Source organism: Festucalex cinctus, chromosome 15 (genome assembly GCF_051991245.1).
Source record: "Festucalex cinctus isolate MCC-2025b chromosome 15, RoL_Fcin_1.0, whole genome shotgun sequence".
In the NCBI taxonomy this organism is placed as follows: domain Eukaryota; kingdom Metazoa; phylum Chordata; class Actinopteri; order Syngnathiformes; family Syngnathidae; genus Festucalex; species Festucalex cinctus.
The window spans coordinates 7,181,348-7,245,196 of record NC_135425.1 but is presented as its reverse complement, the minus strand read 5'-3'; the positions used below and the strand labels follow the sequence as shown (position 1 = coordinate 7,245,196).

At 39.3% G+C, this 63,849-nt stretch overlaps 3 protein-coding genes across 5 annotated transcripts in view; 1 reads left to right on the top strand and 2 right to left on the bottom strand.

Annotated features, from left to right (window-relative positions):
* Positions 1 to 1,390, bottom strand: part of chd1 (chromodomain helicase DNA binding protein 1) — a 51,753-nt gene extending 50,363 nt beyond the window's left edge. Inside the window, exon 1 of one of the 2 annotated variants that reach the window (XM_077497278.1) lies at positions 995 to 1,390. Coding sequence is in view for 1 of the 2 variants with exons in the window: in XM_077497277.1 (XP_077353403.1) it covers positions 834 to 836 (3 nt within the window). In the remaining variant the exon portion in view is untranslated. Of the gene's footprint in view, positions 1 to 833; positions 915 to 994 lie in introns of those variants that run through there. The other variant, XM_077497277.1, reaches the window with a different exon arrangement.
* Positions 1,391 to 4,810: 3,420 nt separating this feature from the next.
* On the top strand, positions 4,811 to 50,375 carry syk (spleen tyrosine kinase). 2 transcript variants are annotated; one of them, XM_077497815.1, is made up of 15 exons: positions 4,811 to 4,993; positions 9,491 to 9,743; positions 15,179 to 15,656; positions 17,291 to 17,451; positions 22,030 to 22,168; positions 22,286 to 22,367; positions 22,483 to 22,538; positions 24,083 to 24,145; positions 32,998 to 33,085; positions 36,425 to 36,584; positions 41,722 to 41,931; positions 45,473 to 45,662; positions 49,483 to 49,623; positions 49,847 to 49,959; positions 50,159 to 50,375. In XM_077497815.1, exons 3-15 carry the CDS (start codon positions 15,255 to 15,257, stop codon positions 50,229 to 50,231), a joined length of 1,878 nt encoding a protein of 625 aa, XP_077353941.1. In that variant the 5' UTR covers positions 4,811 to 4,993; positions 9,491 to 9,743; positions 15,179 to 15,254; the 3' UTR covers positions 50,232 to 50,375. The 2 variants fall into 2 exon arrangements, with proteins under 2 accessions (XP_077353941.1, XP_077353942.1); XM_077497816.1 differs by lacking the exons at positions 15,179 to 15,656; positions 17,291 to 17,451.
* Positions 50,376 to 61,217: 10,842 nt separating this feature from the next.
* Positions 61,218 to 63,849, bottom strand: part of auh (AU RNA binding protein/enoyl-CoA hydratase) — a 16,085-nt gene continuing 13,453 nt past the window's right edge. Inside the window, exons 9-10 of the mRNA XM_077498159.1 lie at positions 62,979 to 63,026; positions 61,218 to 62,127 (exon numbers count right to left, since the gene is read on the bottom strand). Coding sequence (XP_077354285.1) covers positions 62,050 to 62,127; positions 62,979 to 63,026 — 126 coding nt within the window. The 3' untranslated portion in view covers positions 61,218 to 62,049. The remainder of the gene's footprint in view (positions 62,128 to 62,978; positions 63,027 to 63,849) is intronic.

Below are 63,849 nucleotides of genomic sequence, written 5' to 3'. Positions count from 1 at the left end.
TATTTCAGGTTCAAACAAGTACTGACAGCGATGAGTGTATGGATGTAGCCTTAGCCACAGAGTGGAGCACTATTTGCCCTTACAGACTGCGGCCTATCAGGCCTGCGCAACGACAGCGTGTTTACGTCTCAACAAAAGCCCATAGGCTCTCAAAAAACAAGCAAATGGCCTAAATAGTTGTATTCAACTAAACAAATGCAAACGCCCCACTCCGGTGACTGTTAGAGTTGGGTCGATTTTAGACAGTTAACCAATTGCAAAGAGGAACAGTTTACCTTTAAGCTAACCTGTTAAAACCGGCTAATGCCAGCGTCGGCTATTGGCGGGGGAAGTTGTGTATGCAGACATGGCTAACGCGCCAGTCAAGACTTCAAAATCCAAACGGAGAACCTACAACTAACTTTTGAAATAATTATGGCGCCTAATAACTGTATAAATGCTCCCGTCAATACACACACATGGAACTACTAATGATTACTACTAGTTAAATTAAACATCACTTGTTAAGATGACTAGCTAGAGTATCTAAAGACTTGCAACAATAACTTCACCATAAAGCGTAATTTAATACAAATGTTTCATACAAATATAACAGAAGTAGTATTCGAAGTTAACGTCCATCCGGTAAACGTGGGTGACAGTAGGATGCTAACGTAATTTAAACATGAGGCTAGCACGGAAGCTAACTAAATGACAAAACTTTGCGCTTCCTCCTAATGAGGTTGGCACTGCTTTTGTTTCTTTTGTAGTCATGAGCAGTATCGAGGCGGTATAAGCAAATGGGGCACTATGCAAATATCATTTGTAAAAATGATCATTGGCGGAATACTTACCATACAAATGATTTATTAGAAAGCCCACATACACAAATTAGCTAACCCAACTTCGTCCTCTCCATCTTGTTTTCATCCGCCGTTCACTCTCGCGGCTTTACCACATTAACATGTAACGTAAGAATACGTTCGCAATAAACTATGGAATAAGTTATTCTTGCCTTGTTTTTTATTCGCCGCTCCAATGAAACTGTTGTCAAAGTCCACTTGCCGGCTCCAGACTCTATTCCTTTTATACGAACAACAATTTGTGAGGATAACAGCTACGGAGAGCTAACGTTAGCTGGCTAGCTATCTCCCAGTTTGGGAGAGCAGCCCGTAAGGACCCAGATCAGTGGAGCTTTTGGACTGCCGTTTCCTCCACCTTTGAAGAAGAAAAAAAAAGAGGAAATCCCTCTTTGTTCTCAGCTGTACGTTAAAGTCCCGTGCTTGCTGTTCAATCCAGACAGTAGGAAAAAACGCTGGCATTTCACTCCAGGGTCTTCCAACAACCGGCCTCCGCCATGACGCCGTTGGGTTCACTTCGCTAGGAAACCCCGGACAGTGACGTAACTACTGTGCGCAGCACAACACGGAGAGTGTAGCGAGCGTCTGATAGCGGACCTTGACATAATCAGTATAACTTATAACATTATACAGTACAGTATGTGAAAGTTACTCCCATGTGAGCGATGGTATGCTTTGATTTACCTATTACAAAAACTGCACTTCTTTTTCTGAAACTACATTTTTTTAAAGTTTTCATACTTGTCGTGAAGCCTATATTTTTCATTTAAACTTTATTTTGTGGTTTTCATACCATTACATCATTCAATAACAGCCGTCAGCGGAGAGCCCCCCATATTGACCGTGATGACGTCACAAGTCCGAACGGTGAAAGAAAGCTCTCCGCTCGGATCGTTGTAATTTGATTTGTGAGGATTCTTTTTTGACTTCAAAATGTGTTGAGATGTCGTTTGACTAATATAAAAATCTGTGTGGTTTGTAAGATAGTCACAGGCAAAATGTTCTAAACCCTTGCTTCAGTTCCCTAATTAGTTAATTAATCTGCAATAATGATGATGATGATGATGATGATAATAATAATAATAATAATCGTATATATATATATATATATATATTAGGGGTGTTAAAAAAAATCGATTCGGCGATATATCGCGATACTACATCGCGCGATTCTCGAATCGATTCAAAAAGGGCAGAATCGATTTTTTTTATTTTTTTTTTTTTTTATTTTTTTTTTTTTTTTTTTTTTTTTTTTTTTTAGGATTCACACCTTGAGCATGGAAGAATGTTATATGAACGGAACATTAAGCCTTAATATTTTATTTTAATGCTGTTCAAACATGAAACAGATTACAACCTCTATAAGACTGAAATTTCAGATAAATAAATAATACATTTTCATATAAATCTTACACTCTACAAGCTTACTGATTAGTATAAATTTGAATGAAAAAAAATCGCAACAATCGACTTATAAATTCGTATCGGGATTAATCGGTATCGAATCGTGACCATTCGTATCGGGATTAATCGGTATCGAATCGAATCGTGACCTGTGAATCGTGATACGAATCGAATCGTCAGGTACTAGGCAATTCACACCCCTAATATATATATATATATATATATTTATTTATTTATTTTTTTTTAAAAATTTTTTTAACTCAGTTAACTCGATGTGCAGCCAAACTTGGAGGAGTCACTGACGGGAAGATGAATAAACATACATGACATGAAATTTTATTTTGATGTCCCCTTTCATTTTAATTACCAGTAGATTGAATATTTATGAATCTAGCACAAAACACTGCCAGTAATCCGAAATGTATCATTTAAATGTCTTGTTTTGCCTTCTTGAACAAGTGTTTCCTCCATTTAAAACTTGGGTGCATTGCATTCCAGGTGAATTCATCATTTGGAATCCATCCATCCATTTTCTTGACCCCTTATTCCTCACAAGGGTCGCGGGGGGTGCTGGCGCCTATCTCAGCTGGCTCTGGGCAGTAGGCGGGGGACACCCTGGACTGGTTGCCAACCAATCGCAGGGCACACAGAGACAAACAAACATCCACACTCACAAGCACACCTAGGGACAATTTGAAGAGCTCAATTAACCTGCCATGCATGTTTTTGGAATGTGGGAGGAGACCGGAGTACCCAGAGAAGACCCACGCGGGCACGCGGAGAACATGCAAACTCCACCCAGGAAGGCCGGAGCCTGGACTCGAACCGGAGTTCTCAGAACTGGGAGGCGGACGTGCTAACCACTCGACCACCGTGCCACCCCCATTTGGAAACCAGTTGTGAAAATTGTTTGAAGGGCCAGGTAGCCCTAGCCCCTAACCTTTGACCTTACACCCAACGATAATTGGAACACACTTTTTCATTGTTAGCCCAACCCAAAAGGGGGTTTAGCGGGCGCTAGAAAAACCCAAAGGGTTGAAATGGGATTCGGCCTTTGTGTCATCATGTTTTACTTTCTGATTTGGTGCTTGTTGGAGAACTCTAAAGTGATTTGCGCACTTTGCAGAGCCAAATTCAAATAGCCTATTAGCAGGGTTCGGGAATCTAGGTCCAGAAAGCAAAAACCCTGCCACAGAGTGGTTTTAGCCACAGGTGCTTCTACTTAACTAGCTGGTAAACAAGCTCATCGAAGCACCTGTGGCTAAAGTCAAACTGTTTCAGGATTTGTTCTCTGTGGACCAGAATTCCCCAACCCTGCCTATTAGTTGTATGACTTTGGCATATCTTCTCAGAGCAAAATCCCCTGCTGAAGTTACCTCTACGGGGCCACACGCTCATGAGCGGAACTAAACCTGCAAGCGAGAAGTTCTGAGAATTGGTCCATTTTGACTTTACTCAAGTAAATATTTGTTACAAACTTTGAAGAAAAAAGAAGCAAGTTTGTTATAGTGGACGCCAGAATAGTATGGCTGTAACGTGTTGTGAACTTACCAAGCTTATATGTAACATTTTTAACATGAACATAATACAAATCAACTTGAGATTGTGTTTGGTTAGCTAGGATGCATAACCAGAAATTTTGACATCATCCAAATTGTGCATTTTTATTGGATAAGGCACACAAATATGTCATGTCCACTGCAATCAACTATGAAGGGGTTAATCTGTGGGGGGAAAATGTAGGCCATTTCTTGGTTGTCTTTTTCAACTATGAACAATGAATGATAAAAGCAATTTGCATGTGTAAAAACGCATTTAATTAAATTCTATATATGTGATATTGGTGGTTTGTTGGAGAACTGGTTAGTACATCTAGTTGAGAGATTGTGGGTCCAAATCCAAGATATGGTCTTCCTGTGTGTAATTTGCATGGTCTCCTATTGCCTGCATGGATTTTCTTTTTCTGATACTCCGGTTTCCAAAACCGGCAATCCAAAAATGTACATCCTAGAGTCATTGAAGACAATGGTGAGTCAAAAAACAATTATAACAGATTTAAATTTTATTTGAGATGATTTGACATGAAAAAGTTTAGTTTAGTTTTAGTTTGTTCTAACAATTCAAGATGATTTACATAAAGTAGACATTTTTAGGTTAAATTTCACCTTAAGAAATTAATTTACAAGAAGTTTAAAAGCTTCAGGTTGGACTGAATGTATTATTTACGTCAATCAGATCTCGAATATTAGCTGTGGCGGGTTACTCTAGGTAACTTTTTTTTTTTTTTTAAAGCATCCCATTTTTCATTTTTTTTGTACTGTACTGTACTGCTCCTGTCCGTCCATGTACGTGTACATATATACCGGCAACTGGTTGACGTTTGTCAAATTATAAGGTTTGAATATACATCGCCATCTACAGGTAATTGTATGTATATTCAAAAGTGCAGTTCATGATACAGTTTTAGTGAAAATTTGAGTGTGGCTTCCACTTCAGCATCATTGGTCGTTTGACCGAACTCGTGTTTATGCTTCTGGACCAATAGGAAGTGGTTGAGGTATCCAGCAGCTATGGGACGGAAGCATCGACAAGCGTCCCAGCACCGGTGATGGGATGCCATTGCTTATCCGCGCTGTTTACATAACACGATAATACTTCTCACGGACGAATCAGAAAATGAATTTTTATTGAGATGACTGCCGAGCGGGCCGAAATGGATCATACGACCGTCGCGGATTGCATTCCTTTGCGTGAGTATGACCTCTATTTTCACACTACTGTGCATTTCTGTTCATTTCACGAGGCCGTCCACCAGATGTCAGTCGTTTCTAAGTTAAATGGGCCACAGTGGCGCAGAAAAGTGAGGCAAGTAAAGATACAGGAAATATGACAGAAATAAGACGAGACAGAGATTATCATTACCAAAAGATGTATTACATTTACAGACGTGAAACGTGACACATTTTTTTGTTCACAATCACACTAAACAAATCAATCCACGTTTGTCATTTAATGTCTTGTATTTCCCAATTTTGAAGTAGTCTAAAGGTACACAGCACTTTTAATTTGTCTGTACTTTTCTAACCAGTGTGCTGTGGCACATTAGTGTGCCATGAAATTAATTGGTCCAAAATGTACCAATCATTTACTACAAACGATGCATATAAACCTGTGTGGCCATCCACTTTTTTGTGACACCCAATGATATGGTACCTGCATGGAAATAAGGCAAAAGGTTCATTCACATGAGCAACTTGGGGTTCAGTACAAATAAAAGAGAATAACGGTAGGCTATTTGATATAAATATAATGAAAAGAATAATCGTATTTGTCTACTTTAAGCAAACATTTACAGTGGGTCGAGGATGGCAGATGGAGGAAGTGATGATGCAGAGTTGCTATAGGCTGAGGCTAACTTGACAGATGGTGCAGGATGGGGAGTCACAAATTGGGAAAGGTGAGCATGTGCAGCTCTGCACACTCTCATCACTAGGAATTTGGGTGTGTTCAGAATAAAGCAACCTTGAACCTACAGCTACATTAATAACGGTTCAAAGCGGTCGTCATGCATATAAATGAGATTTGTTCTTTTGTGTTTTATTTTTAAAGCATTAGTTTTTCTGTTTTCTTCTCCATCTATTTATTATTGCATTCTCTTTACAGTTTATTCTACTGGGGAGCACAAAGGTATTAAATTTATCCTAATGAATTGAGGGTCAGAGGTGTAATGATCACCTGTCAATTACACGACTGATTCATAGAGATCACATTCAGGACATTGGTGATGATGTCTTTCCTCCTTTGCATTGTATTAACAGCTTAAATGAATGCAGTAAGTGATAATTTCGATAACGAATTTTTTTTTGTCATATTTGTCGTCACAAAAGATTTTTTTTAAAACGAAAAGTAAAATAGAAACCATTCATTGTGACGATGACAATAACGTGACAATAATGTGCAGCTGTAAGATCAGGCAATTATGCATTAAAAAAAAAAGTTCTAAGACGGCATATTATTGTCAATTCAAAACATGTTTTATTGAAACAAAGTTTAATAAAGGCACTGTTGTGTTAAATGTTTCTTGCCTGTTAAACTACAGCTACAAATACAGTAGGTGTGTATTAGTTTCTGTAGAAAAATTGAGATGTATGTTTAAGAGAAACATCAAAATTGTCAATTTAGTGAACTAAAATGACTCTATTTTGTTGACTCGAATTGGATTAAAACTAAAATACAATCAGATGACTAAATTTTGCCTAATTAATTTTAATTAAACTTGAATTAATTTTAGTAAAAAAACTACAACTAAAACTAAATTATTTTTTTTTTGTCAAAATTAACATTGGTGTAATTGATATGTCACCCCAAAGTCACTTGGGATAGGCTCCAACTCTAACGCATTGTAACAATCGGCAATGTGGTACCGCACCACAAAGTGGCGCTTCTTTTCTTTGTGTGGAAGTAGTTTCCTTTTTCCTTTTTGGCGATGATTTTTTTATTTTATTTTTTATTGCCCTGAACGGTCATTGTAATACGCGGTGGCGTCGAGCCAGCTCTCTCTTTTTGTTGTTTGTTTAGAATAAATGTTGTGAACTTAATTTGCTCTCCCTTTTTTTTTTTTTTTTTTTTTTTTTTTTGCTGTCCCGCTGCGCCGTCCACGGTAAAATCAGCCTTCACGCATTACATCATCAACAAAGAAACAAAATCATAAACCTCCGTGACCTCCTAACTTTAATATCCAGCCAAATCATAACACTCACAACAGTCTTCATATGGATCAGATTTGGGAGCACGCTCCTTTTGTAGTACACCAATGAGACTGAACACAAGCCCACAATAGCAAGCCATTTGAGAGTGCGTCAAACATTAAATCAAACATTAAATATTTCATTTTTCAATTTCAAAACAAAAGTTTCTATTGTGTACGTACTAGCACCATGGGACTTGTTTTATATGCACGCCACACTTTAAGAAATATTGATTTAGCTGGTGTAAAAGCAACTTAAGGAAGTAAACGTTTCATTGAAGGGAGGGGATTGACATAGATGCATATAGTTTTAAATGTCACAGTGTTGTGCAATCTATGCCAGTTTATGTGGCAACAACACTTACAAATTATGCAAAAAAAAAAATGAGGTTTTTACTCCTCTGATGTCAATCATCACTCCAGTCTAAAATTAAACTCGAGTAGAGACTCTACTTCTTAAAACATGCTTTTACAAGAAGTGAGAACTGAAGATTGTGAAACCAAATAAAGTCAGCTGGCGCTTCCTGAATGGTAAGCATGATTTGGTCACTGCGTGCATGACTGACATAATTTGTGCTTTAGAATTTTGAATTGATGTCCAAGATGTGTAATTTTACTTTGGTTTTTGGCAGAAACTGCATATGGCTTTCGCTAGCTGTGGCGCCTTAGCACTAAAAAACTATTCCAAAAAACCTGCTTATTGTGAGCTTGAACATTTTTCTTTATACTACTTTATCATCCATGAAGTGTCCACTGGAGGACATACTGTAAATGATGAGTGTTAATCAGAAGGAGGAGGCAGTATTTTAATGGGTGTATGTTTCTGTCTAACTTTCTGGTTTCTGTCTGTGCAGTGTTTAGCAAAAAATATCTAATAGATTTTCACACATAAAATGATGTTGCATAGCCTTAGACCAATCGTTCTCAACTGGTGGGTTGTGGATCCATTTTGAGAGGGTCCCGCGCAGTTAGTAAAAAATAAATAAATAAATAAATAAATAAATATATTTATATTTGGATTTTTCCACTACAGTATAGAGTAGGGATGTAATGATATCCAAACATCACGATACGATATTATCACGATATGAAGGTCACAATACGATAATTATCACAATATTGTGGGGGGTTGGCAATATTTAAAAAAGATCACAATATTGAAAAAAAAAAAGAGCTCATACTAAAAATAAACACAATGTTATCCTTTTGTACATAATAGCAATGCATATAAACCACCTACAATCTCTAATAACAATATTGAGGCACTTACTTGCAAGCACACATTGATCGCTTCACAAGCAAATTACGTTCCCCTTCATCTGACAATTAGCATAGATTTTAAACATAAGGCCAAAACATCCCAAATAAGAATTAAATTGCACTAATGAACTAGCCACTAGAGGGTGCTAGAACTGCACAAATGAAAATCAACCTGACTTTTTTTACAGATGTGTTCCTTTTAAATATTGTGAACATGACGACGATATTGTGGCAGTTTTAATATCACGATATCACGATATTGCCCTTATCGTTACATCCCTAGTATAGAGGGTTGCCAAGTTCCCACATAGAACTTAATTATGTAAGCGATATGAAAGCTGCTTTGCGCTTTAGCCACTAGTTTACTCTGCAAACAAACACAGTGCAGCCCAGCCTCTGGCTAGCGGACGTCATTGCAAGCAATATACTTTTGCCGCTACATAAAACACATTTGAAACGTTTCTAGAGGTTATTTTTAAACAAAATATCTTTGTTGGTTTTAAGTTCTATAAAAATGGATCGCAGTTTTGCAACAGTTGAAAAATGCGGCCAGGGTGACACTGACAATAGTTGAGAACCATTGGCATAAGCCGCGGATTTTAAGATTAAGTTCCAGAGTAGATTTGGTTTATGTATTTTTTTTCAGTGTAGTGTATTAATACCAGATTGTAGTTGCGGAAAAAGGTTGCCCACCAACCATGTTACAGTATCCTTGGCAAAAATATTGTTGTGTAACAGTTGTATCAGTGTGTATCCATGAAGTGAGGTGAAGTCGAAAAGTGCTGGGTACTGTACATTAAGCCCATTGTGGACTGCATCTTTAAAATAGTTCACAACTTACTTTACTTTACTACACAAATGACATTACATGGGCAAATTGATGCCCTTTTAGCATTCCTTTAATCCTTTCTAGCAATCATTCATCACTACTGCAAAGGATTTGACACTTATTTTTGAATTTTGTCCCAAAAGGCACCACAATAGCTCACTTTTAAGCACTCATGTACTTTAGTCTGACTCATTAAAAGGTAAATGGGTAGCGACAAAGGTGGTGAACAACTCACATTTGAAACACAATTGTTTACTGTGGCTTTGAAACCTTTAGCTCATGCAAGCTAGTTACTTGCCTCAAAAGCAAATTCCAAAAACCTTAAACCACTTACTTTTACAAAAAAAAGCAAACATTTGAATCAGTCGACCCTTTTTTTTCATACTGTCATTTTTTTGTTTCTTTTTTCAGCTGTTCTATTGCTCCCTGATTGGTCCTGACTTGTTGTTCAGTGTTCTTATCAGAAAAAAGGGGAAGTAAAAGCATCCATTTGTCAAGGAAGTCTCTGAAATAAGGAAGCGTCAGAGCGCCACCTTACTCCTGTGTTCACGTTTAAACGGCCAATGTCTTATTTGCTGAATTGGACCATGTTGCATACAGTGTCGGATTGACTGTAAAGGTGAAGAGGATACATTCTGATTCAATTCCTCCTACCGGACATACAGTGAGTATAAAATATCTGTTTCTTTTATGATTAGTCTATCAGTTTGTGTTTTTATGCTTTAATCCCCATCAGTGGTTTTGTGCACAATATGCCAAATCATTCTGAGGAATGTTGGGCGGGAGATGTCGTTCCAATTTGTTTTTATCAAAAAGCTGCAAATTAGGCTGTTGAAGCACTGGAGAATTAATTACATTTTTAAATTTCCCTCCATTAAATTAGGAGAACCTTCCAGCTTTTTTTCCCCCTTTTAACAACAAAAAAACTTTGTTCTCTTCCTTTTGCAAATATTGTTTTGATCTATATTACAGCAATGTTTTCTTTACGGCCTAATTTCAGAAACTGTTTATGCGCAAAGTGATCCTTTTATCAAGGGAATTCATTGGAATTTTCAATCTGCTGGGGATGGGGGTTGCCCAAATCGGATTGGATGTGATTACTAGTGCTCTTTTTGAAGCAAGAAAGCAATAACACCTGCTTACAAATTGTCCCCTTGCGAGCCATCAAGATGGCATGAAGTCAGCAACAGGAAACAAACAGTTGTTCAGTTGTTCACCTTTAGTGTACAGAGACAAGTGTTATTCCTGAAAGGTAATTGTTTCTGGTAGGTTGCGCTCTAAAGTAAATCTTTTATAAGCTGACTATTTCCAATGTCTGAGAGCAAGTTGTTCAGAAAAAAAAACAAAAAAAAACCTCCAAGTTTCTCTGCCCATGATTTGTCATCTTTTCTCGGTGGGACAGCCACACTGATGATACTGCTTGAGAAGCACAAACACAGCTTTTTCGTCCAATCTACACGTTATAGTGCTCATCAGCTCACTGTTTGATGTTCCTCAGCATCCGAAATCAAACGAATTCCACATTTTCTGGTGGACTTCTTGGAATTTAGTGGCGCTTTCTTTACAAGGTTGTCATTTTCTGTGATTAAAACAGGAGCTTTTAAGAGTTTCCTTGCTATATAACGTATGCTCCAGTTTGTCCCGTGTTCTTCTGTTATACCTGCATGTAGCTTTCCAAACTTCTGCCATTTTCATGTACATCTGTGGCCCGATAGACTTTTTATAGAGGATCGTTCAGCCCTTCTACCTGACGTAATTTGCCTTTATGGTTTTTTTTGTTTGTTTGTTTGGTTTTTTTGGCCATTGTCCCACCTTTTTGTAAATAGGTGTTGCCTAATACCTATTAAGACTTTGTAATTTATTGCAATAGCAAATATTTGGCCAAGGTTAATGGCACTGATGACTAGGGATGTAACAATACCGGCAATATCATGATATTAAAACTGCCACAATATCGTTGTCATGTTCACCATATTTAAATGCCACACATCTGTTAAAAAAGTCAGGTTGATTTCCATCTGTGCAGTTGTAGCACCCTCTGGTGGATAGTTTTTTTAGTGCAGTTTAATTTTCATTAGGGATGTTTTGGCCCTTCTATGTTGAAAATACACTAATGTCAGATGAAGGGGAACGTAACATGCTTGTGAAGTGAGTCAATATGTGTTTGAACTCAATGTGTGTTTGCATTAGCGAGTAAGTCCCTCAATATTGAGTGTTATTAGAGATTGGAGGTAGTTTATATATATTGCTGTTATGTACAAAAGCACAATATTGAGCTTTTTTTTTTTTTAGTATGAGCTCATTTTTCGTTTTTTACAATATTGTTACCTTTTTTAAATATCGCCAACCGTCCCACAATATCGTGATAATTATCGTATCGTGAGCTTCATATCATGATAATATCGTATCGTGATATTTGGATATCGTTACATCCCTACTGATGACACACCTCAGTTTCTTACTCATGTGATGAGCCATTGGTCCTTGGCTTCAGTAGTAGGCCTATTGAGTCTGGTTTAAGCCTACATCTAGACCAGGGGTCTGCAACCTGCGGCTCTGGAGTCACATATGGCTATTTAGTCCCAAAAAATTAGTAGAAATGACTTTTTAAAATATCCTTTAAATTAATTAATGATTTAGATTAAAAAAAAGAATAAATCATTATTCATAAAATTCAAAGTCCAAAGTTGTCTGAAAAAGAGAGGCAAGATGAAAAAGGTTTGTAAAATGACCAAAAAAGGAAAAGCAGAAAATGTCCACGGAATTGCCAAAAATGTCAGAGAATCGAATAAAAAAGGCAGAAGCGAAAACGTTCAAAAAGTCAAAAAATTGATTTTTAAAAAGGCAGAAAAGAAAACATTCAAAAATATCCAAAAACAAAAGAAGAAAGGAAAGGTAGTTTGGGGGATTTCTTTCTTTTTAAAAATCTTTTTTCTGACTTTTTGTTTTTGTAATTCCAAAGACATATTATGGTAATTTATGCCTATCGTTTTATGTTTTTGGACATTTTATAGTTCCGTTTTCTTTTCTGTCTTTTTTAAATGAAATTTTCTGTTGGACATTTTATAGTTCCGTTTTCTTTTCTGCCTTTTTTAAATTAAATTTTCTGTTTTGTTTCGTTTTTTTACGTGCCACGTAGAAATATATATATATTTTTTTTAGAGGGCGGGGTCAATATGACTTTATAAAGTGGCCATTTTTTAATATGACAAGAAAAAAAGTTTTTTCTCACCGCGCGGCTGTTTGTGTCGGCAGAAAGGAAACGCATATGTCACGCTACACAAGTCACAGTTTGCAAAATGAGTACGGAGGAAGCACTCCTTAAAATGTACTTTTCGGTCGGGTTTTAAGCAAGGAGATATTAATTGCTTTAGCAGAGATTAACAATATCATAGTTGGCAGTTTATAAAGTGGCAAATTTGCCACTTTTTTTTCTCGTCATATTAAAAAGTGGCATATTTGCCACTTTATAAAGTGCCAAATTTGCCACTTTTTTCTCATCATATTGCCCCCGGCCCCGAAAAAAATATATATTTGTACGTGACCCTAATACGACTTTATAGTTTTGCAATTCCAATTATATTTTATCACAATTTTCTACCTTACAAAATTGCCAAAAATATCAGAAAATTGACAGCAAAAAAGGCAGGAAAAAAATGTCAAAAATTAGCCATAAAATGTCCAAAAAAAGGAAAGAGACAGAAAAATACCATAATATGTCCATAAATTTACAAAAAAATGTCATAAATTTGGGAGAAAGGCAGATAAGTCTAACAATGTATGTAAACCGAAGTATGAAAAATTACCAATCCAATAGGGAGAAGAAAACGACTCTACATATTGAATGCTGGACATTTTTGTTTTGTGGTGCAGCTCTAATTAGCTCTTGGCCCTCAGTACATTAGACTAACACTGACACACAGTTTCCTTCATCACAATGTTCAAATGTTTTGCGGCTCCAGACACATTTTCTGTTATTTATTTGGCCTAAAATGGCTTTTTTAACAGTAAAGATTGCTGATCCCTGAGCTAGACCTTGTAAAAAGACCTTGATAGTAGGCGCAGTGCTTTCCTGTGCAGCTGTAGATGGTTTCTTAGATGGCACCAGTTTGCCCTTTCTTGACTGCGGCATTGTGGCAATAGGGAGACTACTACGAAATAGGCCAAGAAAACGCTTCGTTCCATCCCCCAAAGGCGCATAATGTCGCAAACGCCCATTACCCAATTCTACCGGCGCACATTCTATGAAAATATCAAAACAAGGAAAATTCCTCCAATGCACACAGTTAGACTGCACTGCACGCTCGATTTATGCTAGAAAGAAAATAGGGCCCAATGTCTCAATGCATTCTTTATGGATAGGGAAGAACAATTCCATCATTAGAATCTTGTGTAGTGTTGTGCGAAGTGCCTTCCATCCGAAACAGGAAAATAAATCGCTTGAACTTTAGAAAGTTGTTACTAGATTTGAATATACAATATGTAGTATACACGGTGGACATCCAAGTCAAGTCAAATTTATTTATATTACCACGTAATCATCTCAAAGGGCTTTACAGGCCCACAGTTGACACATATTCATGACATCCTCCCTCCAGGTAGGCATTATAAAATGAAAATTCTATGTGAAATGGCCCTGACTCAAGTTTGACCAAACCAAGTGTCCTTATCATTTCAACTCAACTCAGCATTATTTATAAAGCATTTTGACAAAACATTGACGTACAACTCACTGACCTGAATAGATGACTGGATAGCTGATAGCCCATAAACGCCCGTGGAAGCCGTTGAAGTCACAGGGCGGCCATCTTGCTGCTCTCACTTCGCGAGCAGACTTTTGTATACGGTATACGTACAGATGAGACATATACAGCTCTTAGTCGCTATTTTTTAACAAGTAAACATCCTTAAGCATATAATTTATACATGTATTTAACTCTTTGACTGCCAAAGCGTTTCATGATGATTAGTAAAATTAGAATGAATGGAATGCGATCTTTCATTTTGTAGCCACATTGTATATGTAGTAAAGGCAAACAATATTCATTTTGCCTTGAAAGATGAGTTAAAATGCTCAAAAGCGGCTGGCACTGTGGATTTTTTTGTTTTGTTTTTATAACTCCTGGCAGTCAAAGAGTTCAGGAAACTTGTAAAATGTCTGAAATCCCTCTTGTTCATGTTTAATAAATTGAAAACGCCATAAATCATGCTGTTTCTACGAAGTAGCCTACTGTCTCAAATATTTTCCAATTTCGATACTGCAAATGTATAGTATCGTATGCCGGGAAACGTTTGTTGGGAGGAGCAATATGGCAGCCTCATGACTTCAAAAATCTTGGCCTATTGGCTATCCAGTCACATATCAGTGGGTACAACTGGACAAGACATGAGTAGCTGGATGGAAACAGGTGGAAACAAACCCTAACGAGCAAGCCAAGACAAAGGGATACTTGACTCATTGAGCTATTTTCAACAGTATGAAGAGAATATTTTGTTTATAATTAATGTGATAACTTCATTATTTTTCATGAACAATTTCAAAACACATTTTTCCACTTGCTGTCACCTGATGACATGACCTGTCCTAAGGAGACAGGTAACAACCAATCATGGATCAGTTTACTAACCAAACCTAGAAAACAGGTGTGATTGGTCTTAGCTATTTCCTCAGAACAGGCGATGTCATCTTCAGTTGACAGTACATAGAAAAACAGGTTTTAAAGGTATTAATTGTACATGAAAGATAATGAAGTTATCAAATTAATTCTGCACAAAATATTAACTTTTTACTGCTGAAAGTGGCTCAATGAGTCTAGTATCTCTTAAAAAATAAAAATAAACAAAAACATACATCATGACAGAAATAGATCTATGTCCCCAAGACTTGATGAATACGTTAACATGCCTTTATGCCTTTATGTCAAGACTTTATGGCTTGATATAAGTGTTTAAGTCTAGGTTAGATAGCTTAAATTTGCAGTGCTGTGATCATAACTTTAACCGTCATCATCCAGTGTTTGTATTTTTTGCATTTTACCTAAATTTGACTGACCAACTGTACAATGAACTGTATTGCAGTAAGATTTATTTTTATTTTAGGTGAATTATATCGTGGTAGTGCACCTTCAACCTTGTGAGTGGACCTTTTAAAGGCAGCCGCCATCACTGGGTCAAGATGGTTGACAGGGTGAATAGTCTACCATTCTTCTACGGCAACATTACAAGAGAGGAGGCAGAGCAGTATCTGCAGCAGCCGGGCACCGCTAGTGGCTTGTATTTGCTACGGCAAAGTCGAAGCCATTTTGGAGGTTTTGCTCTGTCTGTATTACATTCTGGCCGCTGCTACCACTACACCATTGAAAGAGAATCCAATGAAACATATGCTATTGCCGGTGGGAAAAGCCACAACAGCCCTATAGATGTGATCGACTACCACTCCCAGGAGATGGATGGCCTTGTCTGTCGCTTAAAAAAGCCCTGCAACAGGCCCAAGAACATGCAGCCTAAGGTGGGGCCCTTTGAGGACTTAAAGGAAAAACTGATCCAAGACTATGTCAAGCAGACCTGGAACTTGCAGGTGAGACTCCAGTCAGTCGTCGAATCATTTTTTGCTTCAAGGGGAAGTCAACTCAAAAATGTTCTTTACAATAATTGTTCTATGCAGCCCCACTACTGAACACAATATTCTATTTAATATTGAATTTTTGGAATATGAATTAAATTAAAACTTGTTAATTTGACTGAAAATGGCACACTTGCTCAGCAAGTGGAAAAATGGCCACCCGGTAAGACAGAGGTGTCAAACATCAGGCCCGTGGGCAGGATCAGGCCCGCAAAGAGGTTTAATCCGGCCCCTCGACCCTGTTGTAAGTTTAAAAAAAAAAAAAAAAAAAATCAGCCGGCCTCATTCAAAATATATGAAATTTGTAATTTCACAAGCAGTCCTCAGATGAGCAATGCAACTTGTTTGGGAGAATCGTCCTTGATGTCATTATTTTACACACAACTTAAAGTTACGGTGTGTTTAATTATTATTATTAATTAATTAATTAATTAATTTAAATCATAGACCGACAAACGGGTTAAGTACGACACAAATTTAATTACTTGTAACACAACTAGATATGACAAGGATTACTGTACTTATAATGTCATTAAAAAAATTAAATTAATTATTATTTTTAATAAAATTATTGTTGGACCAATTAACTTATTTGCTCCCAATAATGTATAAAAACGTTTTGTTTTTTTTAACGTTTTAAGTGTCCCAAAGACGTATTTATATGTTTTTTTTGTTTTGTTTATGCTAGAGCATACAGAAGGCTTTGATGCAGCCTCTCAACTGCAAAGAACGGTTGCAGAAATGGTAGCTATTACACAAACGGCCAGCAGGTGGCAGCAGAGCAAAGGAGAACAACCAGAGCCATGTAGAAAAAAAAGCTAAATTACTTACAATTTTGAATAGATTTGTGAAAACTGATTAAACTTAGCTCTCTTCTTATGCTAATTGCTGCAAAACGGAAACAGATAGAAACATACTTTTTTTCCTGATGAAAGAAGAGACTTTAATCTTTCTTTTGATAGGTTCCATGCTTTTTCAGCAATAGAACACAATATTATGTGGGCCTTGCAAAATCAGTCAAAATCCAGTAAAACAGCCAGGAGCGAACGGGATTGTTTCTGTGAAAATGGCTGGGAGTGAAAGAGTTGCGCCACGCAATGCATTCTGGGAACAATATATATATGCAAAACAGGTAGATTTAACACGTCCAGAACTCAGTGTTGCTGCGCTCCATTTGAATTTGTATTATTTTTGGAACAATATGATTACAGTTGAGCTCCGTAATTTAGGGCTGGCACACAAATAGCGAATTCTGCGTATAATTGACGGCAATCGTTTTTAAGTTATATACCGTTATTTTACCGATGCGGCCCACTTGGTAATATATTTTCCTCCTCGTGGCCCCTGAGCTAACATGAGTTTGACACCCCTGCGCTAAGATGTATAAAACTGGGTAGATTTTACAATTTGATTCATATTCCACAAACACAATATCAATCCGAATCCCGTGTTTATTAGACTAGTGGGTTCACATAGAGAAAAATTTTGGGTTGCCATCTACATTAAGAATTTGTTTGTTGAAATTTGGGTTTTTGTCACTTGGTTGTTGAAAAAAAAAAAAAAATCTAAATCTTAACTTCTCTGAGCAGGGGACAGCTTTGGAACAAGCCATTATCAGCCAAAGGCCGCATTTAGAGAAGCTGATTGCGGCCACTGCTCATGAACGAATGCCCTGGTTTCATGGAAAAATAACTCGAGAGGATTCGGAGCCAAGGCTTCAAAATGGCACCCGTACAAATGGAAAATTTCTGTGAGTGTTTTGCTCATGTCTGTATGATACAGAGCAGCCTTGTGTGTGTTTTACCTTTTCCATGTTACCGTGATGGTAAATATTAAAATATTTATTTTAGGTATTCCGCCTGTGCCTATAAAAAAATAGATCCTGAAATGTAGATATCACATATGGGTTTCATTGTTTACAAATGACTGATTTTCATGAATCATTTCTATATTTAGTGATTTATGTTACTTTAACAAGTAATTTGGCAATCGGTGGAGATAGACGAGCTTATTTTTGTTTTGTTTTAATGTTACCTTTTTGGAAACCTATTTGGAATGAGATTAAAAAAAACAACTTTAAAACAAACAACCATAGCTGCATACAAAGTGCTGTACATTGAATAAAAATCAGTGATGCAGTAAAGACTAGGGATGTAACGATATCCAAACATCACGATACGATATTATCTATCACACGATATGAAGGTCACAATATGATAATTATCACTATATTGTGGGGAGGTTGGTGATACAGAACAAGGTCACAATATTGAAAAAAAAAAAAAAAAAAGCTCATACTTAAAAAAAAATAAAAAATATTGTGCTTTTGTACATTACGGCAATGGAAAATTCTAAAAATATTATATATAAAAATATATAAATATAATATAGATATATTGAGGCACTTACTTGCTAATGCCGGCACACATTGAGTTTCCACACATATTGACTCGGTTCACAAGCAAATTACGTTTATTTGATCATCAGTGTGGATTTTTAACAGAGGGGCCAAAACATGCCTTGTGAAAATTAAACTGAACTAAAAAACTAGCCACCAGAGGGTGCTAGAACTGCACAAATGGAAATCAACCTGAGATTTTATTTTATTTTTTTAAAGATGTGCTGCTTTTTATATCGTGACATGATGACAACGAAATATTGTGGCAGATTTAATATCGCGAGATCACGATATTGCTGTTATCGTTACATCCCTAGTAAAGACTGGCAAAACAAAATAACACAAAATAAATAAGTAAATAGCATATAAGTAATTTTAAGTAAATAAATAGGTAAGTAAGTAAGTAAATAGAATTAATAATACAGTAAATCCAATAACATAAGAAGTAGGTAAGTGAATAAGTAAATAAAATAGGTATCATTAAATGAATAACACAAAATACAACAAACACACTTAGTCCTCAGTGCGTCTGATCCGCTGACGTGAGGCACCGGGCAGGTGCGTAGGGATGGAGGAACTCAGAGAGGTAATGTGGGGCAAAACCATTTAGAGATTTGTAGTGAACTCTAAATTTCATGGGCAGCCAGAGGAGAGGCCAGAATTGGGGTTACATGTGCTCCCTCCTACAAGCACCAGTTAGGAGGCAAGCAGCAGCATGTATTATGATAAAGTGCATTACAGTAATCCAGCCGAAATGTAACGAAGGCATGGATTACTGTTTCTAAGTGCTGCTGACAAAGGAGAGTCTCATTAGCCAGCTGGCTAAGATGAAAAAAAAATTGACAGAACCAATTTGCCAGCCCAATTTAAAATCACTGTCCACTTAACACCCAAATTCGAAGCTGTTGGCTTTAGTTAAGTAACAATTTGATTTACTTTTGACCCAGCAATTTTAAGAGTCAGTGGAGTATTATATTTGTAAAATGATGTTCACGGCCAAGTACAATCTAAAGTCATTCATTCAGTCATTGTCTTATTCCGGTGAGATCTGATTTTGAGTGTAAAACATTTGCAACATCTCTAAGAAATAACATACAGTCAAACCTAGGTTTTCGAACGCTTCTGTTCTTAACCAAATCGGTTTTCAACCAGAAAATTTGCGGATTTTATGTCTCAGAACTCGTCCAAAAATTTGTCTCTCGACCAAACTGAAAAAAGTCGGGCGTACCTGGACGCGACTCACTCAGGAGCCGAGCTAGCTCGAATGCCCAGGATGCTTCCTCCGTAGCACATTCGTGTTCAAAGTTCGTTTGGAGCAGACCTGTTCATTGTTATTTACGCAAATCTTTTTTTTAGTTTTGCATCGTGTATTAGGCCCTAATCATGGGTCCAAAGAAAGCAAGTGCAAGTGGTAAAGCTGGTGAAGAAAAGAGGAAAGTAGTGCGCAGAACTACTTGAATTTAAAAAAGAAATGTTTGCATTTTGTTTGTTTTTTTTCATCATTTTAGATAGGATATCTAAATAAAACAGTGTCTATTTCTACCCTTTTCTATTTATGGTAAACAGTATACAGTACAGTTTATGGTGCAAAATAGTAAAAAAAAAAAACACTTGGAAAAAGTTTTTTTTAGACTTGGAACGGATTAAAATTATTTACATTATTATTTAATTATAATGGGAAAAATTGTTTTGGATTTCGAACAAATCGCTTAAAGAACAGCCTTCTGGAACGGATTATGTTCGAAAACCGAGGTTTGACTGTACCAATGGTTTGCCACTCAATGCGAGTGTGAAGAGTTGTTTGTTCATATTTTGGACAATATTGGCTTTTAACCAACAATAGTCACCGGTGTTGTGGTACATACGCTTGACTTCCGTGCAGGCAGTGTGGGTTCAGTTGACACTCAGTGATGGTGTCAATGTGAGCTTGAATAGCAGTCTATGTCGAAATGTACCCTGTGTTGGACTGGCGACAGACCCAGGATGGAGTCACCACGCCTCCATCAGTAATTTTTACTAATTGTAAGGGAATGTATGCTTGATTGTCCTAAATATTCCCAAAATTCATATCCTTAAGTTGTCCTTGCATTTATAAAGTCCAAAGTAAAGTATATCAGTATAGCACATGGTGGAGTACATGGCTTTCTTTTTTTTGTGAACACAATAACAAGTATTTTTTGTTTCTCATGGTTCAGTTGAGAAAAGGTCGTGGTCGGCTGAAGAAACAGATCACACAAACACATACAGGCGGACAGGCGGTTTCCGCTCACTGCTTCCTGAAATAGCCATAAAAGAGGAAGAATGACAGTATGCAAAGATGTGACTGTTAGCGCTCTACCCCAAAGTGTTTTACTTTTACATATCTTCAATGTATGATTTTTGGAAACATGATACTGTATTTCCTTGTGGATTAAAAAAAATAGTAGAAATTAATATATTTTAGATAAAATATCATTTAAATGAATTAATGATTTAGATTAAAAACAAACAGGAATAATCTATGAAATTTAGAGTCCAAATTTTTAAGTTGTCAGAAAAAGGAAAGAAAAGTTTGTTTAATTACCTAAAAGGAAAAGCATAAAATTACCATAAAATGTCCATAAAATTGCCAAAAATGTCAGAGAATCGAATAAAAAAAAAAAAAAAGGCAGAAAATAAAACAGCCATAAAATGTCCCAAAACATAAAGAGAAAGGCAGAAAATTGCAATAAAATGTCTTTGGAATTGCCAAGAAAGTAAGAATTTTGATTTTAAAAAGGCACAAAAGAAAATGCTCAAAAAACAAAACAAAACAAAAAAAAAACACAAAATTGTCCAAAACCAAAAGTACAAAGGCAGAAAATTACAATAAAATGTCTCTGGAATTACAAAAAAAAAAAAAAGTCAGAAAATTATTTTTTAATAAGGAAGAAAATAAAATGTTCAAAAAGTAACTATATAATGTCCCAAAACAAAAGAAAGCATAAAATTATTGCAAAAATATTTTTTTGGAATTGCCAAAAAAAAAAAAAAAAGTTTTACAAAAAGTAAAAATAAATAAATAAATAAATAAATAAATAAATACATAAATAAATAAGGGCGGCACGGTAGTCGAGTGGTTAGCACGTCCGCTTCCCAGTTCTGAGGTCTCCGGTTCGAGTCCAGGCTCGGACCTTCCTGGGTGGAGTTTGCATGTTCTCCCCGTGCCCGCGTGGGTCTTCTCCGGGTACTCCGGTCTCCTCCCACATTCCAAAGACATGCATGGCAGGTTAATTGGGAGCTCTGAATTGTCCCTAGGTGTGCTTGTGAGTGTGGATGGTTGTTCGTCTCTGTGTGCCCTGCGATTGGTTGGCAACCAGTCCAGGGTGTCCCCCGCCTACTGCCCAGAGCCAGCTGAGATAGGCGCCAGCAGCCCCCGCGACCCTTGTGAGGAATAAGCGGTCAAGAAAATGGATGGATGGATAAATAAATAAAAATAATATATAAAATAAAGTCAAGTCTAAGTCTAAGTCTAAAAGAAAATGTTCAAAAAGTACGGGTAACTATAAAATGACCAAAAAAAAAAAAGACTGCAGTCGTCGTCCATAATAAGGCAATTAATTTCCAAGGGACATTGTTAGACTATTTTGATGAATGCTTATAATGTATCACTTTTTGTACGGTAGCAACTGCTTATGATAGTGAATGTACGTGACAGTCCACATCAATAGTGTAGAATAATGTTGAAGAAAGAGAACAGGTTTCACTTTTTCAAAAATTGTTTTACTATAATATTTATTCGTCACAGCCTGGTAGCTGGTTCTAACTGTGTCCATGCGAGCATATTGTTCAGAACAAAATAAAATTGACTATAAAAGGTGATGGCTTTGTCAACAATTCCAGAAAAATATGATTTCATAATACTGCTGCGCAGAGTAACCAAAAGGTGTCTTGATTTTCTTCTGACTTTAGCATCCGGCAGAGGGACGTGAATGGATCCTACGCTCTTTGTTTATTACATGAAGGAGAAGTGATGCATTACCGCATTGACCAAGACAGGGCTGGCAAGCTCTCTATTCCAGACGGCAAGAAGTTTGACACTCTTTGGCAGGTTAAATGTCTTTTGGATTTTGCACAACATTCTTGTCAATATGGGAGCGTTTTCTTAATTCATGCATGATGTCATGTTATTATATAAAATGGTGATAAGAATCTTTCTTTACACCAGCTGGTGGAACACTACTCATATAAACCAGATGGCCTACTGCAGGTTCTCACTGAACCCAGTCCACGACCTGATGGAGATACAGGTACACTGCCTTTACAAAACTAATCTAAAAAGTACATGAAGTCAAAAATGTAGTGGCCAACGTTTGCAAATCAAACAAGCCATTACATACTGTTTATAAGTGTCCTTGTTCTCAGATCTTTTAGGACAGTCGCTGCTACCACATGATACAGCTGGATTTGGTTCGATATTTGTAAGTTTTTGTTTTTGTTGTTTTTTTGTGCATGCTTTTGGTGACGATCAGACATTTATGCATATTTACAGTACAGGAACTGGACATTTGTCCCAAACAACTGAATGTTGTACATCAGGGGTGTCCAAACTTTTTCCCCTGAGCGCCACATACAGAAAAATAGAAAGATGCAAGGGCCACTTTGATTTTTTTCTTAAATTTATTTATTAACACATTCATTGCCAGACCAGCAAAAAATAAAAAAGCATCATTTGACGTCTTTTTCCGTCAATGGCAGTGAACGAGTTTAACATGGTAAAAATCAATGAAGCAATTGTAAATTGTTGATATAATGTACAGTTACCTATTGAAAACTGCTAACAGTCACAAGGCAAATAGTGACCCCTGTGTGCCACTATAGTAGATATGCCTCTCCACTGAGCAGCAGCTGATCCTAACTTGACAGAAAAATAGAAAGATGCAGGGGCCACTTTGATTTTTTTTTAAAATTTATTAACACATTCATTGCCAGACCAGCAAAAAATAAAAAAAGCATCATTTGACGTCTTTTTCCGTCAATGCCAGTGAACGAGTTTAACATGGTAAAAATCAATGAAGCAATTGTAAATTGTTGATATAATGTACAGTTACCTATTGAAAACTGCTAACAGTCACAAGGCAAATAGTGACCCCTGTGTGCCACTATAGTAGATATGCCTCTCCACTGAGCAGCAGCTGATCCTAACTTGACATTCTGAACCACAAGAACAATAGGTCGTCAACTGACCACACTTGACAACCATTAATGTGATGTTTTCACATTTTTTTCATTAATAATTAACCATTAATTAATGTGATGTTTTCACAAATTGGACGTTGACACTAAGAAACAAGTGGATGAAACTTTTTTTATTTCTGGAACTGAATTATTAGCTGCAAATTTGTGTCTTTGTGTAGCTAGAAATGTTTAATTCACCCTCTTTTTGTTTTGTTTTTTAACAGCATTGAAAAATAATTTTTAGTATTTGCCGCGGGCCGCCAAAAGAATGTATGGCTCCCGGGCCGTAGTTTGGACACCCCGTTGTACATGTACACTGCCCGTCCTGGGCCACTGGTCAACCAATGTTCTGCAGTACAATACTACCCCAAATTTGATCTTTTAAAATTTTCTGTCATTACATTTGCATGCAAAAGGAAACTGACTTTAATGGCATGTTTATCATGGGAGGATTCCCAGTGATAATTACGCGATAGTGGAGTTAAAACTGTGCCTCAAGTGTTGTAATGACACAGTGATACACAATAATGATGATAATGAAAAGCTTGATACAAATGGGCAGCCATGGTTAAGTGGTTATGACTTCTGCATCCCGTTTAAAGTCACTGACCAGTGGCGCCCTTGAGCAAGTCACCGCTGAACTGCTCGGGCATGTACCACTAACAGCATGTTTGCTGTTGTGATGGTTTCAATCTAAAAGCAAAATTTCATGAAAATCTTCATGACACTGAACAAAAATGATTATTTCAAATGGCACACTAATAACCTCTCTGACTTTGTTTTTCAGCAAAATGCAGCAGGGGGATTTCTTGCCAGAATCAAAACCGTTCCCATACCTGGCCGACAAAAGGTGATTTAACACACCTCCCACCTTGTCCTAAAGAAGGGGTGTCAAACTCATTTTTGTCACGGGCCACATAATTATGCTTCCCTTTGGAGGGCTGTTTGCAGCATATTAGTACATACTGTAGGCTATACACAACCAATTGGCTAGTTTTGAAATGAAAATCCAGTTAAAAAAAAAAAAAAAAGTTTAGCTGTATTTGGGGCGGCGTGGATCAGTGGTAGAGTGATCATCTTACATCCGTGAGGTTGTGGGTTCAATCCTCAGCCCTGGTGTCCCACATCAGTCCTTGATCAACACACTGAACCCCCATTTGCTCCAAGTGGATGTGGCAGCAGGCGAGTGGTTAGCAAGTCCGCCTCCCAGTTCTGAGGACTCCGGTTCGAGTCCAGGCTCCGGCTGTCCTGGGTGGAGTTTGCATGTTCTCCCCGTGCCCGCGTGGGTCTTCTCCGGGTACTCCGGTCTCCTCCCACATTCCAAAGACATGCATGGCAGGTTAATTGGGCGGTCCGAATTGTCCGTAGGTGTGCTTGTGAGTGTGGATGGTTGTTCGTCTCTGCGTGCCCTGCGATTGGCTGGCAACCAGTCCAGGGTGTCCCCCGCCTACTGCCCAGAGCCAGCTGAGATAGGCGCCAGCACCCCCCGCGACCCTTGTGAGGAATAAGCGGTCAAGAAAATGGATGGATGTGGCAGCAGCCGACCACTGTTGTGTGCGTGGGTGAATGTGTGGCTTTGGGCACTATTGCTAAAAAAAAAAAAAAAATGCTATATAAATAGTAATCCACTCTATTTTAAAACTTTATATAAACAATGCTTGCAAAATATCAACATTATTAAAAGTGAAGACAATTTGTAATTTGGATATTTTAGTAAGATATGTGAAGTCAACATGTACAATATGATTTGGCTTTGCGAACCACTTTGCGGAAATAATGGGATGGACCGAATCTGGTCCCCAGGCCTCAAGTTTGACACCTATGCCCTAAAGCCAATGCGACCCTCTTCACCCTAGTACTTTGCTTTGCTTTGTAGCAGGGCTGAACGATTTTGAAAAATGATATAACTGTGTCTTAATTCCCCTCAGGATTGTGATTTAATATGTGATTATTTTTTCAAGGTCAAATGCCAACAAGCCATAGGGGTCTTTATTTGCTTCTATAGCCCGTATCCCACTGAGGGGGCGAATATTTGCGACGCTAGCGAATGTTGATTCCACATCTAGGGTCCGTTTCACAAAGTATGTTCAACAAACACCGATGCTAACCCTGAATAACGAGTTGACATACACTGAGAGAGGAAACTCTGCGTTTTCGGTTCCAGGACAGCTGATTTGAGGTAGTTTGATCAACGCAGAGTCGTTTCACCTGGAGTTGCTGCTACACTAAAGTCATAATGGCAACATGAAAGCAGAGGGCGGCGCTGCCTCGTCGCCTCCCATGTCAAACTCGACACACGGGAGGCGACAAAGACAAATGCGTCGCCTCCATGGTCTCAACACATGGGACACGATGAGCAGCCACGACGGTGGCAGCAACAGAAGTCGCGTCGCAATCTTAATGAGTGCGATTGGCGGAAGGATACATGGAAAGGAGGAGAGCGATTGAGACCCGTAGTGACTTGAGGGCGAGACCACACAATAAAGTTGTGCTGGAGCTATTGCCCTCTCCGGATGCTGTTTTCTTTCCCTAAACCTTCATTTGGAGTGATCCATGATACGCTAGAAACATTCCATTTTAAAAATACCTGCTACTTGTGTCTAAAGCTGCCACGGCCCTTGTGACCCTGAGTTACTGAAATTACTTTGCAGCCCACTGGATGGCGCTCGTGGCCCAAAGTTGGGCTGCGGCCCAAATTCACAATGGTTAAGAATCACTGCTATAGACTAGAGGCGCATTTACGCAAAAATTCACCACAGAATGTCATTTATGTGTACAGAGAAAACGTTGAGGTTCATTGTGAAAACCTTCTACCAACCAGGTTAGGTTCATGGTAGGGCTGTGCGATATGGACAAAATTCCATATCTCGATATTTTTGCCCGATATCTTAATAACGATACGATAACGATATTGAGTTTAAGCTTTTTTTTTTTTTTTTTTTTTTTAAGAAACAGCTAAATATCAATCAAAAGATGTGCCAAGTGTGATTTTTATTTAGAACTTACTGGCAAACGTTAACATTGACAGAGTAAAAATAACAAAACATACATTGTAGGTGCCCTATATGAAAAGTGCTGTTTTTGTTTAGTCACAGTAAACGTCAACATTGGCCAGCTCAGCAATAAAGATCAAATCAAAAGTGCACATTTTTTTTTTAAATTCTAACTTGGTCAACATTGACAAGCTCAACAATAAATAAAGCTTATTTGGAATGTGCTGTTTTTTTAAACGATAACTTTCTCACAGTCATAAACATTGACAAATTCAACAATAAATACAATGAATTCTACTAACATTGTACTTGCAAGGAACAACAAAAACAAACTATTATGCTAGAAGAGGTATTTTTATGTGTGTACAACACATTAATCTGTCTCTGCATGTGTGCTCTATTATGTAACTTGACAGTGTTTCTAAAGATTTTTTGCCAGGAACACCAGTTTGTTTACCATGTCTGGCTTTAAGCAGGACCTCTCACAACTAACAATGTTGCCTGATGTACTGAAAATTCTCTCTGATGGAGAGCTGGTGGCCTGCACACACAAGTACTTTTTTGCCATCTTACTCAGTTGAGGAAAGTAGATTTTTGTGTGTTTTCCACCACATAAGGGGGTCGTTTTCTTTGTTAATGGTGGGGGACTGTGTATAGGCAATTAGCTCAGCTTGTTTTTTTCCCCCTCCCAAAACAATATTGGACGAAATAATAAAACGTACCGATTGTCAGGTGTATCCTGTGTTCAAAGCACTGAAGACGCGTCCAGCCATTCAACTCCAATGCCTTGATCATGTTGGTTGCGTTATCAGTGGTCACGCAAACCAGTTGGTTCTCTTTCAAGTCCCACTCCGCTAATGCGTCTCGCATCTCGTGGGCGATATTCTCCCCAGTATGATCCACAGGAAAAAAGGACGTCTGTAGACATCGGGTCTTGAGTTCAAAGTTTGAGTTAATAAAATGGATCAATAAACTGATGTACGGTTCAGTCGACCGGCTTGACCACAGGTCCGTGGTTGTGGCAAAATGATCCATTTCGCGGAGCTCAGCTTGAACGTCCATTTTACTTTTGTTATAAAGTTGTGGAATGGCCACTCGATAAAAATGTGATCGGGATGGCAATTTGTAACGTTTGTCTAGCGTTCGAACCATTTTCTGAAAGCCCACTTTTGTAACCGTGTACACGGGTACCATGTCCTTCGCGATGTGGTAAGTTATGGCATCCGTAATTTCTTTGTGCCTGGTTGACGTCAACTCGTATGGCGTAACGCTACTAAATGCATCGGCAATAAAACTTTGTTTGGGCTTCACTTAGGAGGATTGAGAAGTCCCCACGTTTGTTCTCATTTCACAACACTCCTCATATAGTACACGGTGGTGTAGTTTCAGGTGGTGAAACATGTTAGTTGTGCTACCTTGCATCGTAGCAATTCTCACCAAACACGTCCGGCACAAAACCACGCTCTGCTGCTCATCATCTTTTCTAAATCCAAAATAGTTCCATATAGCTGACGTATACTTGTTCTTAGCCACTAAAGTTGTCGATGACGCCATTGCGCCAGTTTCGCCACTTGCACTCATAAAACAAACAAACAAACAAAAAACAACTAATCTTTTATTGTTCTATTTCCTCGAGCGCGCACACGTCTCTTCCGCCCTCCCATAGTTGAATATCATTGGCTGGGTATAGCTGTCAATCAACGTGAAAGCAGGAATATGGTTGGCTGACTTTGTTAGCTTGACTGAGCTGTAGCGCCCCGCGAACGCGAAAAGTCCACAGTTGACTGATATCGTCAAATTTTAAATATCTATTTTGCGAATGTCTATATCTAGATATCGATACGATAAAGATATATCGCCCAGACCTAGTTCATGGACACTGTTACTGGGGATGTAACGATATCCAAATATCACGATACGATTATCATGATATGAAGGTGACGATACGATAATTATCACGATATTGTGGGTGCGTTGGCGATATTTAAAAAAGATCACACAAAGCACAAAAAAAGCACAATATTATGCTTTTGTACATAACAGCAATGCATATAAACTCAACTCAACTTTATTTATAAAGCGCTTTAAGAACATTCGCTGTATACAAAGTGCTGTACATAAACATCAGTTTTGCAGTAAACAAGAACAAAGCAAACATTTTGAAGTGCGAATACAGGGTTGTTGTTGGGGGGTTTTTTTTGTTTTTTTTTTTACAAGTAAATACATTTAACATCAGTGAATAAATAAGAAGTAGTGAATAAAGAGATAAATAAATGCATAAATAAGTAGACTAACTGCGATTGGTTGGCCACCAGTCCAGGGTGTCCCCCGCCTACTGCCCAGAGCCAGCTGAGATAGGCGCCAGCAGCCCCCGTGACCCTTGTGAGGAATAAGCGGTCAAGAAAATGGATGGATGGATGGATAAGTAGACTAAACATCAAACTCATACACACCACAAAACACCAAGAACAAGTTTCATAGTGCGCCAAAAGCCAAAGAATACAGATGTGTTTTAAGACGTCTTTTAAAAGAGGATAACGAGGAGGACTGCCTAATATTTAATGGTAGGTCGTTCCAAACGGTGGGACCGGCAACAGCAAAGCCTCGATCTCCTCTAAGCCTCCGCTTAGCCTTCGGTACCTCCTATTGTGTCTGGTCTGCTGACCTGAGGCACCGGGCAGGTGTGTAGGGGTGCAAGAGCTCAGCAAGATAAGGTGGGGCTAGACCATTGAGAGATTTGAAAACAACTAGAAGAATCTTAAAATGGATTCTAAATTTCACGGGCAGCCAGTGAAGAGAGGCCAGGATAGGGGTTATGTGTTCCCTCTTCCGGGCACCAGTAAGGAGACGAGCAGCAGCATTTTGGACAAGCTGGAGACGCTGCAGGGAGGACTGGCTGATCCCAAAATAAAGTGCATTACAATAATCCAGCCTAAGTGTAACAAAGGCATGGATTACCATTTCTAAGTGTTGCTGAGATAGGAGATTTTTGACCCTAGCCAGCTGTCTAAGGTGAAAAAAAGGTGGATTTGACAACGGCGGCAATTTGCCAGTCCAGTTTAAAGTCACTGTCCATCTTGACACCCAGGTTTGAGGCTGTTGACTTCAGATATTGTGCCAGAGGACCCAAGACCATAACTTCTGTTTTCTTCTCATTGACGTTCAAGAAATTTAAAGCCATCCAGGCTTTGATTTCTTCCAGACAGGACAAAAGAAGCCTCAATGAGAAAGTGTCCTTTTTACTAAGCGGGACATAGATTTGACTGTCATCCGCATAGCAATGAAAAGAAATTCCATGTTTTCTAAGGATGGAGCCCAAGGGCAGTAGCTATAATGAGAATATAATGGGCCCTAATACAGATCCTTGCGGAACACCATATGACAGTGGGGCGGTGCGGGACTCGGAGCACCCAAGGCGAACACAGAATGTTCTGTCGGCCAAGTAGGATCGAAACCACTCAGAGCACTACCACCAATGCCCACCTGGTGCTGTAAACGAGCCAACAGAATACTGTGGTCCACGGTATCAAACGCTGCAGTCAGGTCTAACAGTATGAGACATACATAGTCTCCAGTGTCATTTGCCAGGAGGATGTCATTAAAAACTCATAACAAGGCTGACTCTGTGCTATGCATCTTCTTAAAGCCTGACTGGAAAACCTCCAAGATGTTACTTTCCTCCAAGAAGGTGCTTAGTTGCGTGTGTACCACTTTCTCCAGAATTTTATAGATAAAAGGCAGTTTGGAAATGGGCCTAAAATTTCACAGCACACATTGGTCTAGGCCAGGTTTCTTCAGGAGAGGTTGCACCACAGCATGTTTAAATTGTTTGGGGACTACGCCAGAAGACAGGCTGACGGGCAGGTTGATAATAGCCAGAATTGATTTGCCGATAGTCGGAAGAACCTCTTTAAAGAAATGAGGGGGAACAGAATCACATGGGGAGCCAGATGGCTTAATCTGGTGGACAACATCTTCTAGAGATCTCAGAGAAATGACTTCAAATGAGTGTAGCACCACCGAGCCATGGACCTGAATGGAAGGGTCAGAAGTGATGTTGGTGGTGGTGAGTGCATTAGCTTTGTCAATCTTATCAATAAAGAATTGAAGTAAGTTATTGCACATTTCAGGGGAAGAGTTTGTGCATGTAGGCTGAGGAGGTTTAAGTACTAAATCAATAGTTTTAAATAGTACACATGGATTTTGATGGTTTGCCTGAATGATATTCGCGAGGTATTTTTTTTTTTTGCCTCTTTCACTGTATTCTGGTAACAGCGCCAATTTTCTTTCAGGATCTGATAGGAGACCTGCAATCTGTCCTTTTTCCACCTTCGTTCAGCTTTGCGGCACTCCCGTTTGGCTGCACGCGTTTCATTGAACCAGGGCTCACGTCTGACTTTGGGTCGCACAGTTTTGAATGGAGCCACTGAATCAAGTATATTGAGGCAGCTTGAGTGGAACCAAGAGCTGAGTTCTTTCGTGTTTGAAGTGGGCATACAAAGCTCATCAAAGGCATCAGAGAACTGATCAGCAGTGAGGGGGTTAAAAATTCTACGCCTTGACTCAGGAGCAGCCGATGTAACAGAAACAGTAAGATAAAAATGCACATCAAAGCAGACAGCCATATGATCAGATATCACATTGTCAATTATTTTTAGATTTGACATTGGGAGACCGTAGGAAAGAATCAAGTCTAACAAATGACCTTTTTCATGTGTGGGACCAGACACACACTGCACGAGGTTAAATGAGTCAATGAGGCTCAAAAAGTCCTTAGCCGGTGGTTTTTCAGGGCAGCACACATGAATATTAAAGTCCCCAATAATCAGGATATGATCATATTTTAGCATGACTTCGGCAACAAGATTTGCAAAGTCATTTAAAAAGTCCTTATTGTATTTTGGAGGTCGGTAGATGACACAGCACAGTACAATTTGGCCGACTTCAAAGAAGGTGGCTTCAAAGCTGTTGTTCGGTGTAGTAAACATACATTGTTTACATTTATAGTTATTTTTAAAAATACTCGCCGTTCCACCACCTCGTCCTGACGTCCCCGGAGCGTCCAAGTAAGCACAGCCTGGTGGTAGTAATTCAATCATCGCGGTGGAGTCACCGGCAAAGTCACCGGTGGAGTCACTGGGCGACAGACCAGGTCTCTGTCAGGCATAAGAAATCCAGCTCGTTTGAGAGAAAGAACTCCCCCAAGGTGAAGGTTTTGTTTGTCAACTACCGCGCATTTAATAGCGCGATCCCTGTGGGAGCAGCAGGGGTGCGTGGCTCTTCCTTTCGGCGGTCTCGGGGAAGGTCTTTAACTCATTCACTCCCGGTGACAAGTATACTTGTCAATTATAATTTTTCAGAGTGGGGACAGATGGGAAGAATCTGATTATTTTCCACTGTAAACTTGGAAACAACTTTACTGATGCCCAACCACCAGTAGGTGACATCATTGCCCCATTTTATACCAAATAAACACAGTTTCAGAGTTCATGGGAGAAATGGCTGTATTTTGGCAAACCTACATTTTTCTACTGTCAATTATAAAAGAACGGGATGGGGCAAAAGGTATTCTATTCTATTCTGTCATTTGGTAGATTCGTCTTATATATAATTATTGAACGTAATATCGCGTGGGTATTGAAAATTTTGAAATTTTCTAAAATGGCTGGTAGTGAAAGAGTTAAGAAGCTGGAGGTCGGCACCGCGTCCATGGCCGACGATCGTTAGCAGCCGGGAACCAGCAGAGACCGGAATACACCGGAGTACATCCAGGCGTTCGGGACCGAGCAGGCGACGATGCTTGTTCCAGCACCCGCTTTAGCTTCAACAGCTCACTCAGAACAGTACCAAGCACCGTTATCAGGAAATAAAGCCGAATCAAGAGAGTCACCTTATACACTGGCGTACTGTCTGCCATCTTGATCAAACAATATTGAGGCACTTACTTGGTAATGCAAGCACACATTGATCGCTTCACAAGCAAATTAGGTTCCCCTTCATCTGACAATTAGCATAGATTTTAAGCATAGAAGGCCAAAACATCCCTACTGAAAATTAAATTGCACTAATAAACTAACCACTAGAGGGTGCTAGAACTGCACAAATAGAAATCAACCTGACTTTTTTTAACAGATGTGTTCCTTTTAAATATTGTGAACATGACGACGACAATATTGTGGCAGTTTTAATATCACAATATCACGATATTGCCCTGATCGTTACATCCCTAACTGTTACTACGGTAACTGACCAAGAGCTTAAATGACCTCTTTTTATGAAACAAGCTAGAGTTACCTCTTTTCCTCTATTTTCAGTGACTTCCCTTTCAGAAACGGAGTTTCCCACATTTCAGTATTTCTTGACCCAGGATTTTCTCTTTGAGAAATAGACCCCAAGTTTCGTTCAAGTTTGAAAACGTCCGCCTGAAGTTTTAATTGTCAAAAGGAAATTTTTATCATGTTCAAAGGAGCGGACATTCACTACCTTTGCCAACACTCGCAATCATTCGCCCTTCAGTGAGATGCGCGCTTTAAATTTGACTAGCCTGAAAAGATGAACAGTGATTTCACTGCCACTAACTTGAAGTTGCATTCTTTTTATTTGTTAAATTATGCTTTGTCAGTCATTTAGAACCATACAGGGAAAAATGGCACAAGAGAACAATTTGTTGTTTCATATCATATAGTAATTCATGGTTTTGTTGTAACAGAGCCGCGGATCTCGACACCAAAACAAAGAATCCAGTAATAACAATCCTTATGAAGGACAAGTGCCCAACAATCGGGTCGTCACCATAGGTAAGTGTGCGTGTGCGTGTGTAAATAGATGCTGACTCGAATAATATTTGTCACACGATTACGTTTTTAATCAGATTAATCACATCTTCAAATTTTAATTAATCGTGATTAATCGCTTAATTAAAAAGGCTTTTTAATCATTATTTTTTGCCCGCCAAATTTGAAGAGCACCTGTTTGAATTCTTTCGACATTTAATGTTATGAGGATGTCTTCAACATTTTTCAATCCACTTCACACTCTCATCCTCCTCTCTTTCTAATCAGTTAAAAAGCCAAGCGTATCATATTAAATACAAGACATTTTGAGCCCTCTATTTCATGAGTATATATATATATATTTTTTTTTTACCCATTAAAACCCTTACGTATATGATCTGACACATGCATTGCACGGATAATCCATTAGAGGGCAGTATCACCCAGCTGATGGCTTTTCCAGCGACCTTGCAAGATCGCCCCAATTGAGAAAGCCACGTCAAGTCAAGTCATATTTATTGAGAGACACCTATATTTATTAATAGTGGGACACGTTCTTTCTGATTTTTAGAAATACGAATACATTTGATATGTCTATTATTGTTGTTATATTTTTGACAGCTATAAATGTACGAATTCAAAGCATTGTGACAGGATATATCAAATATGACACAAATCAAAAGTCATATGTGGAAGTTGATGTAAAAAAAAAATATATATACAGTATATGTTTCCAAAAGACCAAGAAATACTCTACTTGCAAAGAATCAAAAATTTCTCTCATCTATTTTCATGGTTCAGGCTTTATAGGGTTACTTGCATAATTTAAAATGGGGAAAAATGACCCCTGTAGTTTGAATTGAACAAATATTCTGAATGTCATACACAAACGTTTATGAAATGCTTTACTTTAATGCATGTAGTTATGTTTATTGCTCAAACACAACCTGTGCTATCTTTAACGTAACCATCCACTGTCAAGCTAAAGGATAATGTGTGGTCAAAAATATTATGTGTGATTAATCTGCATTAATAAATGATTAATACGAACATTTTTGTGATCAATCAATGAGTTAACGCTTTTAACTTTGACAGTTCTAATTTTCATACTTCGGGACAACCTCTTCATTTAGAATATCATTTCTAAAGCCTGTTTATGATGATGAACTCAAGTGAAACTTAAAGCATTAGCAATTCTGTAAAACAATTTTCCCACTTATTTTAAAAGTGACGTCTTATTGTACTTTATCCCCCCACAACTAAATAATCATATTAAAACCCTTTAATGGTCTACTCGACCAATTGGTAGACCACATTTTGAGTCACTATATTCTATTGGAAAATGTGTTGAACTGAACTTAGCCTGGTTGGGCCATCTCTACCACTTGGTTGAGGTATGCCAAGCACAAAATAACCACTAGAGGTCACTCTACTTTTTGACAGTTAGAGCAGATCCTGCCATTAGCAAGTGAGAAACTTGCAAATCACTGCTGACATGGGCACTATCTTTGGCTGAACTTTGAAAGATAAGTTGTTTTTTTTCGACATGTTTTATCATCTAACATGTTACTTATCCAAATTATGTCGGTTGATGCAACACAAAAACATGTTATAAGGGTCAAATAATGTTTTAAAAACATGTTTTGACCAAATGGTTGAGATGGCTGTTCATAGTAAAAATTAGCATGGCTGGACAGCTCAACCATATGGTTACAGGTCAGTGAAGTTGTGCTAATTTCACAGAAATTTACAATTTTCACTATAAAAACACTTCTATTCATATATTGTTGTCAATATATTTTAACTATAGTGTTTTTATATTGAAATTGATTGATTGATAGGTTGTACAAGTTAGCACACATGCTAACCTTGATGATGGTGAGTCGTTTCTTTATCCTCCCTCTTTTTTTATTTTTTTTATATTTTTATTTTTTTTTTTGGGGGGGGGGGGGGGGGGGGGGCGCTAAATCATTTTATGGTTCAAGGCCAAGAAATTTTCTGGCCCTTGTACCAGTAGATCCTCAAGACTCTGAGGCTGATCTGTCATTCTGATGACGAAATTGGGTATCTTGATGATCTGCCCAAACAAGCAGAGTTGTATGGTTGAATCTATGGATGAAGATGAGCTGCCCTCAACCAGCACACCTGCTAAGAGGAAGAGAAAGGGGAAAAATACCCTAAAAACAGTAAATGAAGAACTGGATGACAATGTCAACCCCTGGCAAGAAGAAGAAAACGACTGAAAACAAAGAAAAAGAAGCCGGATGAATTTTGGAAGCTATTGTAGATATTGAGGACACCCAGGTTCCTGATCCAAATTTTGAACACCCTGAAATGGTCAAGACACCCTTTCAGTACTTCAAAATGATCTTGACAGATGAGATGATTCAACATATTGCTCAAGACTAATTTTGCAGAGATGGAAGATTTACTGGCTATGCTCCTTTTCATGGGTGTTTTTGACTTCCCGGCTATGGAGGACTACTGGCACTCTGCATCGGGCTTTGATGTTATAGCTGATATAATGCCACAGACAAGATTCAAGCAGGGCGGCACGGTGATTGGGTGGTTAGCACGTCCGCCTCCCAGTTCTGAGGACGCAAGATAGAGTCCAGGCTCCAGCCTTCCTGGGTGGCGTTTGCATGTTCTCCCCGTGCCTGCGTGGGTCTTCTCTGGGTACTCTGTGCTACTCCCACATTCCAAAGACATGCATGGCAGGTTAATTGGGTGCTCTGAATTGTCCCTAGGTGTGCTTGTGTGTGTGGATGGTTGTTCGTCTCTGTGTGCCCTGCGATTGGCTGGCAACCAGTTCAGGGTGTACCCCACCTACTGCCCAAAGCCAGTTGCGATAGGCTCCAGCACCCCCGCGACCCCTGTGAGGAGTATGTGGTCAAGAAAATGGATGGATGGATGGATGGATGATTCAAGCAGATGGATTTTTGTGCAAAAACGCAAGAGAAAGCTTTTTTATTATAATAAAACTGGCTTGACATCAATTATTAACTTTTTTTTTTTTTTTTACATTTTCCTCGTTACCTTTTGTTTTTGCAGGTTATAAACAACAATTTAATTGCTATTGCATATTATTAAATTTGTTACCATCAACGTCCATCTCAGCCATATGGTAGAGGCTCATATTATAATAACTAGGGGGCGTATAAATATAATTTTCATTTATTTTTGTTATTAGTGGCCCAATAACTCAGAAAAAAATGTAAATGTCTTTTTCTTGGAATGACCATTAAAGGGTTAATCTTTTTTTTTTTTTTTTTTTTAAACTTACACTCTCCCTTCCTGATACCAGTACAAGAGTGGCAATACTGAGCGTTCAATTGTTTTGGTTGATGTTTATTTGTCCGTCAGAGTCCTTGCCGATGGACACACCGGTATATGACAGGACGTATGCAGACCCAGACGAGCTGAGGAGTTCCACCGTTAATCACGAACAGCTCTTCGTTGGAGATGAAGAATTGGGTTCAGGGAACTTTGGTACAGTCAAGAAGGGCACCTACAAGACCAAAATGCAAGCAACATCACTGTTTTTCTTTTATTTCTGGCATCATGTCATCTGAAACTGATTAGAATTAGTAATGTGACAAATATGTTAAAAAAAAAAATATCATATAGACAGTATCTCACCAAAGTGATCTATTTTTGCATGGGACAACATTGAACATTGTTTTGATCAGAAGCTGAGCTGCAGCGTTCTGAATGAGCTGTCTTTTGAGGGAGTCCAGTCACAAAATTGAGTCGACTGGAGATACAAACATGGATAAACTTCTCTTGGTCTGCTTGCAGCATGCAGTCCTTCAGTTCTCCAAATGTTGTTCAGCTGGTATAAAGCTATTAGCATCCCAAGATTTCAAATTTTGGTTTCTAAAGACAGTGACTCAAGGTATTTTCTAACAGCAATTCTCTTTTCTTTATTGCCGAAAACAATGACCCCAGTTTAGTTTTGGTTTAGCTGAAGGAAATTTTGGTTTATCCCCTTGTTAAAGGGATACTTTACTTATTTAGCCATTTTTGGCAATTAAACATTAACATTTTGCCTATAATAAATTAAATATTTTCATAATTTTTCATGGACAGTCAAACCTCGGTTTTCGAACATAATCCGTTCCAGAAGGCTGTTCCAAAAGCGAATTGTTCGAAATCCGAATTTTTCCCATTATAATTAATGTAAATAATTTTAATCCGTTCCAAGTCTAAGAAAAACTTTTTCCAAGTTTTTTTTTTTTTTTTACTATATTACACCATAAACTGCACTGTATACTGTTTACCATAAATAGAAAAGGGTAGAAATAGACACTGTTTTATTTTAATAGAAGATATCCTATCTAAAATGATGAAAAAAACAAAACAAAATGCACTTGCTTTCTTTGGACCCATGATTAGGTGCTATTACACGATGCAAAACTAAAAAATAAATAAATAAATAAATAAATAAATAAATAAATAAATAAATAAATAAATAACAATGAACAGGTCTGCTCCGAACAAACTGAACAAGAATGTGCTACGGAGGAAGCATCCTGGGCATTCGAGTTAGCTCGGCTCCCGAGTGAGTCGCGGTTCAGGTACGCTCGGCTTTTTTCAGTTTGGTTGAGAGCCGAATTTTTGGCCGAGTTCTGAGACATAAAATTCTCAAATTTTCTGGTCGAAAACCGATTTGGTCAAGAACAGGTGTTCAAAAAACGAGGTTTGACTGTACAATTAGTACCTTTAAAAACACATTTTGCAGCTTGCTGTCGACTGAAAATGACCTCACAAGGGCTCAGGTAACCAATCACAGCTCAGCTTGTGAGTGTCACATTACCAAAACTAGAAAACAAGTGAGCTGTGATTGGTTACCTGAACCCTTGTGATGTCATTTTCAGTCGACAGCAAGTTGCAAAATGTGTTTTTAAAGATAGTAATTGTACATGAAAAATAATGAAAGTATCAAATTAATTGTATACACGATATTAACTTTTCATTGATATAATGGGCTAAATAAGTGAAGTATCCCTTTAATTTGCTCCAGACAGTGACACAATACGTTTTAAACTGTTGTCGTTTGGGGACACTAATAAATACAGATGTGTGTCATCTGCATAACCCTGATAGCCAAGATTGGTGTTCTTAAGCAAAGGTAACACATACAGACTGAACAACAGGAGTCTAAAGACTGACCCTTAAGGGACCCCACATATCATGGCCATTCCATTAGATCCAAAATTTCAAATGGTCACAAAGTAACTCCTTTCCTCCAAGTTGGACCTGAACCTAGGGCTGTGCAATTAATCGAAATTCAATTACAATTTTGATTATTACCCTCCACAATTACAAAATTGGCATAATTGTACAAAACCGATTATTAACTCTTTACTGCCACACGTTATCAAAAAAAAGCTTTGATCATTCACATCGTCCTTGAAAAATTTCTATTTCATCAGATTTCGTCATGTTTTATTGTAATTACATACACCGGCAGTCCATTGAAAAGAGATACAATGCTACCATCTGCTGACCATAGTTATTGAGTGTTTTTGATTCCACAACCTATTGACCAGGCACTTAGATGTTGCACTGCCCATTGATATAAGAAGAAGAAAAAAGAAAAAAACAAACAAACAAACAAACAAAACAAAAAAAACGTAGTTTATGTCATTTAACGTTTATGGCAGCATATATCGTGATTTTACGAATCGGTATTAAATGTTTTTGGCGGTCAAGAGTTAATACGAGGGCTGAAACGACTCCTCATCATTTCTGCCTCGGGTACCTGCTAAGATAGTCGTAGTCAAGCTAACGGCGGAATGCATGACAGTATACGAAGCTGTGACAAACCCAATTTCAAAATAAACCCTACCTTACCAAGTAGTACATGTAGATCAATGCATAGTAGCACTTTTATTTTGAAGTTGTTGTTTTTTTATCCACTGAATCAAATTCTGTCATTGTAATTGGTGATTTGAAGTGCATCATTGTGTAATTTTTCTGGTTTGAGTTGATGTTTGACCTGATGGATTTCATTAACGTAGCAGACAAATCCATTGCATTCATCTGTTGAGGTAACAGAGAGGACTACTCGCTGGATTTTATTTGGGGGGGATTTGTGAGTTTATCGACCACAGCAAATTAGAGTCTGTGCAGTTGCGTTTCTGACTAATAATTTCAGAAAAGTGTTGTCTACCTTTTAAGTAGCCAGTGCAAAGCTTATATTACAGTGTAGATTTATTGTTTCACCAATATACAGCCATTAATAGCTCAATCTCTGGCAACAAAAGTGAGTACACCCATAAGTGAAAATGGCACCTATTTTTTCCAGCACTGTCTTAACTCTCTTGGTCATGGAGTCCACCACACTGCAAAAACACGTCTGCTTAATATGAGATAAAATACACTTGTTCTTTGTGTAAATTTACTAGAAACAAGTGAAATTATCTGCCAGTGCAGTAAGATAATTTTACTTACTTAGATTTCTTGAAATAAGAAAAATGTGTAGCTCTATATTAATCTTAAAATGACCTTAAAGCACTTATTCTAAGCAACAAATAAGGAAATTAAATCTTAAAATAAGCTGTATGCACTTATTCTAAGTAACAAAACAAGCAATTAAATCTTAAACTAAGCCATAAACACTTAATCTTTTTTAGTTTTTTAAAAGCGTAAATGACTACTGAAACAGAGCATCATGTGTCACTCTTTATTTGTACAATAAGCTGACTGTCAAGAAGGGATATGGAACCATTTTCAATTGCATTTGGTTTGACTCAGCCTGGGATCGAGCCCACAACGTTCATGTCTGAGGGTAGACACTCTACCACTAGACCATGGAGCTGTTAGCCTCTTCACTGGAAAGAGGTACAATGAGCTCAGTAAGTATGACCAGGAAATCGCCAATAAAATGCAACAGTATGTTGTAGGGTGGTTTTCGCTTATTGTGCATAAAAAATAACCAATTTTAAGATTTACAAACTAAGTCAGAAATTAGACAAATAATCTTAAAACAAGATTCATAATCTTGGAAATTCTGCTCTTGCAAAGTATATAATTCTCAAAACAAGACAAAGAAGACTATGGCTTGATAAAAGCATTTAAGTCTATGTTAGATATCTGATTTGTTTTTTGTTTTTTTAGTGAACATAGACTCTTAGACGATGTTAGCTTATTACGCGTGAAAATTAACTAATTTTAGGATTTACAAACTAAGTAAGAAATAAAAGACAAATAATCTTAAAACAAGATTAATAATCTTAGAAATTCTGCTCTTGTATAGTAAATAATTCTCATAACAAGATCAATAAGACTTTATGGCTTGAAAAAGTGTTTAAGTCTAGGTTAGATAGCTTAAATTTGCAGTGCAGAGCTTCACAGGTTGCCAATGGAATCCACTGGCTGTATTTGGAGTTGTTTTGAGGGTACAATACATTTACACTGCTATATAAACTGTACACTGAACGTTATTGTCATTCCTTCAGTGTTGTCCCAGGAAAAGATATAATTAAGTACCTACAGAAAATTGAAGGGTGTAATCACGTTTGTGAGATACTGTACATCATACAGAAATGGTGATTATTAAATGTATTCATGTGTGCAGATTGCTACAGATGTGTTTTGCTAGTCCAGTGCTTCTCAATTATTTTCTGTCATGCCCCCCCCCCCCCCCCCCCCCAATAAGAAGAACCCCCCCCCCCCGCGACTATAAAGAGTATCATAAGCACACCTCTGCATAACACTGTATCCATATTAACGTATAATTGAATTAAAAAACGAAAGAAATATGGACCAACTTACAACAAAGAATAGCTTTATTAACTGTAAGAGAAAAGATCTAAAGTGCATCTGAAATTCAAAAATGAATTAAATCCTTAATTAAACTATAAACATTTAAGACTGACCATAAATAAAAACATACAATAAAATCACATAAAATCAATAAATAATAGTCCATTCAAACTGATCACCAACATTAACTCAGGAGCACAATATTAAAAAAAAATAACTTTAACCTGCAAAACAAAAATATATAAAATAATTTGTGCTGATTTTTTTGTTGTTGTGTGTAAAGCGTGCATGCTCAGTGCAAACAAAACCCCTACACCACCGAGCGAATGCTCCCTGTGCACACTCTGCCAATAATGAGAGAGCCACTGCCCCCTAATGTAGTGGAGGTGCAATTGCACTTTATTCTAGGACAGCAAAAAAAAAATAAAAAAATAAAAATTAAAAAAGCATGTTCCCCGAGGTCAAACGCCCTTGATGGAGCCTCGCGCCCCCCTGGAGGTGCCCCCCCCACTATTTGAGAAGCACTGTGCTAGTCAAACCTGGCTTGCTCTGACCAGCCAATCAGAGTACGGAAAAATGCTAATGCCATTGAGAACTAGCTAACTGGCCTCCGAAGGACTAATTTGAAATCTGATTGGTTAAAGAAACAGTCCCATTGCAACATTGCTGATTCTGAAGGTCCCAGGTACAGAAGTCGATATCTGATTGGACAAAAAAAATTATCACATTCTGAAAGTTTGAAAGTGAAGGTGAAATGCAAGTAAAGAGAAAATCCACCAAATGGAGCGAATACATTTTTGGCAATAAATGTCATGGAAAAAGTATTCGAATTTGGGTCAATCTTGCTGGCTCTGGTGGCCCACCACTGACAAATCCACCTTGTGCATTAGGACAGAGCAACCAGTTGCCGTCAAAATCCTGAAGAACGATGACAGCAGCACATCCGTTCGGGAAGAAATGCTGCGAGAAGCAAACGTCATGCAGCAGCTGGACAATCCTTATATTGTGAGGATGATCGGTATCTGTGAGGCAGAGAGCCTCATGCTAGTCATGGAGCTGGCTGAGCTGGGACCACTTCACAAGTTCCTGCAGAAAAACAAGTAGGTTTTCTCGTTTTCCTCATTTAGCAGAAAAAAAAAACTACTATAAACTAGGGATGTAACGAAAAGGGCAATATCGTGATATTAAAACTTCCACAATATCGTCGTCGTCATGTTCGCAATATTTAAAAGGAACACATCTGTTCAAAAAGTCAGGTTGATTTCCATTTGTGCAGTTCTACCACCCTCTAGTGGCTAGTTTATTAGTGCAATTTAATTTTCATTAGGGATGTTTTGGCCTTCTATGTTTAAAAGTTATGCTAATTGTCAGATGAAGGGGAACCCAATTTGGTCGTGAAGCGATCAATGTGTGCTTGTATTAGTAAGTAAGTGCCTCAATATTATTATTTGAGATTGGAGGTGGTTTATATGCATTTATATGCATTACAATATTGTGCTTTTTTTTTTTTTTTTAGTATGAGTTTTTTTCTTTTTCTTTTTTCCAATATTGTGATCTTTTTAAATATCACCAACCCCCCCAACAATATTGTGAGAATTATCGTATCGGGACGTTCATATCGTGATAATATCGTATCGTGATGTTTGGATATTGTTACAGCCTTACTATAAACTAGGGATGTAACGATATCACAAATATCGTGATATCGTGATATTAAGTCATTCACTCCCAGGCATTTTCACTGAAGCAACCCCCTTCGCTCCTCGCTGTTTCACTGGATTTTGACTGATTTGGCAAGGCCCACGGAATATTATGTTCTATTGCTATAAAACATGGAACCTACCAAAAGAAAGATGAGTCACGAAAAAAAAAGGATACTTCTGTTTCCGTTTTGCAGCAATTAGCATTAGAATATAGCTCAGTTTCATTATTATTAATGAATCTGTTTAAAACAGAGGGGAAAAGAGCTTTTTGCAACATGGTTGATCTCTTATACTCTGCTGCCACCTGCTGGCCGTTTTTGTAATACTAACATTGCTTCAAGCATTCTCTTCAGTTCAGAGGCTGCATCAAAGCCTTTTGTATGCTCTAGCATAAAAAACATAAAAAATGTATAAATACGTCTTTGGGAGCAAATGAGTTAAAACTGCCACAATATATCGCCATTATCATGTCACGATATCAAAAGCAGCACATCTGTTGAAAAAAAAGTCAGGCTGAGATCCATTTGTGCAGTTCTTTGTGCAGAGTCCCTCTTGCGGCTAGTTTTGTAGTGCAATTTAATTTTCACAAGGCATGTTTTGGCCCTTCTATGTTTAAAACCTATCTCAGCTGGCTCTTGGCAGTAGCCCACATTAATCGTCAGATGAACGTAAAATGCTTGTGAACCGAGTCAGTATGTGGAGGAACTCAAATGTGTTTGCATTAGTAAGTAAGTGCCTCAATATTAACCCGTAGGCAGTATTGTGACCCATTTTGGCATTTTTGATGGTTCTGACCAAGTCATTTCAAAATAAGATACTGCCAACGGGCTGTGTGTTATTGTAGGCACAATGTTATGTGTATTTTATCTAGTATGAGCTTGTTTTTTTTACATTATTGTGACCTTTTTTTGTGTCGCCAACCTCCCCACAATATCGTGATAATTATCGGATCGTGACAGTATCGCATCGTGACAGTATCGTATCGTGATGTTTGGCTATCGTTACATCGCTATTATAAACTGGAGGAAGATTAAGTTCAATGATGTTTGTTCACATTTGGCTGGTTTCCTCCATGTTAAACTTCTATACCAAATATACAGTATAAGAGAAATCTATGTCAAATTTGATAGTAATATTCTGAATTTTTTTTCTAAACATTGACATCAGCAAGGATGAAATGAAAATGCTATTTACATCATTATAATTAAATAACTGTACATTTCTGGCATCAGGCCAAAACCTCATAAGTCACAATTTGGGAAATTTAATACTTTGTCAAAAATGTATACTTTTGGTCAGTCCACACGTGCGTGCGGGTGCCATTTTTACAAATTTCTGACCGATATAGTGTTGAGTCTCTGATGATGCAATGTTAAAGGGTACTTCACTTATTTAGCCCATTATAGCAATAACAAGTTAATATTTTGTTTATAATTAATTTGATACTTTCATTATTTTTCACGTACAATTAGTACTGTACCTTTAAAAACACATTTTGCAACTTGCTGTCAACTGAAAATGACATCACAAGGGCTCAGGTAACCAATCACAGCTCAACTGTGTTCTAGGTTTGGTCATGTGACATTCACAAGCTGAGCTGTGATTGGTTACCTGAGCCCTTGTGATGTCCATCCATCCATCCATTTTCTTGTCATTTTTGCAAAATGTGTTTTTAAAAGGTACTAATTGTATATGAAAAATAATGAAAATATCAAATTTATTATAGGAAAAATATTAATGTTTGACTGCCAAAAATAGCTAAATAAGTAAAGTATCTCTTTAAGTTATATATATAGTAATATATATATAGTAATATATATATATAGTAATATATATATAGTAATATATATATATATATATATATATATATATATATAGTAATATATATATATATATATATATATATATATTACTATATATATATATATATATATATATATATATATATATATATATATATATATATATATATATATATATATATATATATATATATATATGAAAGTTATATTATTTAGTAAATATAAGAAAATACTTTGAAATTTATGTGGAAAAAAAATAGGACTTTAAATTTCAATTTTCTTAATTTATGGGGGGAAAAAACATTTTAAAAAATCAATGTATGGTTTTATGAGTTGTTATAAGGAAATTGATTTGATATCGATAAATCTATTTTTATTTTTTTTTAACACAGCCCTAATACTTAATCAACAGCACGCTATTTGCAGATACCGTAATAATGAAATTATCACCACAAATTAGTCAAGTCAAGTCAAGTCATCTTAAACAATTTACCGTGGCACACTTGCAGTAGGGATCTTACGATATCCAAATATCACGATACTATATTATCACGATACGATAATTATTACGATATTCTGGGGAGGTTGGCGATATTTAAAATAGGTCACAATATTGTAAAAAAAATAAGCTCATACTAAAAAAAAGCACAATATTGTGCTTTTGTACATAACAGCAATACATATAAACAACCTTCAATGTCTAATAACACTTAATATTGAGGCAATTACTCGCTAATGCAAACCCAGTTCCAGTTCCTCCACATATTGACTCGCTTCAAAGCATTTTACAATCCCCTTCATCTGACAATTACTGTATTTTAAACATAGAAAGACCAAAACATCCCTAATGAAAATTCAACTGCACTAAAAAACTAGCCACCTTGCACTTGTGCTACAACTGCACAAATGGAAATCAACCTGACTTTTTTTTTTTTTTTAACAGACGTGTAGCATTTAAATATCGTAGATATATATTGTCGGTATCGTTACATCCTTAACTTGCAGTGGTTGAAAAACACTGCCCTAAATAATTAAAACCTGATGAATGACTGAATGAATTTACTAAGCAGTTAAACACAATTTGTTGTACAGTAGTTAGGCTAAGTGTTGATTGCTCGTTGGTTGTTCGTACACAGGCAAACAACCATTGCCAACATCACTGAGCTGGTGCACCAGGTGTCAATGGGGATGAAGTACCTTGAAGAGCATAACTTTGTCCATCGGGACCTTGCTGCTCGGAACGTCCTGCTTGTAACACAGCACTACGCCAAAATCAGCGACTTTGGTCTCTCCAAAGTAGTCGCAGAGGACCAGAACTACTACAAGGTAATTGCTAAAAATTTCAGATTACTCCGTATTAAGATAACAAATGTGAGTATTTTCAGAAAGTACTTGTAATTATTTGCAAAAAAAAAAAAAAAAGTCACTATTGATTGTTTAGTAGGCCACGGGCATACTTGTTATGTGCTGAAGGTCCCAAAAGCGCAGACACAAATAAGGTTTTAACTATTTATTCACATAACTTGACTAAACGAAAAACGAGAATGCATCGAGAACCAAGCCCCCTTGGGCTGCGGAGAAGCACAGACAACAGAAAGTAATAATCCGGCAAAATACACACAAATCTCAGACTGCACCTACAGACAGTGAATCGATCTGATTGGTTGTAGAAAGTAAAGGACTAAAGAACGACATCACATAGGTCCAGACATCACCTAAAGCAGGTGTGTCCAAACTACGGCCCGGGGGCCATTTGCGGTCTGCCGTCCATTTTTCAGTGGCCTGCGGCATATGTTAAAAATGGCATTTGACTCATTTCAAATAAAATAAATAAAACAAAAATGTTTGGAGATGGTTAAAGTAAGAAGGGAGTGTATCGAAAAACAGGTGCCATTAAAGGTTATTTTAGTTAACTAAAGCTAATGAAAAAACAAAAAATTCAAAAAACAATATTGTTACCAAAATAAAAAAAAAATGAAAATGCGTTTTAAAAAACAAAAACTAACTGAAACTACATTTTATATTGACAAAACTAATTAAAAATAACTATAATTATAACAAACATGTCCTTCGTTTTAGTCTTTTGTAATTAATTTAATGCATGAGCCTTGGGGGATGATTTTAATTGTGATTTTTAGTAGATGTATTTTTATATATATATAAACCAGAATAATGACGTTTGAAAGTATGTCACACAGAAGTGACGTCATCTAGCAGCAGCCAATAGAAAAGCACCTTTAGATGACGCTCCTCCCATGGTGTTTTTTTTAAATATTGCGCACAAGTAATACACATTTTTTTAAAAAACAAAAAAAACAATACTAATACTGAAACTAACGAACTAAACTAAAACTCACCATTTAAAAAAAACAACTAAACTAATAAAAACTAACTAAAATGAAAAATTCCCAAACTATAATAACCCTACTGCCATATTACAAATAAAATGATTTATATACTGTAGCATTTTTCGAAATATGCAAAAGTACAAATAAATTATTTGTACAATTTTTAGGACTAAACACAATTTCTCTTCATAACATTATGTAGCCCTTGCGTCCTTCTGATTTTCTGTATGTGGCCCTCAAATGAAAAAGATTGGACACCCCTGACCTAAAGGATTAAAGATTGACATCACAAAGCCTAAAACTAGTTGAAACTAGATGATGGTTATATGATGGTTATGTAACCCATGAAGTGCTGCACCGGCCCCTGCGCACTGGCGAAGTCTGCGTTTTGATATTGGGGATGTGTTGTGGTGCGGAGAGAGACAGCACAGGTATCGGAATGTGGCTGAGATGATTTCACTTTAATCGCCTATTCCAAATCAAAAAGAAACTGACCCAAGATGGACGCCCACCCAAACACAGTCAAAATTACGGCGTCTCCAGAGGGACAAAAAGAAAACAAGCTACTTGTAAATTAAATTAAATTGTAAAAGGGTGCCACCCTGTGGCAGCCTCCAGTTACTACCCTACATCTACATCAGTTCAAAACAGACACTTGACCTCACGGTCGTGAACCCAACTTAAGAGGTCATGAACTCAAACTTAACCCTGGTGTGACCCCAGACATGACAATATTGGTCCGGCCCACTTGGATCAAATTTAAGTGAAAGTGGCCCTGAAATCTGTTTGACATCCCTGCTGTAAAACTTGCAGGCACCGTTTAAAAGACTTTAAGCCTGAAGTGACAAAATAACAGGCACACTTTGAGCCTAATGGAGTAGAAACAACATTGCAAAGATCCAACTAGTTTACAAGCGTAACCTCCATTCATTATTCAAAATTTCCTGACATAGAAGAAAGATCCAGACTTAAAAGATGGATTAAAATTGTTAATTTCTTAAACAATTTATTTTGTCAATATCATGAAACCAGGGGAACAGACAGCTAGCGGATGTGTAGCAAAACTAATGGAAGTACAGTATAGAACATGGGATTACAGGGCTCTACACTAACTTTTCCACTGGTAACACTGGTGCAAGTAAGATTTTTAGTTGGTCGCACAGCGCAGGATTTGGTCGCACCATTTTTTGTGTAGGTACAGCATGACCTTAGGCATACGCAACTCGATATATTTGCTAAATATTTTATTGGAACACGAGGTTTGCCTTCAACAGCAGTGGCTAGCAAAACAAGTCAATCATTTCGTATAACTTAACTCATCTGAACATTATTTTTTTTTAGCTCAGTACTTTTTTTTTTTCTTCACCTGCTCCTCGGCCGATGTTCCCCTGCCCTTTTCATCTGTATCGTTTGAACTGTCCAAACCAAGCTTGCATTCCCCAGTGCATGCGGATCTGCCATAACATTTCACGAGTGGCAAGTCACGCCAACATCGAACCATATTTACAATTTAATATGCACCAGCATGGATGAAATATTGCGATTCACGACCGGCTCGCGAAGCTATTTGTGAATGGAGAGCTCTGCCGCTGGAGCTCTCATGCAAGTGAATGGCAACACACGACCAGATGTTGTGCACTCGCAATTCTTTTTTTTAACATTACAAATCCATCCACAAGTACCTTTTAAATTGTAAATATAGGTCAGCGTTGTTGTAAAACATTATTATATGTATTGTATATACTGTATTTTTATGACTTTGGCGAAGACCAGCGGGCGCCTCTGGTCTCTCGCGGAAAACCAGGAAATGGGCGTGTGCCACGGCGTAACTTGCTGCGTTGCTGTCGGCCAATCAGAGGACGGGTGACGACACAGCCCCACGAGTCGCCCGAAACAGGCCCCGTAAAAAAAATAAAAAAATAAAAAAATAAAAATAATAATAATAATAAATAAAAAAAAAGTCTCATTAAGGAAAGGAAAGAAAAAAAAAAGTCTCATGAAGGACTCCAGGTGGAGGAGTGGAACTGTCACTTGCCTTTGGTGCCGGTTGGCGTGGGTTCACTTCTCCGCCTGGGAGACCATGGTTGGCTTACATCATGTAAGCTTGTGTGGGTGGGTGAGTGTATATTCTAAAAACAAACAAAAAAAAAAAAAAGTCTCATGGAGACGCTAACAAAATGCCGCTCGGTGTGGAACCAGTCCGGTGGAAAAGCACCAATTTTTACATGTTTGTATATAAATTGTAGTCTGCGCGGTGCGTGTATGTTGTGCCCGATCAGGAAATAGCCAGCCAAACACATTGCAGCGGGTCATGTTTTACTCAAATACTATTCGACTGAGTCGGTGCGCGGCGGCGCGCTCTCTTTGCTACGGGAGAGCCAGCGGAGGACACTTTCGAACAACGTTTTAAATATAGTGCGAGCGGTTTGTTTTTTTTCCCACCAGCACACACTTGAAAGTTGGCCGCATTTGCGAGTGAAATGCTCGCCCTAAGTTATTTTCGGTCAATACAGAAACGTTTCCACATTACCTTGACCCTTCATTGAAGAAAGATCCTACCCGTTTCATCCACACATCACAGGGTCCGCTAGGCAAGATCAAATTACTTATTGTCATATTTATTTCCTACGGCATCAACAAAACCTTAGATGCAGTTACAGAAAATATATATACATTGGTGGTCATAATACTGTGGCTGATTTATTTTTTTAGGTAGATCAGGTTCTTACTGTCTAACACGATTCAAATATGACACTGAAACTCACCTGTTTCTGATGATGATGTGAATGTTTCTCCAGGCAAAAGGTCACGGGAAGTGGCCGCTGAAATGGTACGCTCCAGAGTGTATAAATTACTTCAAATTCTCAAGCAAAAGTGACGTGTGGAGCTTCGGGGTGCTCATGTGGGAGGCGTACTCGTACGGAGAGAAGCCATATAGGGTATGTATGAACTATAGTAGCCATTATATGGTACTGCATAAAAGTAGTGAGAAAGATTCATATTCTGAGAATGGGGTGGACATTTCTTCTATGCGTAGTCACAGCAGGCCTGAAATTAACTCACAATTGCCTTGACTCCCCCCTTCAGTATTTAAATATTTTTCCCCTGCTAATAGTTGACTTGATAGTGCCACATGCAATTTGAATGTGATATTTTCCGCAGGGAATTCGAGGAAATAATGTTTTGCAAATGATTGAGAGTGGAATGCGGATGGATGCCCCGCCCAACTGCCCAGCAGAAATGGACAGCCTTATGAAGACTTGCTGGACATATGAGTAAGTGACAAAATACTCATTTGTCAGCTGCTCTGAATATTTGGAAAATTAGAGACAACAAAATTATTGAGAATTACACTAATTACGTCATGTACTGCACGCAATCCCCTTTTTTTCCAGTCAATATCTGTGCAACTGACAAACACATTATTTTGGCATTTTCAAGAATTTCCATTAAAGAGCCTTGTTTGTTTTACAGGGTGGAGAAAAGACCCGCATTTGCTGTTATTGAGCAAAGACTACGGCGGTATTATTACGACATTGCAGAATGAATTGCCTCATAAATGTGTGAATACAGGAAATCGATACATCATTGACTTTGACTGGAGATCTGCTAATTTCAAACTAAACTGTTGTACATTTAATAAATAAATACATGTTCTGCTTCTGCAATAAAAATAAATAAAATCACAGTACATCTACTTTGTAATTCTTTAACTATTACATTCTATGCAGCGACCTCGATTATTGTCAGAAATATTAAGTACCATCCAACTAGTTTTTAAGATATGGCTGAGTGTTAACATGTTAAAGCTATAAACCTCATCCTGTTTGCTTCATCAGTGAGCTAACACTTCATCTAATGTTTGACACATGATGTCATATGCTTTGGATTATTCAGACCGCCTTTTAAATGAGCATATTAGTTGTACGCCTTTGGCGTATCATCTGTGGTCAAAGTCCCCTGCTCAAGTTACCTCCACGGAGCCTTGCAAACTAACAGTGTTGCCACAGTTACCTTGAAAAAGTAACTTAGTTACTTTACTGATTACTTGGTTTTAAAAGTAACTAAATTGCGTTACTGATTACTTGATTTGAAAAGTAACTAAGTTAGATTAAAGGTTACTTTTTTAGTTACTTTCAGCAGCTGCCGATAACACCATCTCAACATAAAAATAATGCAGTAGAAACGGAGTTCCAAATACTTTATTGAAAGTGCATTTTTAACATGAAAATAAAGGTTTTTTTTATGAAAAACAAAATAGGCAGTCTCTCTTGACTTCTTGTAACGTAAATACTTTTTATAAAACAAAAAATAAAAATCTATCCAGGTTGAAAATGAAAATCCCCTAAATTCCTCTATTGTTTGTTTGTTCCGCTATTCCAGTGTGTACACATGTATCAGTTTAAATATTTATTAGTAGTTATTGACAGTTATAATTGTTTTTTGGTTTGTTTGTTTTTTCTCTTCAAAATAAGGATCAGGAAAACAAAAGGTTGATAATTTAATGTTAAATATAAATATTTAACCTTTAGACAGACACCAACACAACTAAACAGAATATGTGCACATTGTGAAGTATTGCAGAAACATAAATTTAAGACATGAAATAAACCTACCGTCCAGTCAAAAGAAATATGAAGCCACCTTATGGAACAATAAATCTATCAAACACATTTTAACCACTTAATATATGCAAAAATATTTCCAAAAGTTCATTTCCCTTTTTAATCAACAATTTTTGTATTTAACAATTGTTTTTTCTTTTGTCATCACTTTCATTTTTGGTTAATGTATGACATCTTTTTTTGTTTTTTTAATCTGAGACACGATGATGACCACAGAATCACTACTGTTTATATTTTGTTTTTTGGGCTGTCGTAATCGCGGGCACGTCTCAGTTCTCCTATCTGCTGCTCATGCTAGTTGTAGACATTGACAGGGAGCCACAAACTGAGAAATGAGATACTTGCAGTGTGCTTTTAGCTTAGCTGGTGTGTTGGCTGTGGGACATACCTGTGTCGTTTGAATCCATGCATTGGATCGTCACGGGAGTTATTCTTTTTGGCTCGCGCGCAGTACCAACGCCGGCCCGAGACATACAAGTGCACCGAGAGGACTCGATAGCCATGGGAAATACCGAGATGTACGGCACCGGCTTCTGCTAACTGTCTCCATTTGTATGTTGTCACTCGTTGCGCGCGCGCGCGCCGTGTCGCGAGCACGGAAACACGGAAGTAGCTTGAATGGTGATGCTACTGAAATGTAAACAAAACAAGTAGAGCACGGCGCAGAACTCTTGCTATTGTTATGAAAACCATAAAGCCTCACTCGCAACCGATACGGTCGTTTAGCTCCCCTTGACGAACGATGGTTCGGTCGAATCGTTTTTTTGTTCCACCCCTACTGAAAACGTAACTAGTCTGACGTCACTCCCCCTGGCGAGAGGGCGGAGACGACCTCATCCCATAATGCTTCACGGACCAGTTGAGGATGGAAATAAAGTATTTTTTTTTACCACTTTTATGGTCCATAATGCACACGTTTTTTGTTGTGTTGTGTGCCTGTTGGTTAATAAAACTAGTAGTAAAAGTATCATCACTTTTGTTTTGAATGTGCAAACCATTCATGACCAGACCATGGCTGAATTCAGTGTGGTGATCAATGACTTCTGCCTCATCTTCGTAGTTAGCAGTAGTTGTTTGTGACTGTTACAACAGTGAGATAGTTTGCCTTCTTCATGAAAATGTGGAGTAACGCATTGATTCTCTGGACAGTAACTTTAATCAGACTACTTTGTAGAATAAAGTAACGCGTTAGACTATTAGTTACTTTAGAAAGCAACTTTTTTGAGTAACCGGCAACACTGCAAACTAATGCTGCTGGTGTTTGGTAGTGTTGTTCCGATACAGATACCAGTATCGTGAGAGGCCCGATACTGCATTAAAACAGTTGTATCGGCATCGGCAAGTACAAGTAACATGCCGATACCATTATTTCCTGCGTATGCGTTGCGTCTCCGTTCCGCTGCGTCTTGACTGCATGCTCCGGACGCACAGCGGCTGCGCATAAAGCCCAATTTATGCCTCCACGTTTGCTCTCGCGTTGATGATCGTAGGTCACATGATCGACGCGAGCCATGAATTTTAAGTGCCGCGTCGCTCGTGGCCGGCTGCCGTGCACACGTCGCCAATCCTTGAACGCCGTAGATGGCGGGGCGTACCTCGCTTCTGATTGGTCTGTTCGATGGCGTTTTTTCTTTTTTTTTTTATCTCTCTCTCCCCGCCCCCCGCCCAGATAGTTTCCGTGAAGGCAACTGGCGGCGCAAATCGACTTCCTGCTCGGAGACCACGGCTGTGCATGTGGATATGTGCCTGGGACGAGAGGCGGAAAACAACAATAACTTAAAAAATAAAAAAATAATAATAAAAAAAAACAAATAAAAAAATAAATAAATAAATAAACTGTGTTCGCTAAGCGCATGGCTGTTGTGTTTTGGAGAGTTTACGGCCGACACCGGTGCAAATTGGCAATAATTAATTGCCACGGTGATGAACTTACTCTCCCCCCGGCTTTGTTTCGTGTTTCTGAATTAAATTGAACTTCCTGAATCCGTCATAAAATGCAGAGGAATCGCCACTCTGTGGCGTCCCAGCCATAGCGACAGCGGGACTTGGTGTGAAACTCCAGCAGACACCGATGTGTATTGTGATGTGTATTGCGCACAAGTCGGAAGGCAAACGCATGAGCAGAGCTCCAACGTGACGCCTCCACGCGAGCCTCTCGCAGAAGCATACTGAGGCCCAGACCCGTCACCAGAAAGAAATTGTAGGGGGGGCATTGTGGTGATGAGAACTTAATTCACCCACGGAACCTTGGGACGAAGGAGGAGTTGGATGGGATGAAAGGATGAAAGGATAAAAGAATAAAATGTTGGTAGGTCTGTGAGCCTCGCGCAGAGGGAGTTGTTGTTGCTGTTAAACGCTGAGAAGCTGATGTCAATAAATCGCCGGTCTTTGGCTCCGGACTTCAACACTCTGCCTCCGACTCCCGTCACTACTCGCTACAGCATTACCTTTTTTGGGGTGGATGTTCTAAATGGCCGCCTGTTGGACGCTGTGACGTTTTCCACTGTTGCTTGTGGGTGTGATGTGGAGACGTTTGAGGGCCTCGCCAGCCCGCTCTCAGATGACGACGTGTTCACCCGGCTTCTTGGAGAATTCCCCAGCCTGACCACTCCTACATTTGCAGCCACTTCTACCAAGCATGGGGTCGAGCACCACATTGAGACCGTAGGCCCGCCGGTTCACGCTAAGGCCCGACGCCTCAGCCCTGATAGATTGGCCACAGCTAAGTCCGAATTCGCCAACATGGAACGCCTTGGCGTAATTCATCGTTCGGACAGCCCGTGGGCCTCGCCTCTCCACATGGTTCCGAAGTCGGACGGCGGCTGGCGACCGTGTGGAGACTATCGCCGCCTCAATGATGCCACAACGCACGATCGCTATCCGGTCCCGCACATACAGGACTTCTCTGCCTACCTGGCAGGTGCGAAGGTGTTTTCCAAGGTGGACTTGGTACGGGGCTATCACCAAGTTCCGGTACACCCCGCCGATGTGCCTAAGACTGCTGTGATAACACCTTTCGGACTGTTCGAGTTTCTCAGGATGCCATTCGGCCTTAAAAACGCGGCCCAGTCTTTTCAGCGTCTCATGGACTCTGTTCTCCGGGACATGCCGTTCCTCTTCGTCTACTTGGATGACATCCTAGTGGACAGCTCCTCCATCGGAGAACACCTTTCACACCTCCGGCAGCTTTTCTCCAAGCTCAGCCAGGCTGGACTGATTATTAACCGTGCTAAATGTGTCTTTGGTGTGCCTGTGTCTTTGGTGTGCCCTCCATCCAATTCCTCGGCCACCTCATCAACGAGGACGGCGCCACCCCGCTTCCGGCAAAAGTAGAAGCTGTTGCCGCTTTTCCTCGACCCCAGACGGCCCAGGGTCTCCGCGAGTTCCTCGGGATGGTGACTTTTTACCACAGGTTCATCCGCCACGCTGCCCATGTGATGCACCCGCTTTACGACGCACTTAAGGGTGTGGCTCCTAACCGTGCGGTCGACTGGACCGATGTGAGAGTCAGGGCTTTTGAAGAGACGAAAGCCGCGCTGTCCCAAGCGGCCTTGTTGGCCCACCCGCGCCCGGATGCCCCGATCGCCCTCACTACTGACGCATCTGATTTTGCCGTTGGGGCTGTTTTGGAGCAGCGCGTCGAAGGTGCGTGGCAGCCACTCGCCTTTTTCAGCCGCCGGTTGGTCCCTCGGGAGCGCAAGTACAGCACGTTCGACAGGGAGCTCCTTGCTGTCTGGCTGGCGATCCGCCACTTCCGCTTCATCCTGGAGGGCCGTGAGTTCACGGTCTTCGTCGATCACAAGCCGCTCACCTTCTCCATATCGAAGTTGTCCGAGCCGTGGTCCGCGCGGCAACAGCGCCAGTTGTCGTTCATATCTGAATACACCACGGACATCCGACATATCGCTGGCAAGGACAACGTGGTCGCGGATTGTCTGTCCAGGGCAGCCGTCAACACGGTACAGCTGGGCCTCGACTTTTCCCGGATGGCGGCCGACCAGGCTTCCGATCGTGGCACCCAGTTGCTTCGGGGCTCCGACACCGGGTTACAAGTTGAAAGGGTGGCGGTCGACGACTCCGGGGTCGAGCTGTGGTGCGACGTCTCCATGGGCTGGCCTAGACCGCTGGTGCCCTCTGGTTGGCAGAGGGCCGCCTTCGACATGGTGCACGGTCTCTCACACCCCGGCAGGAAGGCATCGGCGAGGTTGGTGGCTCAGAAGTTCGTCTGGTCTGGGTTGAAGAAAGATGTACGGGCCTGGGTCGATTCATGCGCGGCTTGTCAGCGAGCCAAGTTCCACCATCACACCAAGGCGCCTTTGGAGACTTTTGTTGTCCCTGCGAGGAAGTTTGACCATGTCAACGTCGACATCGTAGGTCCGCTTCCGCCTTCCCAGGGCTTCACCTACCTCCTGACGATGGTGGACAGGACGACCCGCTGGCCGGAAGCCGTTCCCCTCACCTCCATATCGACCAGTGACGTGGCCCGGGCGTTTATCGGGACCTGGGTCGCTCGGTTTGGACCGCCGGCGGACCTCTCGTCCGACAGGGGTGCGCAGTTCACGTCAGAGGTTTGGAACTCTGTTGCTGAAAGCCTCGGGGTCAAGCTACACCGCACCTCCGCTTATCACCGTCAGGCTAACGGGCTGTGCGTTCGATGAAAGCCGCTTTGCGCGCTGGACTTTCTGACGGTAATTGGGTCGACAAGCTACCCTGGATCATGCTGGGCCTTCGTACTGCACCTAAGGAGGACCTGCAGTGTTCGTCGGCTGAGTTGGTCTATGGACAGGTGCTAAGAGTGCCAGGAGACTTCATTCCGGACGCCTCGACGCCTTGGCCCGCACCCAGGCCTGGGCCGCCGGTGGATGCTGCTGGTGCGTTCCAGCCCGTGCCCACATCGCAGCATGGCACCCCTGTGGCCCGGGTGCCCCCCAACTTGCAGTCGGCTGAGTTTGTCTTCATCCGACACGATGCTCACCGTGGTCCCTTGAGTCCCCCCTACGACGGACCATTTAGGGTCCTGCAGCATGGTGCCAAGACTATGGTCGTGGATGTTGGGGGCCGTTCCGAAACTGTTTCTGTTGACAGGCTGAAGGCTCATGTTGACCTGGCCGGACCCTTGGACTTGCCCCGCGCCCCCCGCCGCGGCCACCCCCCTAGGCTGCACCTGGGAGACCGTGCGGGGTCCCTTCCAGTTGTTCCTGCATCCCCGCCAGTTGGTGCACGGGACGGTTCTGATGTTTCTGCTGTGCCCCTCCCGCCCGCGCTCCCTGGGTACTTTACCCGCAGGGGTCGGGCAGTTTTGCCGCCCCGTCATCCGGAGTTTGATTATGGGTGAATTCTGGGGGGGCTTGTGTGGTGATGAGAACATAATTCACCCACGGAACCTTGGGACGAAGGAGGAGTTGGATGGGATGAAAGGATGAAAGGATGAAAGGATAAAAGAATAAAATGTTGGTAGGTCTGTGAGCCTCGCGCATCGGGAGTTGTTGTTGCTGTTAAACGCTGAGAAGCTGATGTCAATAAATCGCCGGTCTTTGGCTCCGGACTTCAACACTCTGCCTCCGACTCCCGTCACTACTCGCTACAGCATTACCTTTTTTGGGGGGGGGCACACTTTATCAACCTAAATCTAATGTTCATCAGGTTGAACATTGTGACAACTGCAAAAGTGTTCAGAAATATTTTCTGTCACTTAAAAGCGGCAGTTCATTCTGAAATCTCAAAGACAAACTGAAAAAAAAAATGTGTAGTTCATTTTGCATTTATTCAACTCACAAGTTCATTTGAAACAAATCCACTCTTCACTTCTGTAAACAACTATGTCCGAATGAATGACTCTGTGACCCAGCCCCTTCTATCTGGAATTGGCGAGCAGTTGCCTTCATTTGCGTGTTGGATTAGGGCTGTACGATATGGACAAAATTTCCTTTCATTTTTGCCAGACATCTCTATTCTTTGATCTTTGACTCAGCATGAGACTTCACATCATTTTACTTTTTTTTATGGTGCCTTCTGTATTTTGTGTTATTTTATTTATATACTTATAAAGAATTTTTTTTTTTTAGTATTTTATTTGCGTGTATACTTATCTACTTATATTTACTCGAATTAATTTAATTTTGTGTTATTTTTAGGGCTGTCAAAGTTAAAGCGTTAATAGATTAATTAATCACAGAAAAATGTCGCATTAATCACGTATTAACGCAGATTAATCACACTATTTTTTTTTTTTTTACCGCACTTGAGCCTTGAACGTAACCGCGGATGGTTACATTGAAGGCTGCGCAGGTCCGTGATTAGGTCAATGAACGGCATTTCCTATGCCTGTTGCAGCATTGGCTGTTTTAAAGTGATTTAGAAATAAGGTTGAGTTATGTCGATGATATACAGAAACAAAATATGGGTTCAGTGAAAAACTAAGCAGAATATCAATCCAAAAGGATGTGTAAAGTGCTGTTTTTTTTAATTAGAACTTAGTGACAGTCATCAACTTGAACAAACTTGGCAATAAAAAAAGAATTCAACTCACATTGTACTGCAACTGCTTTAGTGATAAATAATTTTATGCTCCTTAATTGTTGTTGTGTATGTGTGACTGCTTGGGTCTGTTAACAGCATACTGTGTATTGCTACAATTCATCCGTGCTGTGTGGCTTGACTAATTAAAATAAAAGTTTGACACTCACTTGTAAACGTAACCAGTGGACTCAGGATTCCCATTGATATCAACTGTGTCATCCTGGATCGAGGTTTGGCGTTTGGTGGCTCCCATTAAAGCGGCACGACGTGCTCACTGCTTTGCCAGCCGGCAAATGCGCACTATCTACCCGGAAGTAGATTTGGCAAAGGGCACGTCTGCAGAGCGCGCGTCTCCCCCCCGCCCCACCCCATCCCTCCTGATCCTGATTGTCATTGGCTCGCTTAGTTGTCAATCACAGCCAAACTTGAAAGGAGGTATGTGGTTGGCTGGCACGCCATGCTTTACTTAAAACAGAAGACGCAAGTTTACGTGACTGATAGGACGAATACTTGGTGAGTCATCTTGCTAGGGTGGGCACGGCTGACTGACAGGGCGGGCACGGACCCCCAAGGCCCGCCCATGGCGACGGGTCCGCTTAGGCCTTAACTGCGGTCCGGCAGCTCCGTCGCCGACAACTTCCCGCCGTGTCTCGCGTGAGATAATGTGGCATTAAAAACCACGACAAAGACAACAGAAAGTCAGTGCTCAACAGAGGAGCAGAAAGAGAGGTGGACTTTCTTTGACTGAACTCACCGTCCAATCCTGCTATGACGTTCCATGCAGCATTCCTTTTTAAGTTGTGCCGTGTCATATATAATTTTGTTGCTTTCCACCTCGGTTCTAAGTCTCTCCTTGTCCATGTTCGCCGGTGTTTAAACAGTAAATTAAGCGTTCAGCATTATGACGTTTTGCTGACATGATTGCGAAATAGGAGCTGGCGAGTGTTTTATTCTGAAACGTAACCAGAAATTTATTTTGAAACTGCGTCGGTCTTCCTGTCCCGCTCGATGTGTTATGTGCTAGCATGCCATTTGACGGAGGCCGACGGATGCGTCGTCCGCCAAAAATAGAAAAAAGGTCTATCCGTGCGGAGGGCTGCCGCACGGCGCAGCTGAGACGCAGTCGACACGCAGCGGGTGTAATTTGAACAATTTGAATGAATGGAAACGTATCGGCTGCGTCGCCGGAACGCAACGCACACGCATCCGGTGTAATCCCAGGGTTACCCCGGGTTTTCACTGGATGCGGTTGCGGTGCGGTTGCGGTGCGGTCCGGCGACGCAAGCAATTAGATTCCATTCATTCGAATGGTGCAGTTTACACCGCTTGCGGGTGCGTTGCGTGTCGACTGCGGAAGGCCTGCGGCGTGCCGCAAGCCTTCCGCAAGGATAGCCTATTTTCTATTTTTGCCGGACGCCGCAGCGGTAGGCCTCCGGCAAATGGCAAGCTAGCACAAAACACATCGAGCGGGACAGGAAGACCGAGGCAGTTTCAAAATAAATTTCCGGTTACCTTTCAGAATAAAACACTCGCCAGCTCCTATTTCGCAAGTTTTTCATCAAAACGTGACGTGGGCGTCGCCGCCGGGCCATGTGCTCATTCACGGTTTAGACACCAGCGAACATGGACGAGGAGAGGTTTATATTGGAGGTGGAAAACCACAAAATAATATATGACACGGCACATCCTTTTTATAAGGACTGTAATGTATTGTGAGTTTGATGTTCGCGATTGCTTGTTGTGCCCGTCTCGCTTGCCGTACTGAGCGGCAGCCGGACGCGGAAGACAGAAATAAAGAGTGGACCCGCACTGACCCGACTCTCGTTATTAATATACTTTACAAGGACAACCAAAAAAAGGATGCTGCATGGAATCTCATATCTTTCTGCTTCTCTGTTGAGCAGACTTTCTGTATGTTTGTCGTTGTGAAATGCCACATGATCGCGCGCGCGCGGTCCCGCGAGACACGTTGGGAAGTGGGCGGCGACGGAGCTGCCGGACCGCAGCTGTGCGGAGCCGGTGTGGATTGACAAAAAAATTGACCCGTCCGGAGCACGCAGTCAAGACGCACCGCACCGCAACCGCACCGCAACAGCATCCAGTGAAAACCCGGGGTTAGACTTGACTTTATTGATCCCTTGGGATGGCTCCCTCTGGGAAATTTACATGTACAGCAGAAATAAGAACAGATAATAAAATAAAAAATAATTCAATCAATAAATAAATAAGGTTACTACACCGGAGATTGAATTAAATAAATTAAAAGTACAGTATCGTAACAACACTACTGTTTGGTGCTCATCTGCCTAATTAGACCTATAAGCGAGACGCTCTGAGAATTGTTTCTATGATGGATGGATTTTACAAAAGGATTCAATTCAAGGATCAAAGAAAGAACTGTCTGAAGATAAATATACTTTCTATTTTATTACTTTACATTCTTTCTAAGATTTTATTTTAGTAAATATATGCTAATAGCTTTGAAGAAAAAGTAGAAGCAAAAGTAAAAAAATGCGATTAATTACGAAAAACTGTGATTAACTCTTTGACCGCCAAAAACGTTTTAATGACGTATGCTAAAATCCTAATGAATGCTGCCATAAATGTTAATTGACATTTACTAAGTTTTTTTTTTTTTTTAATTTCCCCCCTCTCTAAATGGGCAGTGCCACTTCTTGTGCAGCACTGCCTGCTCAATGTGTTGTGGAATCAAAAACACCCACTAACTATGGCCAGCAGATGGCAGCATTGTATCTTTTTTTTTCAATGGGCTCACAGTATATGAAATTACAATGAAACATGACTGATATGATGAAATTGAATGTTTTCAAGGATGATGTGACTGAGCAAAGCCTTTGTCACAGTAAATTTAATTCACAGAGTGTCAATAAAAAAAAATGTCTAAGTCACTGTTGTGCAAAAAATGTATATTTTCAATGTCACTCAAATTACTTATTTTCGAATGATTACTAAAGAACGGAATAAGGTAGAAACATACTTTTTTTATGTTTATGTAGTCATAGCGCACAATATTTTGTTTGCCATGAAAGATGAGTGAAAATGCTCAAAATCGGCTGGCACTGTTGTGCTTGTTTTTTGGATAATATTTGGCAGTCAAAGAGTTAATAGGTTGTTTGACAGCACTACTTTTAATGTTTATTTTAAAATTAATTGATATAGTATCAATTGAAGCAAAACTTTGCTTAATGACTTATCAACCAATTATCTACTGGTGACTTTGCCTCCCCAGTCCATAAAACCTAGCGACGGTTCTGCTTCTGGTGCCATCTTACCACAGACTGTTAACAGCCATATTGCTTGTTAGTAATGATTCGAGAGGTATCACGTGTCTCGTTTCATGTTGAATGAGTGGTCAACTTCATCGCAACTGAATGTGTCAGACCTTTTATTTAAGATTACAAGCATCTTTGTTATGACAATGCAATCAACCGTCCAGATGAGTTGGAGGCTTATGTACAGACGTTATGACCAAAATCACTGCTTCGCACAATACAGAAAAAAAAGGGAGGGCAAACTTATATTGCAGGCGTCTGGTTGAAACATGTCAATTTGGTAAATGTTTGGATAAGTGTGCAGCACAGACTTTGTGAGGGTTACTGTAGAGAACAGTGTACATATACAGACACAAGAAGGCTTTAACTTCCACAAACTATGAATCCATGCAAACCTTAAGTGTGATGTACGAGCAGAGGTTTCAATGCATCCCAGCCCACACGTTTTATTCCAATGAGTCTCTCTGTAGTGTGTTGGAGAAAGTGGTGAATGAGTGAGCGACTTAAATAAGTGGTCAAGTGAAAACTACTGACACCACAGTCCTTTCGCAATCATTGTGATTACGTAGGCTTCGGTTTGCAATATGGCTATGGTCATTCTCAGGTCACAGTGTGTTTTTGACTGACAGAAACCCAAGTTTAAAAAAACAAAAAACTGCTGATGCATCATTCAAGAAGCAATAAAAAAAAACATTAATTTATGGCTTGGGATTGGGGGACTAAAAACCAATCACTGGAAATTGCTTAGTCAATATGATATGGTCAATCATTCAAATATAGCTACTCTGATGTAAAGCACTGATCAAACATCATCCCATCCTTCAGGTACTGTGCAGGCTAATGCACTGAAGTGTACAATTTCACCTCTAAGGATGTTGGAAGCAGTGGTACAAGAACTTAAGGCAAAAATCGTGGATGTTTGAGCGAGTCACTCCCCCTTGTACTGAGGACGCCTTTTTTCCTTGAATGCAGCCAAACCCTCCAGGCGATCTTTAGTTGGTATCACCTTTGAAAACAAAAATATATCAATACTCTACACCAGTTGTTATCAAGTGGCTTGTTTTGTTTTTCCATACAGTGACAAGACAAGATACAATATTTAGCATGTAACAAGAGACTTGGAGTTTCCTCCAAAAGTCTTGGAACAGCAGGGCCAATTCCTTTATTGTATACTGGAGACATTTGGGTTTCAGATCAAAAGATGAATATGAGACAAATGTCCAGAATTCCAGCTGTTATTTAATGGTACTTACATCATAGGTATGTTAAACAACCACAATAGTTTTGAAAAAACGTTTTATGGAGTGACGAGACCAAGATTAACCTCTACCAAAGTGACGGAAAGGCCAAAATATGGAGAAAGAAAGGGTCTGCCTATGATCCAAAACACACAAGCTCATCTGTGAAGCATGGTAATGTCATTTGATGGCTTGAGTTTTGCAAGGCAGCTTCTGGAGCAGGCTCACTAGTGTTGATTAATGATGTAACTCATGATTTGGCAGCGGTTTGCAGCCATTTTTTTTTTTTTACATCACAAAAATCTGGAATTTTAACATGGGTGTATTGACTTCATATCCACTGTAAAGGGAAATTATTTTTAAAACATTTTGTCTAAATGTACACATACTAACAAAAGCACATTAGTATTTTAAATTTAGGACACAAAAGTAAATGTGGAAATCAACAGCCATTATCATTAGCTCGTGATTCTCTCCCAGGTTTCGACTGTTCTGACATTTCAACGGCTACAGAACAAAATAATTATCCGTAATTATTTAAATGTTCGATCCAAGTTATTTTGCTTTTAGCCAAATTGAAACATTCAACATGAAATGATTTGGCATGGACAGTACTCACTTGTGCATAGCATGCTTCTTCAATAGCCAAGCCTGTCGACAAATCTACCTGAAAGAAAAGATGGAAACTCTTGTAATGCCAAGCGTGATTTTACCCATGTGCCCAGATATGAACTTGTGTTTGTTATTTCTCAAACTGCTTTATTTACCTAATGTCAGAGATGACACAGATTATCAAGTAACAGTGAAAACAGTGCGCCGCTGTGTCAGGCCAATAACTACAGTCAGACTGTGGCCCTACCGGTCTACTACAGTTGTGCTCATAGTGTACATACCCGAGGGTATGTGCACTTATAAGCACAACTTTACATGTACAAAAGCCAAATGTCTCTTACTGACACCAAAATGCAATGAATCGTCACCGAAATTCACATGTACATCTCTACTCATGACCACTTCAACCTCTGAAAACGTCAAAACAATTACCACAGTATTTTGGATTTTACGGGCATTAATAAGACATATTGCACCATCTTATGATCAGATCGGTGATCCTGAAATAGTTTTTGTGTATGTTTTTTTTGGGTTTTTTTTAACTCGCTAATTAGCCCCCAAAAATCCTGATCATGTAAAGCCCAGTTGTCGTATAGTTGAGACACTTTGTAAAACTCTTTGTGCTAGACTCTCATCTTTGTAAAAACATTTGGGATTGACTCTAGTCTTTGTGAACTTTGTGTGAAAAACTACAAATTCCCAATTAATGCATTGACTCCCAGCCATTTTCACAGAAGCAATCCCGTTCGCTCCCGGCTATTTTACTGAATTTTGACTGATTTTGCAAGGCCCACAGAATATTGTGTTCAATTGCTATAAAAGTATGGAATCTATCAAAAGAAAGATTAAAGTCTCTTCTTTCATCAGGAAAAAAAGTA

What these genes read in the sequence shown, in the direction of transcription:
- syk (XM_077497815.1), top strand. Translation starts at nt 15,255, where the DNA reads ATGGTTGACAGGGTGAATAGTCTACCATTCTTCTACGGCAACATTACA. An exon ending in ACGACCTGATGGAGATACAG is followed by an intron (nt 22,368 to 22,482) that starts GTACACTGCCTT and finishes CCTTGTTCTCAG; the next exon opens with ATCTTTTAGGACAGTCGCTG. An exon ending in AAGACTTGCTGGACATATGA is followed by an intron (nt 49,960 to 50,158) that starts GTAAGTGACAAA and finishes TTTGTTTTACAG; the next exon opens with GGTGGAGAAAAGACCCGCAT.